The 72,089-nt window shown below is 48.0% G+C and overlaps 1 protein-coding gene across 1 annotated transcript; it reads right to left on the bottom strand.

The window, feature by feature from the left end:
- Positions 1–34,532: 34,532 nt before the first annotated feature.
- Positions 34,533–70,486, bottom strand: LOC141161006 (chemerin-like receptor 1). The gene is made up of 2 exons (XM_073645798.1): positions 70,366–70,486; positions 34,533–37,960 (listed from the first exon to the last, which is right to left on the bottom strand). Exon 2 carries the CDS (start codon positions 37,949–37,951, stop codon positions 36,878–36,880), a length of 1,074 nt encoding a protein of 357 aa, XP_073501899.1. The 5' UTR covers positions 37,952–37,960; positions 70,366–70,486; the 3' UTR covers positions 34,533–36,877.
- Positions 70,487–72,089: the final 1,603 nt, after the last annotated feature.

Raw genomic sequence — 72,089 nt, 5'->3', positions numbered from 1 at the left:
TACACGGTGAACTTCGCGGAGGCCAGGTAATGCTTGAAGCGTTCCGTCACGGCCCACACCACTGCCAAGAATTCTAGCTTGAAGGAGCTGTAATTCTCCGGGTTCCTCTCGGTGGGCCTCAGCTTCCGGCTGGCGTACGCGATCACCCTTTCTCTGCCCTGTTGATTTTGGGACAGTACGGCTCCCAGTCCCACATTACTGGCGTCCGTGTGGAGAATAAAAGGCTGACCATAATCAGGGTAGGCCAGGATCTCATCCCCCGTGAGGGCCATCTTCAACTGGCGGAAGGACTCCTCTTCCGGTTTATCCCACTTGAAGGGCGGCTTTTGGCTCCTGGACTTAGACTGCCCGATTAGGAGGTCCTGCATAGGAGCTGCCATCTTAGTGAACCCGGGGATGAACCTTCGGTAGTAGCCTACCAATCCGAGAAACTGTCTCACCTCTTTGATGTTCGAGGGGCTTGGCCAGCTCTTGATTGCCGTGACCTTGTCAGGGTCGGGGGACACTCCTTCCGCGCTTACCACGTGCCCTAGGTACTGGACCTTTGGTTTCAACAGGTGACCTTCGATGGTTTCACCTTCAGGCCGTAGCCTGCCAGGGCTTCGAACACCTTGGCCAGGTGCTTTAGATGGTCCTCGTAGGTCTTTGAATAGACGATCACGTCGTCCAGGTAAAGGAGGACCGTCTCGAAGTTTCGGTGCCCTAGACAGCATTCCATCAGCCGCTGGAAGGTCCCTGGTGCGTTGCAGAGCCCGTAGGGCATACAGTTGAACTCAGTCCCATCGGGGTGGTGAAGGCGGTCTTCTCCTTGTCAGCCTCTGCCACAGGAACCTGCCAGTACCCGCTAGTAAGGTCCAAAGTAGAAAAGAAGTTAGCTGATTTTAGTGCGGCTAAAGACTCCTCTATTCTAGGCAGTGGATATGCGTCTTTGTGGGTGATACGGTTGATTTGTCTATAGTCCACGCACATTCTCATTGTGCCGTCTTTCTTTTTGACCAGAACCAAGGGGGCTGCCCAGGGGCTACAGCTGTCTCTAATGACCCCAGCTTCTTTCATCTCTCTTAGCATGCCCTTTGCGTTCTGGTAGTGTGCAGGGGGTACAGGTCTGTGTCTTTCTTTTATCGGTGGGTGGCTCCATGTGGGAATGTGGTGTTCTATCCCCTTTACTCTGCCGAAGTCTAGTGGGTGCTTACTAAAGACTCTCTCGTACTCCTGTACCACCCGGTAGACTCCTTGCTTTTGGTGCAGGGGAGTAGAGTCAGCACCCACATGGAGTTTCTGGCACCAGTCCTCCTTTTGTTTCTGGGAGCCATTACCCTCCGCCTGTGGAGATGGAGGCAAGGGTTCCACGGCCCTGATAGCTTTGTGTTCGACAACAAACAGTTTGGCGAGTGTAGCGTACCTGGGTAAGTGTACTTCCCTCTCCCCAATGTTGAGGATGCGGACGGGCACCCTCCCATGACGGACATCAACCACCCCCCGGGCTGTCAAAATGGTGGGCCTGCTGTCTGAGAACACGGGTTCTACCATGCCTTGGTAGTCTCTACCTCTCAACCCGATTGCAGTCCGACACCAGATCATCATTTCACTTTTGGGAGGCATGGAAATGGGGAATGGGTCACTCATTCTTATGCTACCGATCTCACCACCAGACAGTTCTACCTGCTGCCGTCTCATCAGGGCTTTTATCTCCTTGTTGAGGACTCTCTGTTGGCTGGAACTAGCATTCACCGCCACCTGTTGTAGAATTATAATTACCTCTGAAAGACAATTTTCAATTACATTAGTACCCACAGTTATTTTAGGGTGACTTTCACGACGGTCAATGTCCACAATAATTACTCCCTGTGCCGGCAGTTCAACTTTACCAATTTTAATGGTCATCTCCTTGAACCCCATCTGCGGCACGGGTAAGCCATTACTGGCGATGATGCTCAAGTTACTGTCTGGATACCGTGTGATATCAGCATCAGTCCAATACTGCTTAAAAAGTAGATAAGGGATAGTGGTTACTTGTGACTAGAGATGAGCGTTGTTCTACTCGAACTGTTCGCCAATCTCAAATTCGAGCTGTTTTGGGCGGTGTTCGAGCCGGTCGGCGAACACGAACAATTTGAGAAAAATTCGGCTGTTCGAGGTTATGTTCGATAACTGTTCGTGCACCAAAATCATAACTGGATTTTTTCTCAGTAATGATGAAAATTAATGTTAATACGCAGTTTGAGTGTACAGCGGGGCGGGGGGAGGGACAGGGGATGGATCTCTGCAGGAACAATGAAGATCTCCATTTTTTTTTCTCTTTCCCGCATTTGCAGTGGGGAGGTGCAATCTGTCAGCCTATCAGCAGCGCACACACGGAGCGAAGTGCTTTTTTTCACACAAGCAAGGGCATGTGTGATTGGCAGTGTATGTCACATGTCCTTGCCCTATAAGACCAAGCCATTTTCCCCGTCGCCACCATTTTCTCACTGCTGCAGCTGCGTGTTAGACGGCACCGCTGTTGCTGTGTGCGCTATACCTTGTTAATTTCAAGCCAATTTTCGCACAAATATACAGATAGCTTGGGAGTAGGGAATAGTTGTGATTGCAGTCCTTTTAAGGACTAGGTTACAGCATTTCCTACGACTTTTATCAGGCAGGTCTGTGCTCTTAAATAGATAGATTGTGGGAGTAAAGACTAATTGTAATTGGAGTCCTTTTCAGGACTAGGTTACATCAGTTCCTATCAGTTTTTGCCAGGCAGGTCTGTGCCAGTGCTGTGCAAGTTTTTTTCACAGCATTTGGCTGAATCTAGCAAAGCTAATCCTTTTTGGCCTATTGCAGAGTGTGTTAGTCAGTGGAGTAGCCTATCTGTGTTGCAAGATATACCACCTGTGTATAGAATACCAATTTTTTTACTGCACCTAGTGAAGTAAAATCTTTTGGGCATAGCATCATTCTATTAGTCCATCTATACTGACCTCCATCAGGTTGCAAACTGAATATAATTTTTTTCTGCATCTAGCTCTGAAAAAATATTTGGGCTTCTAGCAGTGTGTGGGACTTGGTCTATTAGTCCATCTATACTGACCTCCATCAGGTTGCAAATTAAAAATAATTTTTTTCTTCATTTATCTCTGAAAAAATATTTGGGCTTCTAGCAGCGTGTGGGACTTGTTCTATTAGTCCATCTATACTGACCTCCATCAGGTTGCAAATTAAAAATAATTTTTTTCTGCATCTAGCTCTGAAAAAATATTTGGGCTTCTAGCAGTGTGTGGGACTTGGTCTATTAGTCCATCTATACTGACCTCCATCAGGTTGCAAATTAAAAATAATTTTTTTCTGCATCTAGCTCTGAAAAAATATTTGGGCTTCTAGCAGTGTGTGGGACTTGGTCTATTAGTCCATCTATACTGACCTCCATCAGGTTGCAAATTGAATAAAAAAAATTTCTGCATCTAGCTCTGAAAAAATATTTGGGCTTCTAGCGGTGTGTGGGACTTGGTCTATTAGTCCATCTATACTGACCTCCATCAGGTTGCAAATTAAAAATAATTTTTTTCTTCATTTAGCTCTGAAAAAATATTTGGGCTTCTAGCAGTGTGTGGGACTTGGTCTATTAGTCCATCTATACTGACCTCCATCAGGTTGCAAATTAAAAATAATTTTTTTCTGCATCTAGCTCTGAAAAAATATTTGGGCTTCTAGCAGTGTGTGGGACTTGGTCTATTAGTCCATCTATACTGACCTCCATCAGGTTGCAAATTAAAAATAATTTTTTTCTTCATTTAGCTCTGAAAAAATATTTGGCCTTCTAGCAGTGTGTGGGACTTGTTCTATTAGTCCTTCTATACTGACGTCCAGCAGGTTGCAAATTGAATATAATTTTTTTCTGCATCTAGCTCTGAAAAAATATTTGGGCTTCTAGCGGTGTGTGGGACTTGGTCTATTAGTCCATCTATACTGACCTCCATCAGGTTGCAAATTAAAAATAATTTTTTTCTGCATCTAGCTCTGAAAAAATATTTGGGCTTCTAGCGGTGTGTGGGACTTGGTCTATTAGTCCATCTATACTGACCTCCATCAGGTTGCAAATTAAAAATAATTTTTTTCTGCATCTAACCCAGCCAATAGTTTTGGCCTAATACCACAGTTTGGCTACTCAGCTCTGCTCGGTTACCATCCATTGTTTTTTTGTGCAAACAACTCCAGAGTTGTGAATTAGTTAACCACCAAAATGAGTGGAAAAAGGCCTGCTGCTGGTGGAAAGGGGAATAGGCGTGTTGGGAAGGGGAAAAAAGGTTGTGTCCGTGGGGTAGGTGCAGAAGAAAGACCATCTTCCAGCCAAACTAAAATGTCTACTTCTTTTAGCGGACAATGTGATAAGATCCCTTTCTTACGGCCACGCCAATCGCTACAAATTCCAGATGAGGCACAAAAACAGCAGGTGCTTCAACGGATATCAAGTGCTCCTTTAAGTGGGCTCTCCTCCACATCAACTTCAACATCACAAATACTCCAGTCCTCAAAGGTGTCACCCAAATCGCACTTGCTTCCTCACAGCTCCCAAATCTCCAGCTGCCCGTCTGAGTATGAGGTAGAACAGATGGTTGAGTCTGCAGAGCTGTTTACTCATACTATAGCCTGGGAATCAGAGGTCGACTCCAGCGCTTCTGTGAATCCAGACGAGGAAATGATCTGCACTGATGCCCAGAATCTTTATGAGTCGGATCCAGGACCAGACGCAGAAGGTTCTGACCATAATGTAGACCCTCATTCCCAAACTGTAACTCCTGTTGGTGGAGACAATGAGGAAGACGATGATAAGACTCAAATACCTGATTGGAGCGACAACTTTAGTTTTTTGTCAGGGCAGGAACAGGTTGGCTCTGAGGACGACGGGTGTGATAACGCACAGGGTGATGATGATGAGGTCGGAGATCCCACTTACTGTCAACCCACAGTCAGCCAAGAGATGAGGTCAGCAGAGGAGGTGGAGGAAGATGCTAGTGACGACGAGGTCAGGTTGCGCCTTCCTGGACAGAGACGTAGTACTGGAAGCACGTCAACAACTGCATCCTCAAACACAACTCTGCCTCTCACCACAAGTCGTGGTGGCTCTTCAGGTCGCATGGGTGCTAAGCCTTGCATAGCCTGGGCATTTTTTCAGATCGATAAAGATGACCCAACTCGTGTTATCTGTAACATTTGTCAGCAAAAGCTAAGTAGAGGCCAAAAAATACATAGTTTGAGTACTTCATGCATGAACCGGCACATGGACATGAAGCATAAGTTGCAGTGGGAAGCTCAGTGTGCTACAATGCGGTCTAGCCGGCCGGGCCAACCACCGTCTGCCATATCTTGTGCATCCGCGGCCTCTTCATCCTCTGTGACTGGGGGGACAGCAGTCACACCTGTTTTGGGGCGCAGACCTGCCACCTCTTTACCCGCAACAGCCAGCGTGATTGGCAGGTCATCATTTTCTTTGGAGGTGGTAACACCAGCTGGTCTTGAGCGCTGTCCGACATCGATAGCACCACCTTTGGATCAAGGCAACCTAACATGTCCGCCTGCATCTTCCTCACAGACCGGCAGTTTGCCAGGGACACCCTTATCAACCCCGTCTAAGCACAATAGCCAGCCCTCGGTCCCTCAGATGTGGACAAGTAAAAGACCATTTCCTCCTAGCCATGAGAAAGCTAAGAGGTTGAATTTCACCATCTGCAAGCTCTTGGCTACAGAAATGCTGCCTTTCCGCCTGGTGGACACAGAGGATTTTCGAGACCTTATGTCCGTCGCAGTGCCCCAGTACCAGATGCCCAGTCGGCACTACTTCTCAAAGAAAGGTGTGCCTGCGCTCCACCAGCATGTCGCACACAACATCACCGCTTCTTTGAGAAACTCTGTGTGTGACAGGGTGCATTTCACCACAGACACTTGGACGAGTAGGCATGGACAGGGGCGTTACATGTCGCTGACTGGGCACTGGGTAACTATGGTGACAGCAGGACAAGGGGCTGCTGTCCAAGTCTTGCCGTCCCCACGAGTTGTGCATCAATCCTCTTTATGTCATTTTTCCTCCACTGCTTCTGCCTCCTCAACCTCCTCTCGGTCTTCCACCTGCACCCAAAGCCTGTCTGGTCATGCCACAAGCTTTCTAACTGCGCAGAAGGGATCCTGCACACCTCCTTACTATGCTGGCAGTAGGGCTCAACGTCATCAGGCGGTTTTTACATTGAAATGTCTGGGAAATGTGAGTCACACAGCTGAGGAGTTGTGGTCAGCTCTGGAGAACCAATTTCATGAATGGTTGTCTCCACTGGACCTGAAACCAGGGAAGGCCGTGTGCGACAATGCTGCAAACCTGGGTGCGGCCCTTCGCCGGGGCAATGTCACACACGTGCCTTGTATGGCTCACGTGTTGAACCTGGTTGTCCAGCAATTTTTAGCCCACTATCCCAGACTAGATGGCCTTCTGCAGAGGGCACGGTCGCTGTGTGCTCACTTCCGCCGTTCGCATCCCGCAGCTCAGCGACTTACATCTCTACAGAAGTCGTTGGGCCTGCCACTTCACCGGCTAAAATGCGATGTGCCTACCCGGTGGAATTCAACTCTGCACATGTTGCAGCGACTGTGGCAGCACCGACAAGCCCTGGTGCAATACGTTCTGACGTATAGCCTGGGCCAACGAGATTCAGAGGTGGGGCAAATCACGCTGGAGGAGTGGTCTCAGATCAGGGACCTATGCACCCTTCTGCACAGTTTTGAAATGGCGACGAAGATGTTTAGTGCTGACGATGCCATTATCAGCATGACTATTCCGGTGATTTACATGCTGGAGCACATGTTAAACAGAATTCGGAGTCAGGTGGTGGCACAAGAGGAGGTGGAGGAAGTAGAGGAGGAGGAGTTGTATGCGGAAGGGCTAACATCTGCAAGGTCCAGACGGTCGGCAGCACCAGGGCGGCAGGCATGTGAGGGTGGGGGAGATGATTTTACCAGGGCGCATGGTAGCAGCCAAACTAGTGAGGAAGGTGCAGGAGCCCAGGAAGAAGTGGAGGACGAACTGATGGAAGACTCATCAGATGAGGGAGACCTTGATCACATTTCTGTTGTGCGAGGTTGGGGGGAGAGGACAGAGGAAGGAAGCATGATTGTTACCTCGCCACCAACACAACAGGGACTTGGTGCTCCTGGATGCGCAACACACATGAGTGCCTTCTTGCTGCACTACCTGCAACATGACCCTCGAATTGTGAGAATTAGAAATAATCCTGACTACTGGGTTGCCACACTGTTAGATCCCCGGTACAAAAGTAAATTTGCAGAAATTATTCCTGCCATAGAAAGGGATGCACGCATGCAGGAGTATCAGCAGAGACTGTTGCAGAATCTTACATGTGCTTTTCCACAAAATACCAGTGGTGCACGTAGTGAATCTCACAGTTCCAACTTGCCAACCGTGGTCTGTATGGAATTGTTCAATAAAGGGCCCAAAATTAAGATAACATAGATGGGAGAGGTCTCTATGAATAGGAATTCCTAAGTATTTGATACCCTGTGAGGGCCAGGCAAAGGGAAAGTTGGACTGGATGGAATCCTATATGGATTTAGGGAGGGAGACATCGAGGGCCTCAGACTTCGCTGCATTGATTTTAAAATTTTACCATGTAACAAAGTGATCTATTTCAGCCATAACAGCAGGGATGGATATATGTGATTGAGTGATATATACTAGGACATCATCAGCAAATAGAGAGCACTTGTACTCGGTGCCTCCCACCTCAATCCACCTAATATTGGGGTTATGGCGAATTGATGAGAGCAGGTGCTCCGTCACTAGGATGTATAAGAGAGGGGACAGAGGACATCCCTGCCTTGTCCCATTGGTGATTGTGAAAGGTGATGAAAATGTTCTGACGCACCCCCTGGGCCTTGGGACACCCGGAGCCGGACCCTTTTTGGTGGATGCTGGTGGTTGTAGTCTTCGTGGCGGCGATCCGGTTCCGTGGCTCAGGGCGGTCAAACCAGTGGCGGAACTATTTATGTGGTTTTGATGTTTAAATGTCCGACTACGCCACCCGTGGATTGCGGTCAGAGTGAACCGCCGCTACAGGGCAGACCGCTAAGGCTGGTGTTGTGGGTGCAGCAGAGCGTAGCATAACTCCCCACGGGAGGAGTATAGCCTCAGGGCAGTGTATACGGAGGATGGGGGTGATGGTGCAGGGCAGCAGCAGTAACGACACGGAGTCAGTGATGCAGTTCAGGGCCTTTACTCACAGTTCTTATTATCCAGACCACGTCTGCAGGTAACGGCTGCCCACGTCGTACTGTGCTCACCAGGTGAGGGGCTCAGACAACTCCCAGATAACTTTGGAGCGCTTCACAGGACCCCCTTTGTGTGTCCTTTGTCTGGCCTTTCTTACCAACACTTCTGTCCGGCTGCCTCGGGCCTCCTCTTGGTAAACTTGGCGCCAGTTTCCCTGACCCTATGTGGTGCCTTCCTAGCGGGTGGAGCAAGGGGCTGCGCCACATAAAATGTCAGAGCCTCCGGTTTCTAGCTGAGGGTCGTTTCCTGCCTCCACTAGTTCGGGGACCGGTCTCCCCCTTTGGCCTGACCCCTCCACGCAGGTGGATTCGGGCGTGCGGTGGCGACTCGCCCGTCCGCACCCCTGGGATCCCTTCATTCCTCGTTCCTGGAGCCTTCTCCGCTCCTCTTCCTTCCTTCTCCCTCTTGCAGGCCTGGGCCTCTGTTACTAGGCCCGCCTCCGGAGCAGAGCTCATGCAGAGCCCCTGCTCCCTGCCACTTCTGCTCAGACTTCTCTGCACTGAACTAAGATGGTGCCCACCTTTTATACTCCCTTCTCAATGCACCCAGGAACTGCTTCCTCCCTGCTCCTGCACTGCAGGGTTCCCCTTCCTCAGTGTTCCCTCCCCCCACTCCAGCCAGGGACAGGGACTGTCGTGCCCATCTCAGGGGCATATTGGTCGCCCTGCCCCACGGGAATGTGGTGTAATGCATGCAGGTGTCGGGTCCTGATCCACACTCCATCCTTATCTGAGAGTGAGATATCACACCTCTGGGTGAGGTGCAATACGTCTGTAGCAACCGAGCCCTCGGTGCTACAGTTCCATTTATCTTCAGCCTAGGTGACGTATTGTGATACAGGGCCGTGATTTTGGCTATAAAAGGGTCCCCTAGACCCCTACCCCAAGCTTTTTAAGAGAATCATATATGGCGTGCCAGGAGACTCTATGGAATGCTTTCTCAGCATCCAACGAGAGTATCTACTTACAAATTTTTAACTGCATCTAGCCCAGGAAATACTTTGTGCCTAGTAGCAGTGTCTGCTAGTCAGCGGATTATCCCGGCTGTTAAGCAAGCTAGACCACCTGTAGTTTGGACACTTAATTTTTTCAAAGGAAATGCTTCGGGACCACGGGATACTTAGTGAAGAGCATCAGGAGGCACCCCAAGGCATAGGGGCTGGGACTGGCAGTAGGATGCCTTGCGGTGGACAGCCGAGCTCGATCCTTATAAAAGCTTTTTAACTGCAGCAGCTTTAGTGGACGCTACTGGAGCTGGAATTACGCGGCTGCTGGCATGAGACTTGCCCTCCAATAGATCCTTGTAAATGGATTTAAAGTGTATTCATTCAAATTAGAGGGACAATTTAAATTAAAAAGCTTAGAGCTGCCTCCACCACAGGGGGGCTCTCTCGACCCACCAGCGGACAGGCACCAGTATTGGGAGAGGGGGGCTGGCCGTCAGGGTTCACCGCGGCTCTGGCACAAACCCGGCAACACGGAGGTGGCACGGGCAGGAGCGGACTGGCCGTCTCGGCTTCTCACTTTTTGGATTTTAGAAGGGCATGACATGCCTATATCTGTGTCTCCCCCTCCTTTTACTCCTCCACCTCTTTTCTTTTCGCATGACTATATGTACTTGTCACTTTTCCATGTGTTAGTTGTGTCTTCTGAGCAGTTTGTCAGCTTTTGGACACCTTTGAAGGTGTTTTCTATGTGTTTCTATGTGTTTTTGTTTGCCTGCCATTGGTTTTAACGGTGTTCGAAGGTGTTCGACGAACAGTTCGACGAACAGTTCGGCGAACACACGGGTGTTCGACGAACCGAACCGAACTCGAACACTACGGGGGTGGCTCAACACTACTTGTGACCCAGTATCCAGCAAGGCGCTCATGGGGATACCGTCCAGCACCACGGGTAAAACCGGGCGCCCCCCAACGTACTTATCACGCCAATTATAAGGGCCTGGTGATCTTATGCCTGGGGGTTGGCCCTCTGCCCCAGGTTGGACCCGTTTAAATTACAGTACCTGGAAATGTGTCCGGGCTGGTTGCATCGACGGCAAATGGGCTGTCCATCCTCTGCGTAGCGGTCTGTGGGCCTCCCTTGGAATGACGGGATCCTCCTCTGTCGACGCCACGGGACATCCTCCGGACTTGAAGCCAGCTCGATGGGTCTTGCCGGGTCCACTTGCAACGCCTGGACGGTCCTGGTCAACGCCGCGACGCTCCTGGTCAGCTCCTGGACTTGGTGGTGCAGGTCTTTCGACGGGGCTTGGTTCAGGGCCTGTGCATCAGCCCCCACGGGGTCCATAGAGGAGGGCGCCGCCTCCTGGTGGTAGGTGAGAGCAGGGCGCCGGGGGTTTATAGCGCCACTGGTTGCAGATTCACGGAGCACCCTTATGGCCCTGTCCTTAAATTGGGCAAAGGTCAGGTCGGGGTTCTGAAAATACATGAGGCGCAGTTGGGCCCTGTGGGCGCTAGACAGCAGACCTTCTATCAATTGTTCTGTTAGCAGCTTATCCGTTTCCTGCACACTGCCAGGGTCAGTTTGTTTAATAGCCCTCAAGGCTTCCTGCAAATTTAGGGCACAGTCTCTGATGCTGTTCTGTGCCCGCTGCTTACATCCATAGAACCTCATTTTAATCTCAGCGGAGGTACGTGTGTCAAAGGTACCCCGCAGCCGGGCCAGAATACCCTTCACAGTCCTTTTCTCCTCAGTGGGCCATGATTTTACCTCCCTTTGGGCTGCGCCAGTTAACTGCCCTGTTAGTATGCTGACCTTCTGTTCCTCTGTCAGGGGGTAGACTTGGAAAAAACTGTACAGCCTTTCCTTAAAGTCAGTTAGGGCATGGGGCTCCCCTGAGTACTTGGGCAGCCAGGCCGCTCCAGGGATGTAGGGCAGGGAAAAGGGCATCACCGCTGCTGCAGCTGCGTTGGTGGTAGTGGGCGCCTCTGTGTCCGACATCTTCCTCCCCCCTAGTTAAGCGTGGCCTACCTTCCGACGATCCTCTTCTGTAGGCCGCGGCTCCGCTGCTGCTGCTCTGGACGAGGACCTTGCGTCGCGTCCTGATGAAGTCAGCGTCGCTCTCTCTCCCTTCCAGGACCTTGTGCAGCGTCGGTCCGTGGGGCGGAGCTTCGGGTCTCGCACGCTTCCCGCGCGGCGTCCTGAAGATGGTGTCCGACGGTGGGAAAACGACTTCGGATGGCGGGAAAACAGCTGAAGATGGCGGGAACCGACTGAAGATGGCGGGAAATGGCTCCGGATGGCGGGAACCTTCACCACGGCAGGTATGACAGTCTTTTGAAGGCACGCAGTACCCGGTGGTTGCGGGCACGAAATCCTGCCGACTACGCCAAAGCTGACTCGCCCCCTGGGCCGTGGGGCACTCGGATCCGGGCAGTAGGGGATCGATGGGAGTTGTAGTGGCAACCCGGTTCCGTGGCTCAGGGTGGTCAGGCCAGTGGTAGTCCGTTATGTGCTGTTCATTATGTCCGACTACGCCACCCGTGGATTGCGGTTATTAGGAACCGCCGCTGCATGCAGACCGCTGGGGCTGATGAGGTGTGCAGCTAGGGTAGTGTGACTCCCCACGGGAAGAGTGCGGCCCCAGGGCAGTATAATGGATGTTGGGAGTGATGGTAGTGAGAGTCCCAGTGCTGATAGTGCTGGAGGAGCAAGGAGCACGCAGACAACAGGTTGCAGTCCAGGGTCTTTACTATAACAGGTAAATTGACGCACAAACAGTCCCGGCTAGGAGGGGACCTGGATGTCTGAGAGCAACGGGGAAATTGGCCCTGGTCAGGGTGAGGGTGTAGGCCTACCGTGCTTTCTGTGCTCCTTCTGGCTATCTCCTCATTATAGGGTAACAGCCCACCTTTCCGAGCTTTCTGTGTATTCTCGCCTGAATGGCCTGCGACGTGGGTTCCTTTCTGCTCCCAGCCTTGTACGGCTTTGCTGGTCCCTTCTGTTGTGGCAGGGCCTCCAGGCTTCTTAGGCCAAGGAATATACAGTCCCTTGCGAACTGGTTCTCTGCTGGGAGATGTAGAATCCTCCCAGCCTCAGACACCAAAGTCTGGTAAAGTAAGTCTTTTATCTGCCAAGACAGGCTCTTGTCGCCTCTTGTCTCTGGCTTGTGGCTCTCCTACTGCCACTCTTCCTCTTAGGTGCAGTGCAACTGTCTGTCCCTGCTCTGCTCTGGGACAAGTCTCAGTCCTGAGACAGGCCTTCAAGTTCTCCCTAACCCTGCCCCCAGCACCAGCTTTTATAGGGGCAGCCTGCTCCCCCTACTGGCCTGAGACAGGAGGCATTGCATGCTAATGTTCCCCTGACTAGAGAACCTCCCCCCTGCTCTCAGACACAGATTTAATTACACTTGTGGCATCCAGGCCAGGGTGACACACATGGCTCTTGTAAGGGGCATTAAAATCGTCTTGTTAAGCTACTGTGACCTCCACGTCTCTTCCAAGGGTCGTTAATATTGTCTTTTTATTCCACTGCGACCTCCACCACTCTTCCAAGGGGCATTAAAAGCATCTTGTTAAGCTACTGTGACCTCCACGTCTCTTCCACAGGGCGTTGATATTGTCTTTTTATTCCACTGTAACCTCCACCACTCTTCCAAGGGGCATTGATATTGTCTTTTTATTCCACTGCGACCTCCACCACTCTTCCAAGGGGCATTAAAACCGTCTTGTTAAGCTACTGTGACCTCCACGTCTCTTCCACGGGGCATTGATATTGTCTTTTTATTCCACTGTAACCTCCACCACTCTTCCAAGGGGCATTAAAACTGTCTTGTTAAACCACTCTGAACTCCACGTCTCTTCCAAGGGGCATTAAAACAATCTCGTTAAGCTACTGTGACCTCCACATCTCTTCCAAGGGGCATTAAAACTGTCTTGTTAAACCACTCTGAACTCCACGTCTCTTCTAAGGGGCATTAAAACCGTCTTGTTAAACCACTCTGAACTCCACAGCTCTTCCAAGGCGCATTGACATGTTGTTTTTAATTACCTCTAACCTCCACGACTCTTGCAACGGGCATTGCATTTCCTCCTAATTTGTGTCAGCTTTTGCTTTTCAATGCATAGGCGAACACTAAGGGAGACCCACTCCCCAATAATGGGTAGAAGGTTTTTAATACGCTGTAATCCACGTCTGTTTCAAGGGGCATTGCAGTGCCTAATAATTTTTGGAAAGACTTCCATTCCCTGCTTAGGCCAACAGTGTACAGGAGACCCAGTTGCTATAAATGGAAAAAACGGTTTAGTTAAGGCCCTCTGACCTCCATGTCACTTCCAAGGGGCATTGGAGTGGCTCGAAATTTTTGGTAGGCTTTGCATTCACTGTATGCCTTATAACTTTGTAGCTGAACCGCTCCTTTTGGTACAGAAACATATCCTACAAGACATGTGTGGTTGGCTGGCCTGATATTGATGTGAATGGTCCCTGTTCCTCCTGCTCTTTCTCCTTTGCCACCACCTCATCCATCATTCATCACCTGAAGCTTTGCTTTAACGGGAGTCATAGAACTGGGATAGTAGCAGGAAAACATCCAGCAATCCTCGAAGGAGGTAGAATATGCGCCAAAACGCTGACCACCTCAGGCCTAGCTGCTACTACATACATGCGCTTGCATTCCAAGGAACAGAAAGCTAAGGAGGTGGATGGCCTCATGATCATGAATAATTTACTCGTTGTGTAGGAGGCCGACCACTGCTGCTGTCTACCTTCTGAACTTTGTGTTGAAGCCTGATTGACCCAGGAACCGCAATCCTCTATGTCTGGAGGATGTGTTGCATCCCAGTGTCCAACTGTGTCCCGGCTTCCACAATATTAACCCAGTGTGAAGGCGTCATTGAGATGGACCATTCCTGGCCACATTCACTTGTCCACGTGTTTGTGGTTAGGCTGTCCTTCCCACTAAATGCACTGGGGAGGGCACAGGTAAACTATCGTACTCACTTCCGTCGGTGGTCTGCTCAGGTGGGGTGGAACGATTCAGTTCTGAAAAGTTTGTTTCTTGCGGGGCTAGGTGAAAGGGTTAAGGATCTGCTTATTGCTTATCCTACACCTGGAAACTTACAGGAGGCAATGCAATTAGCTATACGGGTGGACAGGAGACTGCGTGCAAGGGTTAATGAGAGTAAATCCTTTGCCATGTCAGCTCCTAGTCTTGAGAGGGTCTGTACAGACGTTGGAGAGCCGATGGAGATTGGGGCGATGTCACCCCGCTCTCAGGAAAAAGACCGCAGGTTTTCTGAAGGTTTGTGCTTTTATTGCAGAAAATCTGACCATTTCATTAAGAACTGTGTGCTTCGTATGAACAAAGAAAAAAAAAGGTCAGTTACGCCCGTATAGCCTGTTTAAATACTAAGGGGGTATTTCTTTCTGCTACTACTGCAGCTCAGGAAGAATTAATTGAATTTCTTGTATTTGTGGATTGTGGTTCTACTCTGAATGTGATTTATGGGGGATTCTTGGAAAAACTTAAATTAAAACCCAAACCTTTGTCATCCCCTATTGCCGTGGTTTCTGTCGATGGCTCTCCCTTGAAATGTGTTACTCACAAGGTTTATGAATTTCCCCTCCCTATTAATGGTATTCACCAAGAAAATTTGGATTTGGTAGTATTAAATAATTTGCCTTCTCCAGTAATATTGGGGTTACCCTGGTTAAAATTGCACAATCCTGTACTGGATTGGTCTACTAATGAAATTAAGTCCTGGAGCCCTAAGTGTTATGACAAGTGTGGTAACGGGCGCATTGCTGCTGTGGATAAAGGGGAATTACCTGTACCTATTCAGGATTTTTGGAAAGTTTTTTCTGAGGAGGAGTCGCAAATTTTCCCTCCCCATAGAGACTATGATTGTACCATTGAATTTGTCCCTGGAGCGATTCTTCCTAAAAGTCGTTTATTTAATCTTACTATTCCTGAGAGAAAGGCTTTGGAGGAATACATACAGACGAGCTTGGCCGCCGGTCATATCAGACCCTTTAAGTCACCTGTGGCTGTTGGATTTTTTTTTGTTAAAAAAAAGGACGGCGGTTTACGTCCTTGTCTGGACTTTCGTGAGATTAATTAAATTACTGTACGTAATCCCTACCCACTGCCATTGATTCCTGATTTGTTTAACCAGTTAGTGGGGGCCAAGTGGTTCTCTAAAATTGATCTCCGGGGGGCATGCAATTTGTTGCGCATGAAGGAGGGTGATGAATGGAAGACTGCTTTTAACACTCCTGTGGGACATTTTGAGAATCTGGTTATGCCTTTTGGTCTTACCAATGCACCAGCATTTTTTCAGAATCTTATTAATGACATCCTTAGACTTTGATCAGCAAAAATGTGGTTGTGTATTTGGATGACATTTTGATTTATTCGCCTGATCTGGAGTCTCATTGGCGGAGAGTACGTGAGGTATTACAGTTATTAATTGACAATTCGCTTTTTGCTAAGCTAGAGAAATGTGAGTTCGCTGTACAGAGAATTAGTTTTTTGGGCTACATTATCTCCAGCGAGGGCTTTGAAATGGACCCGGTGAAAGTTCAAGCTGTGCAGGAATGGCCTAGGCCTATTGGTTTGAAATCGATTCAGAGGTTTTTGGGTTTCGCCAATAATTACAGAAAATTCATTAAAAATTTTTCTATTATTGTTAAACCACTGACCGATCTCACCAGGAAAGGTGCTAATACGGTTCAGTGGACTACTGAGGCCATTGAAACGTTTGTGTTTCTAAAGGAGAGGTTCAGCTCTGCCCCCATCCTTATGCAGCCTGATGTGACTAAGCCGTTTTTGGTTGAGGTTGATGCTTCTTCGGTGGGGGTCGGTGCGGTGTTGTCTCAGGAAAACAAGGATGGAGTACATCCCTGTGCCTTTTTTTCAAAAAAATTTTCTGAGACTGAACTTAATTACGATATTGGTAATCGGGAATTGCTGGCTATTAAACTCGCATTTGAACACTGGCGTCATCTCTTGGAAGGTGCTGAATTTCCCATTCAGGTTTTCACTGATCATAAAAATCTGATCTATCTTGATGCTGCCAAGCGCTTGAATGCCCGTCAGGCTAGGTGGGCACTTTTTTTTCCGCGGTTTAATTTTTCCGTTACTTACATCCCGGGTACCAAGAATGTTAAAGCTGATGCGTTGTCTCGCAGCTTTTCTCCCATGGTCTGTGGTGAGGAGGAGGAGAGCATTTTACAAGAAGGTGTTGTGATTGCTGCATTGGACTCCGTTTTGGAAGATGAGATTCTTAAAGCACAGGAGAATGCCCCATCTAACACTCCCCATGGGAGGTTGTTTGTGCCTAGGACCTTTAGGAGAGATTTGTTTGTTGAGTGTCATGAGTCTCAGTTGGCAGGTCATCCAGGAATTTCTGAGACCAAGAGACTTGTGGGTCGCAGTATTTGGTGGCCTGGATGGCAGAAGGAAGTCATTAAGTGGGTGCGTCAATGTACTGTGTGTGCTAGATCTAAGTCTTCTCATACTCCTGCTGGGGGGTTGCTTTGCCCTCTTGAGGTTCCTAGTGCACCTTGGACATATCTGGCTATGGACTTTATTACTGACCTTCCCTCCTCTGAGGGTTTCACTGTCATCTGGGTGGTCGTGGACTGTTTTAGCAAGATGTGTCACTTGGTCCCCTTCATCAAACTGCCCTGCGCTAAGACACTCGCTAAGGCCTTTGTCAAGGAAATTGTCAGTCTCCATGGTGTTCCTACTGACATTGTTTCTGATAGGGGACCTCAGTTCGTGGCTCGTTTTTGGTGTGCCTTTTGTGACAGGTTGGGAGTTCATTTGTCGTTTTCATCTGGATATCATCCTGAGTCTAATGGCCAGACAGAAAGGAAGAATCAGGATGTTGAGCAGTTCTTGCGTTGTTTTGTGGCAGACAATCAAGAGGGGTGGTCTGAGTTTCTGCCGCTTGCTGAATTTGCTCTTAACAACCATACATGCTCTTCTGCTGGGTGTTCGCCTTTTTTTTGTTGTTCTGGGAGACATCCGTCTTTTGGGTCATTCTCCAAATTGGTATCGGCTGTGCCTGAGGAGGAGAGTTTTTCCGGCGATTTGGAGAGAGTTTGGACGGATGTGCGTGGTAATCTTCAGGAGGCTAACAAAAAATCTAAGAGGTACTTTGACAGGAAACGTCAAGAGGTTTTGTTTACGGTTGGTGGCATGGTTTGGTTGTCCTCTAAGAATCTGCGGTTGAGGATTCCTTCTAAAAAATTGTGTCCCAAGTTTGTAGGGCCCTTTAAGGTGCTTCAGGTAGTTAACCAATCTGCTGTTAGGTTGGAGGTTCCTACCTCCTGGAAGATTAATTCGGTGTTTCATGTTTCTCTATTGAAAAAAGCTGATGTATCAGATAGAGACGCCACTGCCACTGTTCCTCCGGTGGTGGAGGACGGAGAATATGAAATTTCCCGCATCCTTAATTCTAGATGGTATAGGGGGAGTTTGCAGTATCTCGTCGCTTGGAAGGGTTTCGGTCCCGAGGATAACTCATGGGTGAGGGCGGATGATGTTTCTGCTTCCAGACTTGTCAGAGCGTTTCACAAGAGGTTTCCTGATAAGCCTGGGCCTAGGGGATCCGGAAGATCCTCATAGAAGAGGGGGTACTGTTAGAACTCTCCTGTTAGGTTTTTTCTATCTTGCTGGTCACATGACCTTTTTGCCTATTTAATCCTGCTCCGGCCTTCTGGCCATGCTGGACTTCATTGTAATATCTACTCTTAAGCGAGCCAGGTGCTTTGTAACCTTTCTCAGTCAGTTTAGCTGGGTCTTTTGACATTTATGTTCTATGTTGTGTGTTTGTCTTTTTACTGCTACAATTTCTGCTAGGAGGTGTCCCAGTCCCTAGTTCTTGTAGGGATCCCTCCCTCACATCTATAGGTCTTCGTTCAGACTAGCTGAGGACTTTAGCGGGTCGGATCGCAGGATCAGGTTCCCCGTTACATCGTAGGGATCTAGCTTAGTTCTATTGTAGGGACAGCTCTCCTGTCTTTCCTTAGTGCTTGTAGCCAATCATAACAGTAGGCCTGCCGTCCTTACTATAGTCTTTTGGCTTCTCTGCTTATAGCTGTGTTGTAGCCCACGTCCCTGAGTGTAACGTGCTGTGCTCACCCGTATGGCTGGCAGCTCGGGCCTTGTGGATGCCTCGCTCCTCCTTAGCGTTACTGGTCCTTCGGTGCTACTGAGCCTCCGGGCGTCTGATGGGGGCCAGGAGACCTGCAATCTCCTGGCCTACGGTATCTGCTGCTGGGTCTGGAATTCCCCACAGCCTCGGACTCCGGTGTCCGGTTCTCTGTGTAGTCCAGCTAGGACGAGCTATCTCCAGCTCCAGTCCCTAGCTCCTCACTCCTTGATGTCCTAAACTCAACCCCTCACACTGAGACTAACTAACCCTGCCCCCCCAGATACCAGTTGCCAAGGGGAGGTGCCTCCCCTTGTTGGCCTGGAGACAGGAAGTGTTGCATGTATTGTGTTCCTGACCAGGAAACCCCTGCTTGCCTCCAGACATGGCATTACTTCTTTTAAGGGAAGCAATGCCACTGTGGCAACCAGACCCTCTGGGGTGCCACATTCCCCCCTAGTTAATCTCAGTACTCTGGGACTGAACATATTTTTGCAAAATAACAGGTAACAATAAGCAAGGTACATTAGAATATTACAAACATTACAGTCTTTAACAGGTTACAGTATGATCCACAACCAGGCATCCATTCCGCTGCGCAAGGTGCAATCTGGGGGACCCGTCCCAAACCCTCAACGTAGGCCCTGGGGTGGCTGCAGGGCATAGTTGATCCAGGTGTTGGACCACGTCTTCGGCCACCTCCAACGGGTTTTCGTTCAGTGGTCTGTCACGAAGGGGCACTTTTACAAGTGCAACTATTTACAGGACAGTTTTTGGGCTGCTCACGGTCCTCAGCCACCGAGTCTTTTATATATATACCCCTACGGTTAACTAAATGCAACAGGAAAAGTGTCCAAGTCACCTAAATTGTCCATTGTAAGGCAAAACACATCAATAATTAAATACATGAAAATCGCACAAGAATAATATACCCCAGGGGCAACTATTTATACTTTTGGTATTTCTACTTATTTACTGAACCTGACAGGGGCCTGGCCTTTGGTGCTACGTGTTGATCTGCGTAGTACGTGAGTGTGGATGGTATCTATTTCTGCACTATCTGCTACCCTGTCAGTCCTACGTGTGGGTAGATTGTAAAACTGCCTTAACCTCTCCATGGAACTGACAAGTGTACCAATGGCTGGGCCTTCTTGCTCCGCTCCAGCCGGGGATCCTTCTTCCGGGGATTCTTCTTGAGCAGGCTCATCTGGGGCACTTACAGGTTCTACTTGCTGTGGAGGGTCTACTGGCGTGGGTACAACAGGTTCACTGTTAGCAGAGGGTAGATTCTTCGGGTCTGCTGTTGATGAAACTTCTGCCTCCGGGGCCAACTGTTCTTCCAACTCTTCTGGGACTTCTGTAGCTTCCTGAGGGGCTGGTTGGAGAAAGGTAAGGACTGGCACAACAATTGCATTGTTCACTTGCGTCCACGACCGGGGAAATTCTCCGAGTACCGTTCTGACCATTTCTTCCACTTCCTCTGTGGATTGAGGGCTTTCTTGGTCTTCTTTAGGGTGTTGCAGTTGCTCGGGACATTTCTTCAAGTGGTCTCTTGAAACTGTTGTTGATGTTTCTCCTCCATCCTTACTAATGAGGCACACCTTGGTGTTATCATGACTCGAGTGTAGGATGGTGTACGGCTCTACCTCCCACTGGTCATCCAATTTGTGAAGTCGCCTCTTCCTCTTATGGACTTGCTCTCCAGGTGACAGGGGAACAGCAGGTGCATGTTGATAATAGTCTTCTCTTGTTTTTGTCTCGCTTGGGACAGACTCCTTTCAACACTCTCTTGCACTTTGCGGTATTGTTGCTGCCGCTCAGTGTCCCAATCTGCATCTGGTGAGGCGGTCTCTGGTGTTAGGACTCCCATGTCCAGGTCGATGGGCAGTTTATCAGGTCTTGCTCTCATCAGGTAAGCAGGTGTGCAGTTGGTAGAGTTCACTGGGATATGGTTGTATAGGTCCACCAGATCTGGCAACTTCTCTGGCCAGAGACTGCGTTCTTCCAGGGGCAACATCTTCAACAGGTCTATCACCACCTGGTTCATCTTCTCACACAACCCGTTGGTTTGGGGGTGGTACGGCGTTGTCCTGATTTTCTTGCAGCCATACAGGTTGCAGAACTCCTGGAACACCTCCGCTTCGAAGGCTGGACCTTGGTCAGTCTGCACACGGTCAGGGTAACCGTGCGGGCGACAGAAGTGCTGTTGGAAAGCTCTGGCGGCTGTCTGAGCCATCTGGTCCTTTACTGGCACTACTACCAGGAACCGGGAGTAGTGGTCTACGATGGTGAGAGCGTAGACATAGCCTGACCTGCTCGGGGCTAGCTTCACATGGTCCAAGGCTACCAGTTCGAGTGGCTGTTTGGTGATGATGGGCTTCAGGGGAGCCCTCTGGCTGTCGCTGTCTTTTCGTCTCAGGTTGCATGGTCCGCATTCTTGACACCATCTCTCAATTGCCTTCCTCATGCCAGCCCAGTAGAACCGTTCACTCAGCAGGACTTCCAACTTCTTCCAGCCAAAGTGTCCTGCTCCATCGTGGTACGCTTCTAAGACCATAGACGCATCTCGCCTCGGGACTACCACCTGCCAGACCAGCTCATGTGTCCGGGAGTTGATGGCTCTTCGACACAGCTTCCCTTCATAGATGAATAGCTTGCCCTTCTCCTTCCACAACTGTTTGGTCTCCTCTGGAGCATCTGGATCAGGGTGCGAGTCAGCTTGTGTCAGCAACTCCTTGACTAGGCGGACAGCCGGGTCACTGTCTTGCATTTCTGCCCATCCATGGTGGGGTAATGGATTGAGCGTGGCCTTTCTGTTGGCGGAGCACCTGTTCTTCATACAGTGGGAGCACTGGGTTACCCCATGATGGTGGAAAGCGGGGATCTCTATCTCCTCCAGTTCCTCCGGGTCTTCTCCCCCATCTGGCAAGTTAGGCATCCTGGACAGCGCATCAGCGTTTGCATTCTTGCGCCCAGCCCGGTACTTGATGGTGAACTCATAATTAGACAGTTGGGCCATCCATCTTTGTTCCAGGGCACCAAGTTTCGCAGTGTCTAGGTGCGTCAGCGGGTTGTTGTCTGAGAAGAAGGTGAATTTGGAGGAGGCGAGATAATGCTTGAAGCGCTCTGTCACGGCCCAGACTACGGCGAAGAACTCCAATTTGAAGGCGCTGTAGTTATAAGGGTTCCTTTCTGTGGGCCGGAGCTACCTGCTGGCATAGGCAATCACTCTTTCTCTGCCCTGCTGTATCTGGGACAGCACCGCTCCCAGCCCCACGTTGCTCGCGTCTGTATGGAGTATGAAGGGTTGGCCATAGTCAGGGTAGGCCAGGATCTCGTCTCCCGTGAGAGCCATCTTCAGCCTGTTGAAGGATTCGTCTTCCAGCTTACCCCATTTGAATGGAGGCTTCGGGTTTTTGGCCTTCCTGGACTGGCCTATTAGGAGGTCCTGCATGGGTGCCGCCATCTTGGTGAAGCCTTGGATAAATCTTCGGTAGTAGCCCACCAACCCGAGGAACTGCCGCACTTCCTTGATAGTGGAGGGTCTTGGCCAGTCCTTGATTACTGTGACCTTGTCAGGGTCTGGTGCTACACCTTCAGCGCTTACCACATGGCCTAGGTACTGTACCTTGGGCTTGAACAGGTGGCATTTTGACAGCTTCACCTTTAGGCCAAAACCAGCTAGGGCTTCAAACACCTCTGCCAGGTGCTTCAGGTGATCTTCATAGGACTTGGAGTATACTATGACGTCATCCAGGTACAGCAAGACTGTCTCGAAGTTGTTATGTCCTAAACAGCACTCCATCAACTTCTGGAAGGTTCCTGGGGTGTTGCAGAGCCCGAATGGCATGCAGTTAAACTCGATAACCAGGGGAGGAGTCCTGAGGAGATAATTTGCATATTTCCACTGCATTTTGGGGTAAGTGAAGAGTCTCCGCGAGCTCAAAGAACACTGGATTTTGGCTGTTGGAGCTGAAAAGAGGACATCGGTAAACCGCGCGCCGTTCAGCGCGCGCATTTTGAAGCATTTTTCACTGTTTTCAGAACATTAACAGTAAGAACATGGAAGAGTCCAGTAGCCATTTGGTGAGCTGCATATCCTGCTACATGTTCACAGACTTGCCAGTGGAAAAGCCAAACTTCACATGCCAGAAATGCAAGCTTGTGTCCCTGTTGGAGGAAAAGTTGCGAAATCTAGAAGAGAGGTTAACTACCTTGAAAATCATTAAGGAAGGTGAAGAGTTCTTAGACAGAGCAGAATTATCTCTTCATGATTCAGAAAGAGAAGAAATTCGAACTGCACCTGACGAAACAGAGGAATGGAAGCATGTGACCCACAGAAGCAGGAGGATCGAGAGGCAGTCAGCACCCATACTGCTCAGGAACCAGTACCAGGCTCTCACGCAGGAGAACCATGAAGAAATACAGCAAAATAAGACTTTGCCAGCAATGAATAACCTTGTAAGCCCTCAGAATCCTCCTGGATGGAGAAAGAAGAATGTTGTGAAGAAAAAACGGAGAGTGGTGGTCATGGGGGATTCCCTGTTAAGAGGAACAGAGGCCGCTATCTGCAGACCAGACATAACCTCAAGAGAAATGTGCTGTCTTCCAGGAGCAAAAATTAAAGATGTGTCTGACAGGATATCAAGACTCTTCAGACATACAGATCACTACCCATTCCTGCTAATACATGTGGGGACAAATGACACCGCAAGAAAGGACCTGGAAACCATCTGCAGTGACTTTGAAGACTTAGGCAAGAAAGTGAAAGAATTGGGAGCGCAGGTGGTCTTCTCATCCATCCTCCCAGTGGATCACCATGGAACAATGAGGTGGAATAAGATTCTACAGGTGAACAACTGGCTACGTCGATGGTGCCGTCAACAAGGATTTGGATTTCTGGATCACGGGATGAATTACCTATACGATGGACTACTTGCTAGAGATGGGGTGCACCTTACGAAGACTGGAAAACATGTATTTGGAAGTCGCCTTGCTACACTCATCAGGAGAGCTTTAAACTAGAACAATGTGGGAAGGGAAGCAAAAGGCCAGAAAAAGCCATACAGCTGACAAATACTATTGAGATCTCTGCTACTGGAAGTGGAAAGAAAGAACAAAGACAAAAAAATCGAAATAAAAATATGGGAGGAAGAGAAACCAATCACAAACTAAAATGTTTTTATACAAATGCACAAAGCATGGGCAACAAACAAGGAGAATTGGAACTACTAATGCAGGAAAAGGAATATGATGTCATTGGAATCACTGAAACTTGGTGGGACGATACACATGATTGGAATAAAAGGCTAAAAGGATACAACTTATTTGCAAGAAACAGAATTGATAAACGAGGAGGAGGTGTCGCATTGTATGTTAGAAAAGCGTATATCTGCACAGAGATTGATGCTTCAGAGACTGGGAGTTCTGTGGAAACTGTTTGGGTAAGAATACAAGGAGAGAACAATGGAAAGGACACCATTGTAGGCATTTACTACAGGCCACCTGGGCAAGCTGAAGATATGGATGAGCTCTTTATGTATCAAATGACCAAGTTCTCCAAAAAATATGACGTAGTGGTCATGGGAGATTTCAACTATCCAGACATTTGTTGGGAATCTCTCTCAAGTAAAACTAACAGGTCAAGCAAATTCTTATCCTCTCTTGCTGACAACTTTATCTTCCAAAAGGTAGGGGAGAAAACAAGGGGATCTGCTACTTTGGATCTAATCCTTATAAACAGGGAGGAAATGGTTGAGGAGGTAAAGGTGGCTGGGACCCTAGGAGGCAGCGATCATGCTATTATAGAATTTTGGATAACTAGAGGAGGAAGACATGTGAAGACTCAAACTTCAAGGTTAGATTTTAGAAAGGCAGATTTTAAGAGACTCAGAAAGAGAATAGGAGGGATCCAATGGCTGGATGTCCTTAAGGACAAAAATGTCCAGGAAGGATGGGAAATTTTTAAAAATGAGATTCTCAAAGCACAATCGTTAACAATCCCGAAAAGTAGGAAGAATGGGAAGCATTTAAGGAAACCAGGATGGATGAACACAGAACTTAAACACATGCTAAAAAGAAAGAAAGAAATGTTTATTAAATGGAAAGAGGGAGGCATATCTAAAGAAGATTATAATGCAGTCTGCAGATCCTGCAGGGCACGTATCAGGTTAGCTAAAGCTGACAATGAATTAAGGCTTGCAAGAGATGTCAAAAGCAATAAAAAAGGATTTTGGGGGTATGTCAAAAGTAAAAGAAAAGTCAAAGATGCTATAGGATTTTTACAGGATGAAAATGGAGAAATGGTAAGAGAGGATGTTGAGAAGGCCGAACTTTTTAATTCCTATTTTGCATCTGTTTTCTCTCAGAAAGAAAATGTAACATCAACTGATTTTCACTGTCCTTTTAAAGGAATAGAAGAATCCAAGTTATCTGTAAACAGAAAGATTGTGAGGGAATATTTAGCTAACCTAAATGAGTTCAAGTCTCCAGGTCCAGATGAATTACACCCCAGAGTACTGAAGGAGATCGTAGAAGAAATTTTAGAACCACTCTCCATAATCTTTGAAAATTCTTGGAGAACAGGAGAAGTCCCAGAAGACTGGAGAAGAGCAAATGTTGTTCCTATCTTCAAAAAGGGGAAGAAGGTGGACCCAGGGAACTATAGGCCGGTGAGTCTGACTTCTATACCAGGAAAGATCTTTGAACAAATTATTAAACATCATGTATGTAAGTACCTGGATAAGAATGAAGTGATTAACCAGAGTCAGCATGGGTTTGTAACTAACAAGTCATGTCAGACTAACTTAATTTCCTTCTATGACAGAATCACTGACTGGGTGGATCAGGGAAATGCTGTAGATATAGTATATCTTGACTTCAGCAAAGCATTTGACAAAGTATCTCACACCATCCTTATTGAAAAAATGACCAAGTATGCAATGGACCAGGCAACTGTTAGGTGGATTCATAACTGGCTTAGTGATCGGACTCAAAGGGTGGTTGTAAATGGCTTCACATCCAGCTGGATGAATGTCTCAAGTGGGATACCACAGGGCTCTGTCCTGGGACCTGTATTGTTCAACATCTTCATCAATGATTTAGATGAAGGAATTGAGGGTAAACTGATTAAATTTGCTGATGACACAAAGCTAGGAGGGATAGCTAATACTAGAGAAGAGAGAGAGAGGATTCAAAAAGACCTAAATAAACTGGAGCAGTGGGCAGCAACCAACAGAATGGTTTTTAACAGGGAAAAATGCAAAGTACTACATCTGGGCAATAAAAATGAAAAAAGCATATACGGAATGGGAGGAATAGAGCTAAGCAACAGTACATGTGAAAAAGACTTAGGTATACTAATAGATCATAGACTGAACATGAGTCAACAGTGTGATGCAGCAGCAAAAAAGGCAAATACAATTCTGGGATGTATTAACAGAAGCATACAGTCTAGATCACGTGAAGTCATTATCGGTCTTTACTCCTCTTTGGTCAGACCTCATCTGGAATACTGTGTACAGTTTTGGGCACCACATTTTAAAAAAGACATAGACAAACTGGAACAAGTTCAGAGAAGAGCGACCAGAATGGTGACTGGTCTGCAAACCATGTCCTATGAGGAACGGTTGCAGGATTTGGGAATGTTTAGCTTGCAAAAAAGAAGACTGAGAGGAGACTTAATAGCTGTCTACAAATATGTCAAGGGCTGTCACATTGTAGAAGGATCATCTTTATTCTCATTTGCACAGGGAAAGACTAGAAGCAATGGGATGAAACTAAATGGGAGGAGACACAGATTAGATATTAGAAAAAACTTTTTGACAGTTAGGGTGATTAATGAGTGGAACAGGCTGCCACGAGACGTGGTGAGTTCCCCTTCAATGGACGTCTTCAAACAGAGGCTGGACAGACATCTGTCTGAGATGATTTAGTGAATCCTGCTTTGAGCAGGGGGTTGGACCAGATGACCCAGGAGGTCCCTTCCAACTCTTCCATTCTATGATTCTATGATTCTATGATTCTATGATGAGGCCCATCGGGGTTGTGAACGCAGTCTTTTCTTTATCCGCCTCTGCCACAGGAACCTGCCAATACCCACTAGTGAGATCCAAAGTAGAGAAATAATTAGCAGATCTTAATGCAGCTAGTGACTCCTCAATCCTGGGTAATGGGAATGCATCTTTATGTGTAATGCGGTTAATTTGCCTGTAGTCTACACACATTCTCATTGTGCCCCAGCCTCCTTCATCTCTCGTAACATCCCTTTGGCATTTTGGTAGTGTGCTGGTGGTACAGGACGGTACCTTTCTTTAATGAGTGGATGGTCTCCCGTGGGGATATGGTGTTGTACCCCTTTCACCTGCCCGAAATCGAGTGGGTGTTTGCTGAAGACCCTTTCATACTCCTGGACCACCCAGTATACTCCATGTTTTTGGTGTTGAGGGGTGGAGTCAGTGTCCACATGTAGCTTCTGACACCAGTCCTCCATCTGTCCCTTGGAGCCATTATCCTCCGCCGGTTTGGATGGAGGTAAGGGTTCCACTGTCTTTATGGAATTGTTACTGACGGTGAATAGTTTGGCAAGGGTAGCATACCGGGGCAAATAGACCTCTTTTTCCCCAATATTCAGGATGCGGACTGGCACTCTCCCATGGCGGACATCAACTACCCCCCTGGCTGTCAAGATGGTGGGCCTACTGTCGGAGTATACGGGCTCTACCTGGCCCTGGTAATCTCTACCCCTGAGACCGATTGCTGCCCGACACCATACCAACATTTCACTACTTGGGGACATGGCAATGGGGAATGTGTCACTCATCCTGACGCTGCCAATTTCACCACCAGACAGTTCTACCTGTTGTCTTCTCATCAGGGCTCTGATTTCTCTCTGCAGAACCCGCTGTTGGCTGGAACTGGCAGTCTCCGCAACCTGCTGTAACAAGACAATAATCTCTGAAAGACAATTTTCAATGACATTAGTGCCTAAGGTTATCATGGGATGACTTTCTCGGCGATCAATGTCAACAATTATCAGTCCTTGGGATGGCAACTCTACTTTGCCAACCTTTATGGTCACTTCTTTAAACCCCACCTGAGGTACGGGCTGACCATTGCTGGCATAGATGCTTAAATGTTCATCCGGACGGCGGGTTATGTCCGAATCAGTCCAGTACCATTTATAAAGAATGTAGGGGATGGTGGTCACCTGGGATCCAGTGTCCAGCAACGCGCTCATTGGGATGCCATCAAGCACGACAGGTAGGACCGGCTGTCCTCCCACGTATTTATCCCGCCAGCTGTGTGAGCCTGGTGGTCTTATGCCTGGGGGTTGGCCCTCTGCCCCAGGTTTTGCTCGTTTAAATTACAGTACCTTGCATAATGTTCTGGCTTCTGACAGTGGCGGCAGATGGGTTGTCCGTCCTGGTCGTAGCGGTCGCTGTTCCTCCCTCTGGTTGGTGGAATCCTCCTCTGTCATCGCCACGGGACGTCCTCCGGACTGGAAGCCAGCTGGATCTTTTCCTTGGGGGACACTTGCATGGACTGCACAGTTTTGGTTAGAGCAGCCACACTTTTAGTCAGCTCTTGGGCCTGAAGGTGCAGATCTGTAGACGGAGCATTGTCCAGAGTCTGTGCATCATCTCCTACAGGCTCTGGGGAAAAGGGGGCCACCTCCTGGTGGTAGGTGATAGCTGGGCGCCGGTGGGATGTGGCTCCACCTGGTGCTGGTTCTCGCAGCACCCAGATGGCTCTGTCTTTGAATTGTGCAAAGTCCAGATCAGGGTTTGCAGAGCCATTATGCGCAGCTGTGTCCGGTGAGCGCTGGACAGGAGCCCCTCAATAAACTGCTCAGTTAACAGTCTGTTCTCGTCTCGCACACTGTCGGGGTCTACTTGCTTGATGGCCCTCAGCGCCTCCTGCAGGTTTAAAGCATAGTCCCGCACACTGTCCTGCGCCCGTTGTTTGCACCCACAAAACTTCATTTTTATCTCAGCTGTAGTACGGGTGTCAAAGGTGTCCTTTAGGCGGGCCAGTATCTCTTTCACAGTCCCTTTGTCTCTGGCTGACCAGGACTTCACTTCTCTCTGGGCTGCTCCAATTAACTGGCCGATGAGGATGCTCACTTTCTGCTCCTCGGACAGGGGGTACACTTTAAACAAGCTGCTCAATCTTTCTTTAAAGTCACTCAGGGTGTGTGACTCTCCTGAGTACTGGGGCAACCACGCCGCCCCCGGTATATATGGCATGGAGAATGGCATTACCGCGGCAGCGGCCGTGCCTGCGGCTGAAATTCCCTCCATATCGGGCGTCTTCCTCCCCCCTAGTGAACCATGGCCTACCTTTCTTTCACTTTTCTTCCGTAGGCCACAGTTCCGCAGGTGATGGTCTCCTGGTAGGACCTGGCGTCGCACGCGTCTGACGTTAGCGCTCGCTGGGGCTCCTTCCAGGACCTGGCGCTGCATCAGTGCGAGAGGCGGGACTTGGGCTTTGCGCGCTTCCAGCGGTCACGCCCCCCTTCTTCCCGCGCGGCGACCCGAAAATGGCGGCCAATGGGCGGGAAAACAGCGGCAATGGCGGGAAAATTTCACCACGGTATGCGACACAGTTTATGAAGGCGCATAGTACCCGGTGGTAACGGGCACGTAATCCTGCCGACTACGCCAAAGTTGACGCGCCCCCTGGGCCGCGGGGTACACGGAACCGGACCTGTAGATGCTTGGGGTTGTAGTCACCGTGGCGGTGACCCGGTCCGTGACCCAGGTGGTCAATCCAAGGGTAGTAGATGCATATAGGTTATATAATGTCCGACTACGCCACCTGTGGAGTGCGGTTAATAGAGACCGCCGCTGCGGAACAGTCCTCTGAAGCCGGTGGTATAGCAGCATAGGTGGAATAACTCCCCACACTAAGAGTTAGTTTCAGGGCAGTGTGTGTGGATGATGGTGGTTGTGCAGGGTATCGTGGTGCAGAAATAACCACAGAGTCCGTATAGTGCAGTCCCAGGGTCTTTACTGGTATCAATTGGACAAGCCTGGACTGGAGTACTGGCTAGTGATAAGAGCCTGGTCAGTCTGGGAGTAAGCATAGAGTCTTCCTGGCCAGGTGGAGTTGTAGGCCTGCCGTCCTTACTATACTCTTTTGGCTTCTCTGCTTATAGCTGTGTTGTAGCCCACGTCCCTGAGTGTAACGTGCTGTGCTCACCTGTATGGCTGGCAGCTCGGGCCTTGTGGATGCCTCGCTCCTCCTTAGCGTTACTGGTCCTTCGGTGCTGCTGAGCCTCCGGGCGTCTGATGGGGGCCAGGAGACCTGCAATCTCCTGGCCTACGGTATCTGCTGCTGGGTCTGGAATTCCCCACAGCCTCGGACTCCGGTGTCCGGTTCTCTGTGTAGTCCAGCTAGGACGAGCTATCTCCAGCTCCAGTCCCTAGCTCCTCACTCCTTGATGTCCTAAACTCAACTCCTCACACTGAGACTAACTAACCCTGCCCCCCCAGATACCAGTTGCCAAGGGGAGGTGCCTCCCCTTGTTGGCCTGGAGACAGGAAGTGTTGCATGTATTGTGTTCCTGACCAGGAAACCCCTGCTTGCCTCCAGACATGGCATTACTTCTTTTAAGGGAAGCAATGCCACTGTGGCAATCAGACCCTCTGGGGTGCCACACAAGCACCGAGCATTAGCGAGCATGCTCGCTCACCACTAGTAGTCACATCACACACCAGTCGGTGAGCTGGAGGCTACAAACGCTGCTGAAGCCCTGCCAGGGCTGCGGAAGCTGTAGTTGACTTTCTGAAATGGGATCACTTGCGGTGTACTTTCACAAGCAGCTCTGGCAGATTTGTGTAGATTTTGAGAAACTGCAGAACCACTAAGCTGAGCCCATGAACCAGACATGGTACATGTGCGAGCTTGCCTAGCTTCAGAGCCACCACCATGTTCTCTGATACAGCTTTCAACAACTCTGCAACGGTGTGCGGTTTGTCACCTAAGCATACAATCCTGCTTATTGTTATTGCCACACACAAAGTTTAAGTAAGTAATCTGGAATATGTCCTGAAAAAATTAATCAAGTGATGGAGGCTGAAGAGAAGGAGGTGATGCAGAAGCTGTAGAATGTAGGGATAAACCGCAATCCTTTGCGTCGGGAGGGCATGTTCCATCCCAGGGTCCCACTGGGTCCCGGCTTCCACAATTTTAACCCAGTGGAATGCGTCAGTAAAATGAACAAATCCTTGGCCACATTCACTTGTCCACGTGCTTGTGGTTAGGCTGTTCTTCCCACTTAAGTGCACTGGGGAGGGCACGGGTAATGTTCTGGGACCCGCACTTGTGGAAGGCAGAGACGATAGCAGGAGAAATAGTGAAGGCTGGGGACTGAGTATGGACACCCAGCTGCCGCCGGCATGAGGTTGTGAAAAGCTTCCGCCTCCACGAGCCTTAAAGGCAACATTTCAAGTGCAAGCAAGCAGTCCAGAAACGTTTCAGTTTAGTATTGCGGCCTGTGGGTGGGTGGTTGGCTTCATACTTGCGCTTGCATTCCAAGTAACACAAAGCTAAGAAGATGGATGATCCAACCATCATGAATAATTTGGTCGTTGTTTATGTCTACGCCCCTCTGGTTCCTCCTTGTATCACGGCACAGTGGTTCCACCATCCAGACCTGTAACATATATCTATCTACACTGCTCAAAAAAATATAGGGAACACTCAAATAACACATCCTAGATCTGAATAAATGAAATATTCTCATTGAATACTTTGTTCTGTACAAAGTTGAAAGTGCTGACAACAAAATCACACAAAAATCATCAATGGAAATCAAATTTATTAACCAATGGAGGCCTGGATTTGGAGCCACCCCCAAAATTAAAGTGGAGATCCAACTTTAATGTAATGTCCTTAAAACAAGTCAAAATGAGGCTCAGTATTGTGTGTGGCCTCCACATGCCTATATGACCTCCCTACAATGCTTGGGCATGCTCCTGATGAGGTTGCGGATGGTCTCCTATGGGATCTCCTCCCAGACCTGGACTAAAGCATCCGCCAACTCTTGGACAGTCTGTGTTGCAACGTGACGTTGGTGGATGGAGCGAGACATGATGTTCCAGATGTGCTCAATCAGATTCAGGTCTGGGGAACGGGTGGGCCAGTCCATAGCTTCATGCTTTCATCTTGCAGGAACTGCTGACACACTCCAGCCACATGAGGTCTGGCATTGTCCTGCATTAGGAGGAACCCAGGGCCAACCGCACCAGCATATGGTCTCACAAGGGGTCTGAGGATCTCATCTCGGTACCTAATGGCAGTCAGGCTACCTCTGGCGAGCACATGGAGGGCTGTGCGGCCCTCCAAAGAAATGCCACCCCACACCATTACTGACCCACTGTCAAACCAGTCATGCTGAAGGATGTTGCAGGCAGCAGATCGCTCTCCACGGCGTCTCCAGACCCTGTCACGTCTGTCACATGTGCTCAGTGTGAACCTGCTTTCATCTGTGGCGACTTTGCCAATCCTGGTGTTCTGTGGCAAATGCCAAGCGTCCTGCACGGTGTTGGGCTGTGAGCACAACCCCCATCTGTGGACGTCGGGCCCTCATACCACCCTCATGGAGTCAGTTTCTAACCTTTTGTGCAGACACATGCACATTTGTGGCCTGCTGGAGGTCATTTTGCAGGGTTCTGGCAGTGCTCCTCCTGTTCCTCCTTGCACAAAGGCGGAGGTAGCAGGTTGTAGAGTCCGTCTCATGCTACTACGAGTGTGAAAGCACAACCAACATTCAAAAATAACCAAAACATCAGCCAGAAAGCATTGGTACTGAGATGAGGCCTGTGGTCCCCACCTGCAGAACCACTCCTTTATTGAGTGTGTCTTGATAATTGCCAATAATTTCCATCTATTATCTATTCCATTTGCACAACAGCATGTGAAATTGATTGTCAATCAGTGTTGCTTTCTAAGTGGACAGTTTGATTTCACAGAAGTTTGATTTACTTGGAGTTATATTCTGTTGTTTAAGTGTTCCCTTTATTTTTTTGAGCCGTGTATGTAATCTATATACATATATAGATTTGTATTGAAGAATATTTTCTTGGAAAACTATGTGTAAATTACAAAGAGAATTCCTCTCACATGTCAATGGGATGTCATTCCGATGCTATGTAAGAAAAATTGCATTGTACTCTCATGACACTCGTCCCACTTTTCAGGAACGATATCGGATAGGTTTTTTTAACGGTAATGGGTATGAGCCCTAGAAAGTTTATTATTGGACTCTGGTCTTCCTGATTCACATCTACCTCATCTGGTCCTGGCCTTCCATGTCAAGCGGCATTATGCGGTCTGCAGAGGCATATCGCCAAAGTAACAGTAGCACATATGTAAGGGATCAAGGGTGGCTGTGATGGCGAGGGAATGTTGTACTCTTTCACCCCGGCTCCCAAACAAAGACAAGAGTCCCAATCTTCCCATGTAGTGATTGTGATGCATGTCACTTACGCTCTGCTTGTAGTTCTGCTTCACCTGCGATCCATTTACTTCAGGGACCGCCACTTGCACACTAAAGGACTTCCACTCCTTTTTATAAAAAACAACTTTACTTTCATATTTAACGTAGCAGAACATACAGGGAATAATAGTTGCATTGTCAGGGTTATAGTTCTTTAGCCAGCACATTTTCTTAGTTTACCGTCTGTTTGTCCATCCATCTCAAGCTATCCCTTTTCTTAGTTGGCCGCTTTGACCCTTGAGGTAGTTGAGTCACTGCAGTCTTGTGAGTCCCGCACAGCTCTCTCGGGGCTAATCCCCATCCGTCTAGTCCTCCACTTCTTGGAGGTCTTGGAGGAAGCCTCACTGCCACCTTTTCTGGACCGCAGTATATGGAGCTGGTTCACGTCAACATCCTGAGAGAGGCTTAAATGGACTCTGTCAGCTCAGAATGACTGGTCAAACCAAAAACAAGTACAGTACATGCGCTTGGTGCTTCATGACGCGGCCAATCATTTAAATACAACTTTCCACCTGCTTGTTTTCCATCTATTTCCACCCCTCTTCTTCTTTTATTATTGATGGCTCTGGCTTCATAGAGCCAGAGAAGGGCAAAGATAAATGGGAAACAAGCAGGTGGGACAGTGTAGTTAAATGTTTTGCCATGTCATGATGCACCAAGCGCCTGTACTTGGTTTGAACAGTCATTCTGTGCTGACCGAGTCCCTTTAAGTAGTCACTGGACTTTTAGACAACTTGATCCAATTTGATAAAATGATAATTAGTCCATCTGCAAATCACTTAATTAAAAAATGAGATTGTCTTACCCCAAAAAAATCAATGCAAACCACGGCGTGCCTCCTTTCTTTCTTACTTGCTGTCCACTGCCTGTTGTTTAAGGGGTTGTCCCACAAAGTACATTTTAATTAATAGATCTTAGAATAATGATAAGTTCCACAATTGAATGTGCTAAAAAAAGTGTTTTTGTGCAGAGCTAATCTTTTAAATGTGCCCTTGCTATGTACTGTGTAATTGCTGTGTCCGGCCATGCAGAGCTGCTCTAGTTCATGGTCTGCACATACCACAGCTCCTGGCCAGTGGAGGAAACATAAGTCATTTATGATCATTGAGTATACAGAAAAGACAGCAGGGCTCGCAGCTGCTGCTTTTGAGGTAACACATTTCCCTGCCTGTTTTATCACAGGAGCAAGTGTTTCTTCCACATCACTAGACTTGGAGCTCATCATAAATAAAATTAGTGAGGTAGGAGCTCAGAGTCCTCCAGCAGCTGCAATCCATCTTCCATCTCTCTGCTTCATAGAGTTCGGTAAGCTTCTGCATGTTATGTGATCTCCCTGTGTACAGATTTCTGTTTACAGATTTCATCCCTTAAACATACAAAAAAAGTAAAAAGAGATCTACTCATCTTGATGTCCAAAAATTGCATATATATGTTGTATAAGGTGAAATGTGCCTGCCGACAAAAATCCTGCTTCCAAAACAGTGTAATCAAGCACTTTGTTTCTTAAAAGCTAAGTTTTATTTTAATGTAATCCATTTAAAAGCAAGATAAAGGCACAAACAGGTCAATGGTGACATTGCATGGACCTATGTATTTCAAACAGATTGTTTTTAATCATGGAATGATTGAATTTGCTTTGAATTTTATAAAAAAAAATGTTGATTCACTATGGGGAAATCCAGCAAAATTGGCTTGTAGATGGCTGTAAGGAAGTTTAAAAAAATGCCTGTCTTGTTGCCACCGGTCCTCTGATCAGCTCTTCTTATCGTTTCTTCTATATTTATTTATTTTATTTTATTTTTTTTGTTTCACTTATATAGCGCCACTAATTCCACAGCACTTTACAGACATTATCATCACTGTCCCCATTGGGGTTCACAATCTAAATTCCCTATTAATATGTCTTTGGAGAGTGGGAGGAAACCAGAGAACCCGGAGGAAACCAACGCAAACACGGGGAGAACATACAAACTCCTTGCAGATGTTGTCCTTGGTGGGATTTAAACCCAAGACCCCAGCGCTGCAAAGCAACAGTGCTAACTACTGAGCTACCAGGCTGCCCTTCTGTCTTTGTTAGGCCTCTGAACACTTCTGGCTGGGTCTTTCATTCACTTATCCCTTCGCCGTCATGTGGGATACAACGAAAATCAGTGACACACATCTTATTTTGTGTGACGTCATGGAGCCTAGTGAATGGAAGAACCAGCCGGATGACAGAAAGTAGAAGAGCTAATTGGAGGAGACTGATAGCTGTGGGACAGGTACAGGTAGGGCTGAGAGGTGAGATAAGTTTTATTTTATTTTATAACCTGTTCTCAGCAGATTCAATTAAAATCAAATGTATGGGATGTCAATCAAATTCCCTCTTCCCCCATGAAATGTGTGAATTTGCTTGAAACAAATTTTGGGAGATTTGCTAAACTGTAATTACAATGTTTAGTTTATTTTCTTATACTATAGATAGAGACTGACATGATAGTTCCTTTTCAGAACTCAAAAATAAAACTTCTTCCCCAGATGAAACAGACCACCTTCAACATCATCACATGTTTTGTTCTAGCACATTTTCACACATTTCACCCTTTTTTTAATTTTTATAAAGGCTCTGTCATTTGCACATTGAGTAATATACCGTGACAAAATCCCTGAGTTTGCCTGATTCTGACGCTATTTTCCGTTTTGCACTGCGTATCTTCTTTGCCGAGATATTCACACTAATTAAATTTGGAGCGCAGTATGTGAAATCTCTTATTGCAACCCAACTGGGCATTTCTTCTTAGTCTTCTCTGGGGGCGTGGGCTTTGACCCATCCCTCCCAGATGCTGCGAAATACAGCTCGGCAGCTGACCTAGCTGTCTAAGATGCTGCCCATCTGTCATGGGCAGCATCTAGGAAAGAGGAATGAAAATACATACCGCCAGAGAAGCCTCTGAAGAAGCAACCTGTTGGTCTGCAAGCAGAGATTTCTCATACTGCGCACCAAAAGCAACAAATATCTCTTCAATGGAGCAATGCAGCGCAAAATGGAAAAGAGCAGCAGAATCAAGTTTACTCAGTGATTTTGCAAGGTATTTAACTCATTGTTTTTGAGCAAGTGACAGGTCCTCTTCAAGTGCATAACTTTCTTTCGGTATCTATTTATCTACATATTTATGCAAACAATGTTATAGAAGACAGACCTTCCTGTAAGAACATCTGTATGCATTGCCTCATGCACTAAAATGATGACAAAGGAGGCGAGAAATTGAGTAGATACTTGGAAACCTGAAGTACCATAGTCTTCAGAATGTACCTATAGGAAGAATAAAAATCATTCATTCTATAAAGAAATATTATACTTATTATATAAAACCAAAATAGATGGGACATAAACACTTCTATTTCCCGAGGGGACCACCAGAGGGACTAAAGTCTCAAGTAGAAGAATGCAACCCCCTAGTTTCCTAAGTGAGCTGCATACAGCATTCTCTTACTGTGGAACAAGTGTTCATGCATCACCACCTTTTTTACTATTTAAGGCATAATTCTGCCTAGCTAATATTCACCAGAATTAAGTCAATCACTATAACCTGCCCTAAGTGATATTTTTAGAACAACGAGAGTGGTGGAGAAGTGAGTGGATTAGAGAGGGAAGTAGCACTTTGGCCTTGGTTCAAGATTCTGAAATCAGAATACTGGCATGAAATTGTTTGAAATATTACACAGTTTTTGTGACTTTTGGCTATTTAGACCAGTCCTATATAGGCCAGACTTTGGGGGGCATGGTAGATGCCATAAAAGTAGCATAAGTTACGACAAGTCCCAAACTGGAGAACATTTCTTGCGATGGAGCGAAGCAGCTGAAAGATACAACAAATTCAATAAGAGGTGCACACTTCTTATTCAAGTTGGAGCAACTTCATCAAGACTGGCACAAAAAAAATATTAAAAAGTTATAGTTAGTCTCTCATTGAGATATCTACTTCTTCCAAAAAATATTAATAAGGTCACTCCTTATTTTCTTTACCACCAGAACATACACCACTGGATTTAGGAAACTGTTAGTAGCCGCTATGGTGAATAACAGTGGCAAAATCAATGAAAGTTTATACATCAACGTCATGTTAATAGTGGAGACAGACACCAAGAAAGTGATATAGGTTACAACGTATGGAGTTCTGGTACAGAAATAACTCATGATGCCAATTATCACCAATCTGTACAGACTGGACGATGCCAACATCCTGGAATTCTTCACGTGGAAAATGATGATGATATTGGAGGATACGATAACACACAACGGGATGACATAACCAACCGCTACAAGTGGAAGTACAACACGCTCTGTTGTAATAGTCGCTTCTTTCCAATCTGCAAGCAGTTTCCTAAGTTCAGGAATTTTATGGCCTGAGATATTTGAGCATATTTCCCGGGGCACATTGAGAGGCTCATCTTCTTCAGAATTGTCCCTTAATTCATATGCAACAAGAGAAGTGTCATAGTAAGACAGGGTGCAATGGTCTTCATATACATCACTATAGATAATGGCTGGAATGCTACATAGGGCCGATGATAACCAGATGAGTGCACACACAAAGCAGCAAAATTTGTGAGAATGAAAGTTTCGGTGCCATATTGGTTTAGCCACAGACAAGGCGCGATCAATATTCAGCACTGTGAGGATGTAGATACTGGCGTACATATTAACCAAGGTAAGAAAGTTGTAGAATTTGCACACACTGGACCCATACGGCCATCTTCCTCTTATTATAGACACAGCCTTGAGTGGTAGAAACAGAAGAAAGGCGAAATCTGCAACAGCCAAGTTCAGAAACCAGATTTTATATTTGTTCTTCTTCATTAAGAATCCAGTGACGAAGATGACAAGAAGGTTGGCTGCAAATCCGATGATACAAGTAATTATGGAGAGAACAAAGCAGAAGTACTGGATAGCGGTTGGGTGGGTTGTGCTAGGAGATAAGGCTCTCAGTTCACGAGAAAATAATAAATCCCATAGCTCATAACAGAAGTTTTCAAGTATTTTTCGGTCCATGGTTAGAAACTGTAGAAATGAAAAAAAAAATGAAAAATGTAACCTGAATATGTATTCTCATATAGAAGCAGCTTGAACAAAATGTAGGGGGTTGGTGGGTGAAGAAGACGCCGAGGCAAGAAGGGGTTGTTTAGTTATCTGGTAATTGTTATGTATTTATATAATGTTATTTATTTTGATAAAAGTGTTTGCTGTGTGAAATCCCTTTGGCCGATTATTGTATGCCGGTTTTCCTATAGGCTCTGCCTAAGGCCGTCCCTGGGATGCGGGAGTTCTGCCCAGAGGGGGAACCATACAATAGATAGGGATTCAGTTACACTGCACTGCTTAGACACTAGATAGTTAAGTCAGGGGTTACATCATCAACTGGGAGGGGTTTAGAACTGTTTTATAGAAAATCAATTCCGGGTTGCAGACAGTGAGTAGTTAGGAGCTGTAGTCAGAGAGTGACTTAGGCAGTGAGGTTGCTGTTAGGAGAGGCCTGTGTCAGGCCACCTCAGTCCTGGGTTCAAGACCCGAATGCACAGGTCGGGTGTAGGACCTGTTCCATAACCAGAGAGAGACAGATGGAGTGTGGAGGAAGACTGAGCAGACAGGAAAGCAGACTCCATTAGCAGTTACCGCAGTGAAGAAGTGTTTTAATAGTGCAAGTGGTCAGAGCAATAGTAGGACACATTTGAAACTGAATCTGGAAGCCAGCACAGTCCTAGGCTCACAGCCTTTCAGAGGTGCTCAAGGCGATGCCTCCATATTCTTAGAGGGGAGATTCTCAGCTGGGTCGCAGAAGAAGTGGATGATGTTGTGTCTCAGGACAGGAAGAGAACACTGGAAAGGCACATAACCAAGGGTACTTCACTAAAGAACTTGTCTTGATCTGTATACCGCAGTCATGTATGGAAGAATTGCACAGTAAAAGTGAGTCTGTTAACCAGGATCTATGAAGTCGGTTCTTGTCCCATGGATGATGTAACAGTGAGTACAGAAAATTCTTCAGTGAAGCACACACTTCTGTCTTAGTCCTTAATAGTAGAGGGGACATTGGGCGAAGAGTATAGAGTTTTAGCACACAGTGTAATGGTAACGGCCCTGGGTGCTCCCTTCTAAAAGTGGAGCTGCGGTCAGGGTATGAGGCCCTGGAAAGTAAAGAAATTAAGGAAAATTAAGAAAACAAAGAAAGCGGGGAAACCAAGAAAAAGGGAAGAACCAATTACTGTGCAGGTGAAGCAAAAGATGAAAGATGCCAGAATGGTGGATGGCGATGCCAGAATGGTGGATGGCGAGATGTTAAGAGACAGACAGTGTGGCAGCTAGCTGGGTGACAGTTAGAAGGGGGGGTAGAGGGAAGAGTGCCAGGGAGGCTAGTCCTGATCTGGCACACCCCAATAAGTTTGCAAAGTTGGCAGATGAGGGGGGTGTCAGTACAGGGGTAGCACTCCTGCAGCAAGGCATGTCCTCTGAAAGCCGGAGGAGTGTCAGCTCCAGTAAGGGGGGAAATAGGAGAGCAGGGCAGGGCAGGCCAGGCAGGTGCTGGTAGTGGGGGACTCAATTATTAGGGGAACAGATAGGGCAATCTGTCACAAAGACATGGATCGTCGAACAGTGTGCTGCCTACCTGGCGCTCGAGTCCGGCACATCGCTGATCGGGTTGACAGATTACTGGGAGGGGCTGGTGAGGACCCTGCGGTCATGGTGCACATTGGCACACATGACAAAGTTAGAGGTAGGTGGAAGGTCCTTAAAGATGATTTCAGGAAATTAGGATGCAAGCTTAAAGCAAGGACCTCCAAGGTAGTATTCTCTGAAATACTGCCTGTACCACGTGCCACGCCAGAGATGCAATGGTAGATTAGAGAGATAAATAAGTGGCTCAGGAATTGGTGTAGGAAGGAGGGGTTTGGGTTCATGGAGAACTGGGCCGACTTCTCAGTTGGCTACAGGTTCTACGCTAGGGAAGGGCTGCACCTCAATGGGGAGGGTGCTGCTGTGCTGGGGGAGAAAATGGCTAGATGGTTGGAGGAGTGTTTAAACTAGAGATTGGGGGGGAGGGTATTCATTTTATAGGTGGGGAAGATAGTGCAGATAGTGACCTGGGCACAAATAAATAAATTGTGGGTGGGGTTAGAACAGTCAATATAGTAAGGAGGAATAGAGGCACAGAGAGATACATAAAATGCATGTACACTAATGCCAGAAGCCTCACCAACAAAATCGAGGAATTAGAATTAATTTTGTTGGAAAATAATTATGACATGGTGGGTGTAACATACTTGGCGGCGTACTTGCATAGTGCACCATCTCCCACTATGCAAGATCGCAAACTTAATCTTCAGTCCAGTTTGCCAGCCTGGCTTCTGTTCATGCTGCCTGCTTGTCCCTGTCCTGACTGCTTAGGGCGGCAGCCCGGTTACTTCCTGTTTTTTGTAGCTGCTGTGGGCACACCCCTAATGCGTCCTCAGCCTATTGCTGTCTGTCACTGGATATTTAAACCAGCTCCACCTTGAAGTTGGTGCCTGAGCAACTCTTACCCTCAGAGAGCTCCTAGCCTCTGATGTGCCAGGTCCTGTTCTGTTTTTCCTGCCTGTCCGCCTTCCTGGAAGCTGTATTCCCAGGCCTGTCTGAACACGCTCCTAGCCTGTTCGCCCCGCCTTCTGGGGGCCACATACCCACACCTGTTATCTGTGTCTTCTAGCCTGTTTGTCCGCTATTCTGGAGGCCGCATACCCAGACTCGCTCCTGTATTTCGCTGCAGTGTCAGTTCCTGTCTGAACACTCAGTTCCTGTCTGAACACTCTCCTAGCCTGTTACCTGTTTTTCTCTATGTCCGTACCTTCCCTTTTTCTGCAGAGTCTGAACCTGCACCTAACTCCTACTCGTTGTCGCTGTACTTCCGTTTGTGAGTTTAGAGTCCACTCGCTACTTCATCGCAAGTATCTTGTGTGTATCTGGTTCTGCCTTTCCCTTCCAGTCTGTTCTGTGTGAACAGAGCCCTGTCTCCTCTGCTCTGCCTTACTCACCGCTCCAGCGGTTCCTGCCCGCTCTGCCTTGTTCACCGCTCCGGCGGTTTCTGCTCGCTCTGCCTTGCTCACCGCTCCGGCGGTTTCTCTCTGCTCTGCCTTGCTCACCGCTCCGGCGGCTCCTGCCTGCTCTGCCTTGCTCACCGCTCCGGAGGTTCCTCTCTGCTCTGCTTGCTCACCACTCCGGCGGTATCTCTCTGCTCTGCCTTGCTCACCGCTCCGGCGGCTCCTCTCTGCTCTGCCTTGCTCACCGCTCTGGCGGTCTCGCCCTGCTCTGCTTGCTCACCACTCCGGCAGTATCTCTCTGCTCTGCCTTGCTCAACGCTCCGGCGGCTCCTGCCTGGTCTGCCTTGCTCACCGCTCCGGCGGCTCCTGCCTGCTCTGCCTTGCTCACCGCTCCGGCGGCTCCTGCCTGCTCTGCCTTGCTCACCGCTCCGGCGGCTCCTGCCTGCTCCGCCTTGCTCACCGCTCCGGCGGCTCCTGCCTGCTCTGCCTTGCTCACCGCTCCGGTGGTTCCTCTCTGCTCTGCCTTGCTCACCGCTCCGGCGGTCTCGCCCTGCTCTTCTGGGGGCCACATACCAAGACCTGTTATCTGTGTCTTCTAACCTGTTTGTCCGCCATTCTGGGGGCCGCATACCCAGACTCGCTCCAGTATCTCGCTGCAGTGTCAGTTCCTGTCTGAACACTCAGTTCCTGCTGAACACTCTCCTAGCCTGTTACCTGTTTTTCTCTATGTTCGTACCTTCCCTTTTTCTGCAGAGTCTGAACCTGCACCTAACTCCTACTCTTTGTCACTGTACTTCCGTTTGTGAGTTTAGAGTCCACTCGCTACTTCATTGCAAGTATCTTGTGTGTATCTGGTTCTGCCTTTCCCTTCCAGTCTGTTCCGTGTGAACAGAGCCCTGTCCCCTCTGCTCTGCCTTACTCACCGCTCCGGCGGTTACTGCCCGCTCTGCCTTGTTCACCGCTCCAGCGGTTTCTGCCCGCTCTGCCTTGCTCACCGCTCTGGCGGTTTCTCTCTGCTCTGCCTTGCTCACCGCTCCGGCGGCTCCTGCCTGCTCTGCCTTGCTCACCGCTCCGGTGGCTCCTGCCTGCTCTGCCTTGCTCACCGCTCCGGCGGCTCCTGCCTGCTCTGCCTTGCTCACCGCTCCGGCGGCTCCTGCCTGCTCTGCCTTGCTCACCACTCCGGTGGTTCCTCTCTGCTCTGCCTTGCTCACCGCTCCGGCGGTCTCGCCCTGTTCTGCTTGCTCACCGCTCCGGCGGTATCGCTCTGCCTTGCTCACCACTCCGGCGGTATCTCTCTGCTCTGTCTTGCCCACCGCTCCAGCGGTTCCTCTCTGCTCTGCTTGTCTACCGCATCTGCGGTTCTGTTCCTGAGTCCCAGTCTGTACTGGACCCTATCCATCCTGCACTCCAGCCGAGCTTGCCAGTACCTCCCCGTCTGCACTCCAGCCGTGCTTGCCAGTACCTCCCCGTCGGTACGCCAGCCGTGCCTACCTATACCCACCAGTCTGTGTGCCAGCTTAACCTGCCTGTTCCTGTATTCCCCGGTGTGGGTCAACAGCCGTGTCCGGGGTCTGACCTGGAGTAGCACCTGGTCCCTCTGCTCGGTTCCTCCCTGGTGCATGGCGTCGTTAGCCGGCGTGCGACCTTGGTCGGATCGGGTGGATACTTAATTACGCCCCTCCAGGCACTCTCCGGTTCATGGCACAGTGGAATCACTAAATCACGCACACGCCAGTCCGTCCGGGCGTGTGCATAACAGTGGGGATATCTGAGACATGGCTGGACGAGAGCCATGACTGGGCAGTTAATTTACAGGGCTATAGTCTGTTCAGAAATGACTGTACAAACAAGCGAGGGGGTGTGTTTATATGTAAAATCATCCTTAAAACCCATCTTGCCTGAGAATATATGTGAATCTAATGAAAATGTAGAGTCCCTGTGGGTGGAGATAAGGGGAGGTAGAAAAAATAATAAATTACTGCTAGGGGTTTGTTATAAGTCTCCAAAAATAATGGCAGCAGAGGAGAATATTCTCATAAAGCAAATAGATGAAGCAGCGACTCAAAGGGAAGTCATTATTATGGGGGACTTCAACTACCCTGAAATACATTGGGGAACAGAAACCTGTAGTTCCAGCAAAGGTAATAGGTTTTTGACAGCTATGAGAGACAATTACCTTTCATAACTGGTTCAGGACCCAACAAGAAGGGGGGCACTGCTAGACCTAATATTAACCAACAGGCCAGACCGCATATCAAATATACGAGTTGGGGGTCACTTGGGTAATAGTGATCACAAAATAATAAGCTTTCATGTATCCTTTAATAAGATGTTTAGTAAAGGGGTTACAAGGACACTAAACTTCAGGAAGGCAAATTTCCAACGGTTGAGAGATGATCTTAGTGCAATAAACTGGGACAATATCCTGAGACATAAGACTACACAAAGCAAATGGGAGACATTTATTAGCATCCTGAATAGGACCTGTGCACAATATATACCCTATGGGAATAAACATGCTAGAAATAGGAAGAAACCACTATGGCTAAATAGAGCTGTAAGGGGCGCAATAAGTGACAAAAAGAAAGCATTTAGAGAACTAAACCAAGTAGGTAGTGATGAGGCATTAAATAAAATCAGAAAATTAAATAAATTCTGTAAAAACCAAATCACGGTAGCAAAGATTGAGACAGAGAGACTCATTGCCATAAAAAGTAAAAATAATCCCAAAATATTCTTTAACTACATAAATAGTAAGAAACTAAAAAATTATAGTGTTGGCCCCCTTAAAAATAGTCTGGGTGAAATGGTGGATGAGGATGAAGAAAAAGCCAATATGCTAAATTATTTTTTTTCAACAGTATTTACACAAGAAAATCACATGACAGAAAACATGATCAGTGATGACAATAATGCAGGAAGTACGGCGGCGTCTAAAAATCACTAAAGTTGACAAATCCCCGGGCCCGGATGGGATACACCTGCAAGTACTGCAGGAATTAAGTAACGTCATAGATAGACCATTATTTTTAATCTTTAAAGATTCCATAATAACAGGGTCTGTACAACAGGACTGGCGTATAGCAAATGTGGTGCCAATATTCAAAAAGGGGACAAAAACAACTTGGAAATTATAAGCCAGTAAGCTTAACCTCTACTGTGGGTAAAATCCTGGAGGGTTTTCTAAGAGATGCTATACTAGAGTATCTGAAGAAGAATAACCTCATGACCCAATATCAACATGGGTTTACGAGCTTTTATGTAGAGGCAAGTTCCGGACTGGACCAAGGAAATGCAGTGGATGTTGTGTATATGGACTTTTCAAAAGCTTTTGATACGATTCCACACAAAAGGTTGATACATAAAATGAGAACAATGTGGATAGGGGAAAATATATGTAAGTGGGTTAAGAACTGGCTCAGTGATAGAAAACAAAGGGTGGTTATATTAATGGAACACACTCAGACTGGGTCACAGTTAACAGTGGGGTACCACAGGGGTCAGTATTGGGCCCGCTTCTTTTTAACATATTTATTAATGACCTTGTAGGGGGCATACAGAGTAGTATTGCAATATTTGCAGATGACACTAAACTTTGCAAGGTAATCAATACAGAGGAGGACAATTTTATATTACAGGAGGATCTATGTAAACTAGAAGCTTGGGCTGATAAATGGTAAATGAGCTTTAATGGGGATAAATGTAAGGTAATGCACTTGGGCAGAGGAAATAAAATGTATAATTATATGCTTAATTGTAAAACACTGGGCAAAACTGTCACTGAAAAAGATCTGGGTGTATTGGTGGACTACAAGCTCACGTTTGGTGGCCAGTGTCAGGCAGCTGCTGCAAAGGCAAATAAAATAATGGGATGCATTAAAAGAGGCATAGATGCTCATGAGGAGAACATAATTTTACCTCTATACAAGTCACTAGTGCGACCACACTTAGAATACTGTGTACAGTTCTGGTCTCCGGTGTATAAGAAAGACATAGTTGAACTAGAGCGGGTGCAGAGAAGAGCAACCAAGGTTATTAGAGGACTAGGGGGGTCTGCAATACCAAGACAGGTTATTACACTTGGGGTTATTTACTGTGGAAAAACGAAGGCTTAGGGGTGATCTTATTACCATGTACAAATATGTGAGGGGACAGTACAAAGACCTTTCTACTGATCTTTTTACTCTGAGGCCTGAGACGGGGACAAGGGGGCATCTTCTATGTCTGGAGGAAAGAAGGTTTAATCATAATCACAGACGCGGATTCTTTACTGTAAGAGCAGTGAGACTGTGGAACTCTCTGCCGCATGATGTTGTAATGAGTGATTCACTACTAAAATTTAAGAAGGGCCTGGATGCCTTTCTTGAAATGTATAATATAACAGGTTATATATACTAGATTCCTTGATAGGGCGTTGATCCAGGGAACTAGTCTGATTGCCGTATGTGGAGTCAGGAAGAATTTTTTTTCCTCAATGTGGAGCTTAGTGTTTGCCACATGGGTTTTTTTTTGTCTTCCTCTGGATCAACATGTTAGGCTATGGGTTGAACTAGATGGACTTAGTCTTCCTTCAACCTTAAAAACTATGTTACTATGTAACTATGTTAGAAAAGAAGACTTCAATACCTTAAAAGTGAACAGTGACGTAAGTGCCAGAAAGGTGGGTGGCGACATGTTTCCCAAGATGGCGGCAGCAACGTGGGTCCCAAGATGGTGATTCCCTCGGATCTGAGGAGAGATTCGGCCCATTGTGGGTTTGGTAAGGGACCAAAGGTGCGAAGGTGGCGTGCACAGCCCACCATACGATCATCCTTCACAGGGTGTTCCAGAATCCTGATCCAGCCCAGAAGAAGTGGGGCCGTACAGAAGAAGACGCTTACCAGGAGGAGAAGAAATGATGAGATCAGTGGGCGCGGCAAGAGGAGGAGTCGAGAGGAGTGACTGCGGAGACATCGTCCGCTTCACTGGTGCGACCACTGGAAAGGCGGAGCTTATCAAGCAGGAGACGCACCGGAAATGACTTGCTGGCACCATTCTGCTTCCAACACAGCACGCGAGGAGACGTGGATCCAGAGCTGCTACTGCAAAAGATGAGCCGCACCACGTGTTTCACCAGGGAGTCCAAAAATATGGACTGCACCTTGGATGAGGAGTTCATTTACCTAACTACCCCGGGGGCCGCAGCCGGGAAAGTTCTACCTGAGGAGGAGGAAGAGGTCCCCAGGCTGGCTGCCGCGTGCTGGGAGGCCATACCACGTCCGGAGCTGGGCCTGGTACAGCACAATAGTTGCGTGACTTACTGGACCAAAATGGACAGGGAAAGCAGGATGCCTCCGTTGGAGTGGATCAGCGAGACAGGTCGTGCACTCCCCCTGGACCGTCTGAATCCCCCCTCAGATGGCCGAAGAGGAAGAAGAGCTTCCCTTTCTCACCTTGCTTCCCCTAAGAGCTCCGATCATGCGGCCGGTTCCCGCTCCACGGCCTGCCCGTACCCCTCAGCCTGCTACTATTCCCCTGCCGGCACCCGAGTCTCCACCACCGTCTGCGCTCACTGAATTCAATTGGGTCGATGGGAGCTGGGACCACCTAACTGCCAGGCGTCTTCCTCCCTTGGCCGTCACTGGCCACGGAAACTGCCGGACGTGGTGGAGGAGCACATGCAGGCTGATGCGCTCGCTCGGGAATGGCTATTGGGCCCGAAGTGCGTGCAGTTTGAGGAGCAGTGCACTGAGGGGAGGGTTTTGGACTTTAACATAGTGAGGGGTTTCGGCTTTGTCAAGGAGCAAGGAACAGGAGGTGACGTGTATGTACACCGAGCGATGGTAAAGAGGGACACTCTGCCATACAGATTGCATTGGCTGTACATCAGCGAGAAGGTGACTTAAATGAAGGTCTGGTGTCGGAATGGCTGGTACGCGGTGGGTGTAACACGACCCTCCTCGGCTGAGGAGACCACACGCTGGGAAGGGGAGGCAGCGTTTCAGCGGGCACAACGGCAACAACGGCGACACCCACCCACTCAGCCCAGAGGCCAGCCTTCTGATACCTAGAAACCATCCAGGACCGCGGAGGTGGGAACACAGACTCCAAGTCATGATTGCTACACTCCGGCTTTTACCCAACCTCGTGAGGTCAGAGCCTCGGCACCTGCAGCACCCCCAGTGGCCGCCCCCAGTGTGTATATAAATAACGCCACCAATGTGGTAATTGCCGGGACTGAATTTCAGGAAGTGGACAAGGGGAGACAAAAATACCCCAATGCCCCGTGGAGGTGGGATCGTCCTCCCTCTCCAAACACCTGTGTTTGAATGATCCAGGAGGACTACTTTAGGAAACTGAAAAAGTGAATCTTGTTGTTTTTTTTGTTCTCCTGAAGCCGTCCCATGTGACCAAGGATGAGGTCAGCCTGAGCTATAAGAGCTCTACTTCTACTGTCCAAGACTGTGTTCCGTTTCCCGAGTGGCCGTTGCCACTTGCAGCCTTCTACCATCTGAGGACCCGTTGCCCTGCTGTCAAGGACACTGTTCAATGGACACTCTGGTCTGGCTATTCTGCAATGGCCGATCATGTTTTAAGAGACCGGAACGTTGTTCACAGGAGAAGAAAAGTTGGGTTTGAATAAGTTGAGAAATATGTGTCTGTAGAATGGTCAAGGACAACCAAGTTCTGAAATGGGGGCATGTAAAACTGTAGAAATGAAAAAAAAATGAAAAATGTAATCTGATGGGAGTAGTCATCAGACGGTGCCTGTGCTCAACGTAAAGAAAAAAAAAGTTAAAATTAACAAATAAACAGTGAAATAAAAAAAACACAGTTATATTCACCTTAATGCCTAATCCCTGAAGCCCTTGTCCCTTTAAAAATAAAAAATAAAAAAAAACACCATAATACTCACCTTAACGCCTAATCCCCGATTCTCATGTCGCCTGTAAAAGAGAAAAAATAATAAACCATCAAAATACTCACCTATCCGCCGTAATCAATACTGTCCCACGACAATCTGGATCACTTCTACAGCAGTCACATCAGCAGATGTGACTGCTCTACCCGCAGCCGGCTACACACTGACAGTCGCGTAATCGCTCCTGCAGTGTATAGCGCTGAGCTGTCGTGAAAGAAAGTTCACAAGAGTTCATCAGCTGATGAGCTCCGGTGATCTCACTTACGGCACTGCCGCTGCGTGAGAAAGTTCTCACACAGTGGCGGTGCTGTAAGTGAGGTCACCGGGGTTTATCAGTTGATGAACTCCTGTGAACTCTCTTTCACGACAGCTCAGCGCTATACACTGCAGGAGCGATTACGCGACTGTCAGTGTGTAGCCGGCTACTGGGTAGAGCAGTCACATTAGTGACTGCTGATGCGACTGCTGTACTAGTGATCCAGATCATCGTGGAACAGTATGGATTATTTCATCACATCGGACAGGTGAGAGATATGGTTGTTTTTTATTTATTTTTTTACAGGGGACAGTGGCTTCTGGGATTAGGTGTTAGGTTAATATAAATTAGCTCTTTTATTTTTAAATAAATGTGTAAAACCGTGTAGACTTTTATTTCAAATAAAGGATTTTTTTGCATGCTTAGACTTTTTTTACAAACTTTTACTATGGGGTTAATAATGGGGGTGTCTTATAGACGCCTCTCCATTACTAACCCCTGGGCTTCATTTCAGATGCCAATGCAAGGCTAACATGAATCTCATCCCTATTACCCCACTTGCCACCGCACCAGGCAAGTGGAAAGAGCAGAGGCCAAGAGCCAGATTTGGCGCATCTTATTGATGCGCCATTTCTGGGGCCGCTGAGGGCTGATGTTATTAGCCTCAGAGGGGGCTAGTATCCAAGGCCTACTTCCAGGCTATTAATATCAGCCCACAGCTGTCTGTTTAGCCTTTGCTGATTAGATTTTATAGAGGGACCCTATGTAAATTTTTTCTGAGGTCCCCCTGTAAATTAGCTACTAAATGCTAAATAAACAGCTGCAAGCTGTTATTAATAGCCAGAGAACATTTGGGCTTAATGGCCCATTCCAAGGCTATTAATATCAGCCCGCATCTGTCTGTTTGTCTGTTTAGCCTTTGTGGGTTAGAATTTATGGGGGGACCCTACCTCAATTTTTTTCTAGGGTCCCCCTGTAAACTAGCCAGTAAATGCTAATCAAACAGCTGTGAGCTGTTATTAATAGTTGTTACGCTCGAGCCTGGAATGACTGGCGTGAGAGTGATTAGTGATCCCACTGTACCATGAACCGAGGAGTGCCTGGAGGGGCGTAACTAAGTATCAACCCGATCCGACCAAGGTCACACGGCGGCTTAGTCGACTCCGTGAACCAAGGAGGAACCGAGCATAGGGACCAGGTGCTACTCCAGGTCAGACCCCGGTCACAGCTGTTGACCCACACCGGGGAATGCAGGAACAGGCAGATTAGGCTAGCATACAGACAGGTGGGTATTGGCAGGCACGGCTGGTATGCAGACAGGTGGGTACTGGTAAGCACGGCTGGTATGCAGACAGGTGGGTACTGGCAAGCACGGCTGGTATGCAGACGGGTAGGTACTGGCAAGCACGGCTGGTATGCAGACAGGTGGGTACTGGCAAGCACAGCTGGACTGCAGACAGGGAGATACTGGCAAGCACGGCTGGAGTGCAGACAGGGAGGTACTAGTAGGTTGGAGCGCAGGCTGGATAGGGTCCGGTACAGACTGGGAGACAGGAACAGAGCCACAGATGCGGTAGACTAGCAGAGTAAAGCGAAACCGCCAGAGTGGAGGACAAGGCAGAGCAGAGCGGAACGGCCGGAGCGGTGGACAAGGCAGAGCAGAGCGAAACCGCTGGTGCGGCGAGCAAGCAGAGCGGAGCGAAACCGCAGGTGCGGTGGACAAGGCAGAGCAGAGCGAAACCACCAGAGCGGTGGACAAGGCAGAGCAGAGAGGAACCGCCGGAGCGGTGGACAAGGCAGAGCAGAGCGAAACCGCAGGTGCGGTGAGCAAGCAGAGCAGAGCGAAACCGCCGGAGCATTGGACAAGGCAGAGCAGAGAGGAACCACCGGAGCAGTGGACAAGGCAGAGCAGAGCGAAACCGCAAGTGCGGTGAGCAAGCAGAGCAGAGCGAAACCGCAGGTGCGGTGGACAAGGCTGAGCAGAGCAGAACAGGGCTGCAGGTGCAGGCAGAGAGGACAGGGCTCTGTTCACATGGAACAGACTGGAAAATACAGGAAGATGGCTAGAACACAGGAGGTAGATACGGAGGAAGGGAAAAGGGACAAGCAGAACCAGATACACACAAGGTACTTACAATGAAGTAGTGAGTGGACACAAAACTCACAAACAGAAGTACAGAGACAACGAGTTAGAGTTAGGTGCAGGTTCAGACACTGCAGGAAAAGGGAAGGTACGGACATAGAGACAAATAGGTAACAGGCTAGGAGACAGTTCAGACAGGAACTGATACTGCAACGAGATACAGGAACGAGCCTGGGTATACAGCCCCCAGAGGCGGAAACAGACTAGAAGTCAGAGATAGCAGGCCTGGGTATACAGCCCCCAGGGTGGCAGAAACAGACAAGATACAGGACGAGACCTGGCAACTCAGAGGCAAGGGGCACACTGATAGATAGTGTTGCTCAGGCACCTCCTTCTGGGTGGAGGGGGTTTAAATATCCAGTGACTCACAGCAATAGGCTGGAGACGCATTAGGAATGCACCCACAGCAGCTATAAGAAGCAGGAAGTAACCGGGCCGCCGCCCTAAGCAGTCAGACAAGAGACATGCACACAGCATGAACTAGAGCAAGGTTTGCAGGCTGGACTGATGGGTAAGATTGTGGTCTTGCATAGTGGGAGGTGGTGCACTATGCAAGCACGCCGCCAGGGATCTTACAATAATCAAGGAATATTTTGGGCTAATGGCCCCTATCCTAGGCTATTAATATCAGCCTGCAGCTGTCTGTTTAGCCTTTGCTGGTTAGTAAATATAGGGGGTACTCGACATAAATTTTTTGGGGGTCTCCCCTATGATAATCAGTAAAGGCTAAGCGAACAGCTGTCAGCTGATATTAATATCCTGGAAACCTTTAGGGCTATTTATAGCACTCCTTGAGAAAGCCAAGAGCGAAACGTGCATAGGAGTCTTTGGGTCTTGCATCATATGCTATTTTTCTCTCTTATGGTATGTTATTGAAATCTTGAAAAATTTTATGGTATTACATCTCTGCTTACTGTATCATCTATGTCATCTGCTGAATTTTCCTTCCTATAAATCTAGATGCATCATAAGGGGTGCACGTGGTGTGGGGTGCCTGCCCGTGTCCTCTTCAGCAAAGTGTCCTATTTGACAAGTGTCTCTGACAGTCATTTCAATGGCAGTCATTCAGGGCAGGAGTCAGGTAACCCACACTTTGTACTCTCTTCTAACTATGTACTTTATTCCTGCGTCCATATTCCTGTGTGCTTTTTTCATCCACATTCACCTCCCCCTCCTCCCTCCATCACCACTCATCCACATCTGCCTTTCCCTCCTTCCCTCTCCCATGTACAGCTCCCATGTGTAGCGCCGGCGTCCCTGCCCTCTGCTAGGCAGGGACGCTGTTCCCCTCACCCCTCTGCTCCGAGCCCGGCGTCCTCCTCCCGCTCTGCTGGCAGCGCGCGTTCCTTCCCAGCCACTGTGCTTAGGGCGCGCGCGCGCGCGCTCCCTCCCTCTTAAAGGGGCTGCGCGCGCCGTCCTAAGGAGTCCCCGGCCAATGGCCGGAGGACTTCACCATATATAAGGCACCTCCTCCAAAATGGAGGTGCCCGAGCAATGTTGTTGCACTGTTCACTACTTTGCTTCAGCCCTCAGGTCCTGTTGCCAGTTACCTGCCAGATTCCTGCCAGTTTGCTGTCTGATTCCTGCCTGATATTCCGCTTACCTGCCTGCTAGCCTGAGGTCCGACGGTCTGCCTACCGACTCCTGTCAGTCTGTCTAAGGACCAGCTTGCCTGCTCACCTGGGAGCGCTCTTCTGCTACCTGCCTGCTAGCCTGAGGTCCGACGGTCTGCCCTCCAACTCCTGTCAGTCTGTCTATGGACCAGCTTGCCTGCTCACCTGGGAGCGCACATCTGCTACCTGCCTGCTAGCCTACCTGGAGGCTCCGCCGTCACGTGCTGTGACCACCTGCCATTCCAGAGACTCCTGCCCGCTCACCTGGGAGCGCACACCTGTTACCTGCCTGCTAGCCTACCTGGAGGCTCCGCCGTCACGTGCTGTGACCACCTGCCATTCCAGAGACTCTCGCTTGCTCACCTGGGAGCACACATCTACCATCTGCCTGCTAGCCTACCTGGAGGCTCTGCCATCACAGGTCGTACCTACCCTTTACCCAGAGACTGCCCCGGTCACTTGCCGTGACCTCCTGCCCGTTCATCCAGAGACTGCCCCGGTCACTTGCCGTGACCTCCTGCCCGTTCATCCAGAGACTGCCCCGGTCACTTGCCGTGACCTCCTGCCTGTTCATCCAGAGACTGCACCGGTCACTTGCCGTGACCTCCAGCCCGTTCACTCAAAGACTGTCCCGGTCACCTGCTGTGACTGCCTGCCCGTCTTCCCTGGTCGCCACCCGCTCCCTTACAAGGACCGCCCCCTTGTATAGTAGCTCAGAGGTTCCGCCTCCCAGACCCGTTACAGTTTGCTCGGGCCATGGAACCCGGTGGCACCCAAGCTCCCTCACTCTCGGACCTGTGTCATGAACTGTCCCGTCAGAGGTCCCAACAGGAGTCCATCCTGGGTCACCTGCGGAATGTCAATTCTCGCCTGGACACTCTGACTGCTCCACCAGCAACCACCGCCAGTGCCATGACTCGTAATCCAGCAGCTCCGCTGCCCACCAATACTATGGTATCCTACCCCGGACCCCGGCTTTCTGCACCTCCTCGCTTCGGAGGCGACTCCGCTCAGGCTCGGGGCTTTATAAATCAGTGCACCCTGCACTTTGAACTCCTGTCCCACCAGTTTAACTTAGACCAGGCCAAAATTGCCTTCATCATGTCCCATCTCACCGGGGAGGCCCTGGCCTGGCTAAATCCTCTATGGGAGAGAGGAGACCCCCTGGTGTCCGACTTGCCTGCCTTTCTCACGGCTTTCCGGAAAGTCTTCGACGAACCTGGACGGAAGACCTCATCCGCATCATCTCTGCTACGCCTCCGTCAGGGAAGTCTCACCGTGGGCCAATATGCCATACGGTTCCGTACCCTTGCCTCGGAGCTGGCCTGGGATAACGACGCTCTGGTATCTGTCTTCTGGGAGGGTCTATCCGGCCGTATTAAAGATGAACTTGCCGGTCGAGACATTCCTACCACTCTCGATGACCTAACAACTCTTGCCACCCGGATTGACCTACGGTTCCAGGAGCGTGCCAAAGAAGTCACCCGTGAGAGGAGGTTCCCACGTCTAGCTCCTACTTTTCAGAAATCCGTCACTCCCTCCGTTTCTCCCCAGGTACACTCTCCTGAGCCTATGCAGGTCGACCAGACCAAGATGGTCAAAACCCGTCAGGACTTACGCCGTGCCGAGGGGAGCTGCTTCTACTGTGGCAGTAAGGAGCACCGGATCCGTACCTGCCCGGAGAGGTCGGGAAACGCCTGTGTCTAGGTTCGCTCAGAGAGGTCGACCTAGACAAGAATAAATCCTCTCCATCTCTGCTGCTGTCAGTCTCAATTATCTGCGGGGAGAATCGTTTTTTCGAACTAGCCCAACTTGACTCTGGAGCGGCCGGGAATCTTATTTCACAGGCCCTGGTAGAAAAATACCGCATTCCCACCAAACCTCTGGCTATACCATTATCTGTCGCTGCTGTGGATGGGGGCCTCTTACCACGTCCCATCCAACTCATCACCGAATCCGTAACTCTGCAGGTGGGAATGCTGCATTCTGAGAGCATCTCTTTTCATGTTCTGCATGGACTCTCTCACGCCCTCTTACTAGGTCTACCTTGGCTCCAGAGACATGCACCCGTGCTTGACTGGCAGACCGGAGAAGTCCTTCGCTGGGGACAGGACTGTCATAAGACTTGTTTGGTTCCTGTTCATCCCACCCGTCCTTCTCCTACCCCAACTAATCTACCTGGACTTCCGATTCCCTATTGGTCATTTGCTGATGTCTTTAATAAAAAGGAGGCAGAGACATTACCCCCTCATAGACCATACGACTGTCCTATCGACCTGTTACCCGGTACTACGCCTCCCCGTGGGTGTATTTACCCATTGTCCGCTGCTGAGACCCGGTCGATGTCCGAATATATTGAGGAGAATTTGGCCAGGGGATTCATCCGGAAATCTACCTCCCCGGCGGGAGCAGGCTTCTTTTTCGTAAAAAAGAAGGACGGCTCTCTCCGTCCCTGTATAGACTATAGAGGCCTTAGCCAGATCACGGTGAAGAATAAGTACCCCCTTCCGCTCATTCCAGAATTATTTGATCGTCTGAGGGGGGCTAGAATCTTCACCAAACTGGACCTCCTTGGGGCGTACAACCTGGTCCGTATCCGTCAAGGGGATGAATGGAAGACTGCATTCAACACCCGGGACGGCCACTATGAATATCTGGTAATGCCCTTTGGTCTCTGTAACGCTCCTGCCATCTTTCAAGAGTTGGTCAATGACATCTTCCGGGACCTTCTCTACTCCTGCGTAGTGGTGTACCTGGACGACATCTTGGTCTTCTCTCCGGATCTCCAGACTCACCGGAGAGACCTTCGTCAGGTCCTGCTCAGGCTCAGGCAGAATCACCTCTTCGCTAAATATGAAAAGTGCCTCTTTGAGCAGACCTCGCTTCCGTTTTTGGGCTACATTATTTCTCAGACCGGCCTACGAATGGATCCAGAGAAACTGTCTGCCATCGAGAAATGGCCCCGACCGGAGGGATTGAAGGCCATTCAGCGGTTCCTGGGCTTCGCCAACTACTACCGCCTCTTCATACCGCACTTCTCTTCCCGGACTGCCCCAATTTCCGCGCTCACCCGTAAGGGCACTAATCCCAGAGAGTGGCCGCCTGAAGCAGAGGAGGCCTTTCTTTCCTTAAAACAGGCCTTCTCTTCCGCCCCGGTGCTGCATCGCCCAGATGGCAACAAGCAGTTCTTCCTGGAGGTTGACGCCTCCTCCTCTGGAGCCGGAGCGGTACTTACCCAAAAATCATCTTCCGGGAGAATGGTAACTTGTGGCTTCTTCTCCAAACTCTTCTCCTCTTCTGAGCGCAACTATTCCATTGGAGATCGAGAGTTATTGGCCATCAAGCTGGCATTGGAGGAGTGGCGTTACCTGCTCGAAGGGGCTCTTCACCCGGTAATAATTTACACTGACCACAAGAACTTGGCTTACCTCCAGCATGCCCAGAGACTTAACCCGCGCCAAGCTCGGTGGTCCTTGTTTTTTGCTCGCTTTGATTTTATTCTTCATTATCGCCCGGCTGACAAAAACATCAAGGCGGACGCCTTATCCCGATCCTTTCTGGTGTCTGATCTCGAGGAAGAACCGAAACACATCATCGATCCCGCCAGAGTAATGCAGGTGGCTCCCGTGAGTCTAAATCGTCTCCCTCCCGGTAAGACGTTCGTATCAGTACCTGATCGGGAGAAGATCCTACACTGGGGTCACTCGTCTAAACTAGCTGGCCACGCCGGTCAGAAAAAGACCCTCCAGCTTATTACCCGGCACTACTGGTGGCCTACCCTGCACAAGGACGTAATAGACTTTGTTTCTGCCTGTGTGTCCTGCGCCCGCAACAAGGTTCCGAGACATCTGCCAGCCGGTCGCCTCCTTCCGCTCCCAGTACCTGCTGCCCCCTGGCAGCATATAGCAATGGACTTTATAACTGATCTCCCCGTCTCTGCCGGTTGTATGGTCATTTGGGTGGTCGCTGACCGCTTTTCCAAGATGGCTCATTTCGTTCCCCTGCCAGGCCTCCCGTCTGCACCCGAGCTGACTAAAGACTTTATCCGCCACATCTTCCGTCTTCATGGCCTGCCCCTCCACATCGTGTCGGATCGTGGGGTACAGTTCACCTCACGCTTCTGGAGAGCCACTTGTAAACTGCTAGACGTCACCCTGGACTTCTCCTCCGCTTACCACCCACAGTCTAATGGTCAAGTGGAGCGGATCAATCAGAACCTGACCAGTTACCTCCGGCACTTTGTTAATGCCCACCATTCAGACTGGGTGGATCTCCTGCCATGGGCCGAATTTTCTTACAACAATCACGAGAGCGAATCTTCCTCCAAATCCCCGTTTTTTGTAGTCTTCGGTCAGCATCCTCGGATCCCATTTCCCATCTCCACCTCGGTGGACAATCCGGCTGCGGAATCTCTTGTTAACAAATTTTCCTCCATATGGGAGAGTACCCGATCCGCACTCCTTCTGTCATCCGAGCGTATGAAAAGACATGCTGACAAAAAACGTCTGGATCCTCCTCAATTCCGTCCAGGGGATAAGGTCTGGCTCTCGTCCAAGTATGTCCGGCTCAAGATTCCTTCCTATAAGTTAGGGCCTCGGTTCATCGGTCCTCTGGAGGTCATCAGTCAGATCAACCCGGTGGCCTATAAATTGAAACTCCCGGCCAACTTGCGGATCCCTAACTCCTTCCATGTATCTCTCCTCAAACCTGCGGTACTTAACTCTTTTTCCAAGTCTACAGGTACGCCTCCTGCTCCGGTTTCCGCTGAAAACGAATTTGAGGTAGAGAACATTCTGGCCACCAAAAGGGTAAGAGGGAAGACCTTTTTTCTAGTAGATTGGAAGGGGTTTGGTCCTGAAGAGAGAACGTGGGAGCCCCGGGAGAACATCCATGCCCCTCTCATCCTAGCTAAATTTCTCTCTGGCCTAAAAAAGGGGGGGCCTAAAGGGGGGGGTACTGTAGCACCGGCGTCCCTGCCCTCTGCTAGGCAGGGACGCTGTTCCCCTCACCCCTCTGCTCCGAGCCCGGCGTCCTCCTCCCGCTCTGCTGGCAGCGCGCGCTCCTTCCCGGCCACTGTGCTTAGGGCGCGCGCGCTCCCTCCCTCTTAAAGGGGCCGCGCGCGCCGTCCTAAGGAGTCCCCGGCCAATGGCCGGAGGACTTCACCATATATAAGGCACCTCCTCCAAAATGGAGGTGCCCGAGCAATGTTGTTGCACTGTTCACTACTCTGCTTCAGCCCTCAGGTCCTGTTGCCAGTTACCTGCCAGATTCCTGCCAGTTTGCTGTCTGATTCCTGCCTGATATTCCGCTTACCTGCCTGCTAGCCTGAGGTCCGACAGTCTGCCTACCGACTCCTGTCAGTCTGTCTAAGGACCAGCTTGCCCGCTCACCTGGGAGCGCTCTTCTGCTACCTGCCTGCTAGCCTGAGGTCCGACGGTCTGCCCTCCAACTCCTGTCAGTCTGTCTATGGACCAGCTTGCCCGCTCACCTGGGAGCGCACATCTGCTACCTGCCTGCTAGCCTACCTGGAGGCTCCGCCGTCACGTGCTGTGACCACCTGCCATTCCAGAGACTCCTGCCCGCTCACCTGGGAGCGCACACCTGTTACCTGCCTGCTAGCCTACCTGGAGGCTCCGCCGTCACGTGCTGTGACCACCTGCCATTCCAGAGACTCTCGCTTGCTCACCTGGGAGCACACATCTACCATCTGCCTGCTAGCCTACCTGGAGGCTCTGCCATCACAGGTCGTACCTACCCTTTACCCAGAGACTGCCCCGGTCACTTGCCGTGACCTCCTGCCCATTCATCCAGAGACTGCCCCGGTCACTTGCCGTGACCTCCTGCCCGTTCATCCAGAGACTGTCCCGGTCACTTGCCGTGACCTCCTGCCCGTTCATCCAGAGACTGCACCGGTCACTTGCCGTGACCTCCAGCCCGTTCACTCAGAGACTGTCCCGGTCACCTGCTGTGACTGCCTGCCCGTCTTCCCTGGTCGCCACCCGCTCCCTTACAAGGACCGCCCCCTTGTATAGTAGCTCAGAGGTTCCGCCTCCCAGACCCGTTACACCATGCTCTTTTTAATTTCCTATAAAATCTCACTCTATCTTATCCAAAGATATTGCACAATAAACCATGTCACAAATCCAAAAACTATTTGCTCTTTCTCTTTTTACTGCTACTACTCATTTCAGGGGATATCTCTCCTAACACCGGTTCACCCTCCGCCAACCTCAAGACCTCCCCCACCTCACATCGAAACCCTGCTAACTTTATTAACATCAGATGTACTCCTTCATCTCCCTCCTTCAATTGTGCACTGTGGAATCCACGGTCTATATGCAACAAGCTTTCTTTCCTGCAAAACTACTTTCTGACCAACTCTCTCAATCTGCTGGCCCTCACTGAAACCTGGATCCAGGATTCTGACACTGTCTCCCCTGTCACTATTTCTCTATTTCACTATTTCTCATGGCGACTTGCATTTTTCCCATTCCCCGAGACCTGCGAATAAACTGGGTGGTGGAGTCGGCTTACTCCTGTCCCCACAATGCACCTTCCAGGTCATCCCCCTAGTTCCATCACTCTCATTCCCTTCTTTTGAGGTCCACACCATCAGGCTCTTCCATCCTCTCACCCTCAGAGTAGTGGTCATATAGAGGTGCATCTCACTAAATTAGAATATCATCAAAAAGTTAATTTATTTCAGTTCTTCAATACAAAATGTGAAACTCATATATTATATAGAGTCATTACAAACAGAGTGATCTATTTCAAGTGTTTATTTCTATTAATGTTGATGATTATGACTTACAGCCAATGAAAACACAAAAGTCGTTATCTCAGTAAATTAGAATACTTTATAACAACAGCTTGAAAAATGTTTTTAAAATCTGAAATGTTGGCCTTCTGAAATGTATGTTCAGTAAATGCCCTCAATACTTGGTCGGGGCTCCTTTTGCATCAATTACTGCATCAATGCGGCGTGGCATGGAGGCGTGGGACACTGATGAGCTGTTACGGAAGCCCAGGTTGCTTTTATAGCAGCCTTCAGCTCGTCTGCATTGTTGGATCTGGTGTCTCTCATCTTCCTGTTGGTCAGGCGAGTTTGCTGGTCAATCAAGCACAGTGATACTGTGTTTAAGCCAGGTATTGGTACTTTTGACAGTGTGGGTAGTTGCCAAGTCCTGCTGGAGAATGAAATTCCTATCTCCAAAAAACTTGTCGGCAGAGGGAAGCGTGAAGTGCTCTAAAATTTCCTGGTAGATGGCTGCGCTGACTTTGGTCTTGATAAAACACAGTGGACCTACACCAGCAGATGACATGGCTCCCCAAACCATCACTGATTGTGGAAACTTCACACTAGACCTCAAGCAGCTTGGATTGTGTGCCTCCCCACTCTTCCTCCAGACGCTGGGACCTTGATTTCCAAATGAAAATTGGTACTCTGGGACCTTGTGGAGTGTGTCAATGACTGCCTTCTGGACAATTGTCAAGTCAGCAGTCTTCTCCGTGATTGTGGCACCTACTGAAACAGACTAAGGGACCTTTTTAAACGCTTAGGAAGCCTTTGCAGGTGTTTTTTGTTAATTATTGTAATTTGAAATAGATCCCTCTGTTTGTAATGACTCTATATAATATATGAGTTTCACTTTTTGTATTGAAGAACTGAAATAAATTAACTTTTTGATGACATTCTAATTTAGTGAGATGCACCTGTACTGTCTCCCAGGCTCACCCACCCAGTTCCTTGACCATTTTTCTGCCTGGCTGCAGCACTTCATGTCCTCAGATTTACCAACCCTTATCCTAGGAGACTTCAACATCCCCATAAACAGCCCCACCTCCCCATCCGCATCCCAGCTTCTATCTTTAATCACTTCTCTTGGCCTCTCACAGCTTTCAACCTCTGAGACGCACAAAGATGGAAACACCCTTGATCTGGTCTTTGTCCGGCTTTGTTCAATCCACTACCTAGATAACTCCCCTCTTCCCCTCTCTGATCATAACACTCTCTCCTTCACGCTCACAAATCCTCGCCCACTCCAGCACACTCCTACCTATCACACATTCAGAAATCTACAAGCCATTAACCCTCATACACTTACAGACTCCCTACATTCGTCACTGTCCCCAATCTCCTCTTTTTCCTGCCCTGATCTGGCTGTAAATCACTACAATGACACTCTCAGAAGCACCATGGACCAAGTAGTGCCCCTCACCCTCAGAACCTCTAAGCACAGAGTAAAACAGCCCTGGCTCACACTGCAAACCTGACTTCTCCAATGATGCTCTAGAAGTGCGTTCGGCCTATGGAGGAAAACTCGCACACTAGAAAACTTTATCCACTATAGATTTATGTTAAAAACCTATAACTCTGCCCTTCACCTTGCCAAACAGTCCTACTTCACCACCCTGATCTCCTCACTATCCAACAACCCAAAAAAGCTCTTTGATACCTTTAACTCCCTCCTCAGTCCTAAAGCGCAGGCCCCCATCACGGACATTTGTGCTGAGGACTTGGCCTCCTACTTCACAGAGAAAATAGACACCATCTGTCAGGAAATCAGCTCCCAACCACCAAGTACCGTGACTCCCATCCCTCCCCACATCTCCTCTGGATCACTCTCCACATTTGACCCAGTCACAGAAGAAGAAGTCTCCAGGCTCCTCTCTTCTTCTCATCCCACTACATGCACCACTGATCCCATTCCCTCACATCTACCCCAGTCTCTCTTTTCAGTCGTCACTACTTACCTAGCTAAAATCTCTAACCTCTCCCTCTCTTCTGGTATCTTCCCCTCCTCCTTCAAACACTCCATCATTACTCCATTATATTATTAAAAAAGCCCTCTCTTGACCCTTCCTGCACAAACAACTACAGACCAGTCTTTAATCTCCCTTTCATCTCTAAGCTCTTGGAGTGCCTGGACTACTCCCGCCTTACCCGTTACCTCTCCATTCACTCTCTTCTAGACCCATCACAGTCAGGCTTCCGCCCCCTACATTCTACAGAAACTGCACTCATCAAAGTAACCAATCACCTTCTGACAGCAAATGTAATGTGGACTACTCTCTGCTCATTCTTCTTGACCTCTCTGCAGCTTTCGACACCATTGACCACCACCTCCTACTCTCTATGCTCCTCTCAATCGGCAAAAAAGACACTGCTCTGTCCTGGCTCTCTTCCTACCTATCTGACTGCTCTTTCAGTGTATCATGCGCTGGCTCCACTTCTTCCCCCCTTCCTCTCACTATTGGGGTTCCTCAGGGTTCAGTCCTTGGCTCTCTTCTCTCTCTACATGGCCCCAATTGGACAGACTATCAGCAAATTTGGCTTTTAGTACCATCTTTATGCTGATGATACACAACTATACACCTCATTCCCTGACCTTACCCCCACTGTACTGCAGAACACCAGTGACTGTCTGGCCGCAGTTTCCAACATCATGACCGCTCTCTATCTGAAACTCAACCTTTCAAAAACGGAACTTCTTCTGCTCCCGCCGTCTACTCACCTCCCTAAATCTGACATCTCCCTCTCTGTGTGTGGCACCACAAAAAACGCATTGTCTGGGCATTGTGTTTGACACCAATCTTTCCTTCACCTTCCATATACAATCTCTTGCCTGCTCTTGTCACTTGCACCTGAAGAACATCTCTAGAATCTGCCTCTTTCTCACCTAGGAAACAACAAAAACCCTGTTAGGCGTCGGTCTGGTGCTGGATTTGAAATGGGTCCAGGACCTTTTGTGGTCTCTCTTTTCTGTCCAGGCAGGGCTGATGCTGCTCAGCATCATCATCAGCCCCAACGCCTAGCTGCTCCACGAGCCGTACAGATTGTCTCCTGGGTATTTGTGCCTAGCAGTGTTAAGCATAGGTTGCAGAGGGAGACAGGGCTCGTGGAGTCTAAGTCCAGGATTTGCCACACTGAGCATGTCCGTGACCTGGCGGATCATGATTGGTGGTTCGGTACCCACCTGACCCGGTGATCTGGCACCGCCTGATTGGTCCACGGGTAACGTCACCAATGGCATGTCGGTGGGCAGGGCTTAGTCTTTAAAAGGCCCGCCCAAAAACATGGCGACGCGCTCAGATCATTTGAGCTTGTGATGCGGTTGTGTGGACGTCTGTACTCCATGTGTAGTTTCCGCTAGGCAGGTTAGCTCCATAGAGGCAGGCTAGTGAAAGTAGGCAGGTAGCTTCGCCTTGCAGTCTGGCTCTGTCATAGGGGGTCCCCTTACACCCCGAGCAGCCTGTGATCTCCTATGGACCACGTGGAGAAACACTCCTTCTGTTCGGTAGCACGCCGGCAGAGGGCAAGTACCCGTCTGCGTGAGTCACCCGCACACTAGCGCCTACTCCTATAGCGTAGCGCCTGTATCGAAGACAGGGCTATTGCTTCTTCTCCGGTCACACGTCTCCCTGCGGTTCTTGGAGATTGTGTGAAACGCTATAGCGCCATCTCCCATAGCGTAGCGCCTGTATCGCAGACAGGGCTACTGATGCTCCCCCGGTCACACATCTCCCTGCGGTTCTTGGAGATTGTGTGAACCGTTATACCCGCTCCGTGTGCACTAACACGAAGTGGTTAATCTGTTAGGTGCATCTCCGGACGCTCATCTCCCGTGCTGTTAACGGAGATAGAGCGTACCGCTATACCCATTCCTGTGTGGAGAAACACGGAAGGGTTTAATATTTAAGTTGTGCTTTCCTTTCCACCCGGAAAGTGTTCGGCAGCAGTCCTCCAGGCTGCATTGCGGACCCCGGGGTCAGTTGCGTTTCATTTTAATAAAGTTGTCTGCAACCGCCCTCCTAACAAACCCTCACTGTTGCCCTGATCCACTCCCGCCTTGACTACTGTAGCTCTCTATTAATTGGCCTCCCCATCACTAGACTTTCCCCCCTCCAGTCCATCCTTAATGCTGCAGCCAGGGTCATCTATCTGGCTAATCGTTACTTAGATGCTTCCGCTCTATGCCAGTCATTGCACTGGCTGCCCATACATTACAGGATCCAATTTAAATTGCTTGTTCTCACCTACAATGCTGTCCACAGTGCGGCACCCTCCTACATCTCTTCCCTCATTTCTGTTCATCGGCCTACCCATTCTCTATGCTCCGCAAGCAACTTTCGATTAACATCTGCACTAATCCATACCTCCCACTCCCGGCTCCAAGACTTCTCCCGAGCTGCACCTATTCTTTGGAATGATCTACCCCAAGAAATTAATAAGAACTACAACTTACACAGTTTTAGGCGCTCCCTAAAAACACACCTGTTTCTGGCAGCCTATCACGTTCCCTAATCAAAGTCCTTTTATATTTTTATTGCCCATACCTTATTTCTCCAAACATAAATCTAGAAGAGAGGTTAACTACCTTGAAAATCATTAAGGAAGGTGAAGAGTTCTTAGACAGAGCAGAATTATCTCTTCATGATGCAGAAAGAGATGAAATTCGAACTGCACCTGAAGAAACAGAGGAATAGAAGCATGTGACCCAGAGAAGCAGGAGGATCGAGAGGCAGTCAGCACCCATACTGCTCAGGAACCAGTACCAGGCTCTCACGCAGGAGAACCATGAAGAAATACAGCAAGATAAGACTTTGCCCACAATGAATAACCTTGTAAGCCCTCAGAATCCTCCTGGATGGAGAAAGAAAAATGTTGTTAAGAAAAAACGGAGAGTGGTGGTCATGGGGGATTCCCTGTTGAAAGGAACAGAGGCCGCTATCTGCAGACCAGACATAACCTCAAGAGAAATGTGCTGTCTTCCAGGAGCAAAAATTAAAGATGTGTCTGACAGGATATCAAGACTCTTCAGACCTACAGATCACTACCCATTCCTGCTAATACATGTGGGGACAAATGACATCGCAAGAAAGGACCTGGAAATCATCTGCAGTGACTTTGAAAACTTAGGCAAGAAAGTGAAAGAATTGGGAGCGCAGGTGGTCTTCTCATCCATCCTCCAAGTGGATGGCCATGGAACAATGAGGTGGAATAAGATTCTACAGGTAAACAACTGGCTACGTCGATGGTGCCGTCAACAAGGATTTGGATTTCTGGATCAGGGAATGAATTACCTATATGATGGACTACTTGCTAGAGATGAGGTGCACCTTACGAAGACTGGAAAACATGTATTTGGAAGTCGCCTTGCTACACTCATCAGGAGAGCTTTAAACTAGAACAATGTGGGAAGGGAAGCAAAAGGCCAGAAAAAGCCATACAGCTGACAAATACTATTGAGATCTCTGCTACTGGAAGTGGAAAGGAAGAACAAAGACAAAAAAATCTAAATAATAAAAATATTGGAGGAAGAGAAACCAATCACAAACTAAAATGTTTTTATACAAATGCACAAAGCATGGGCAACAAACAAGGAGAACTGGAACTACTAACTCAGGAAAAGAAATATGATGTCATTGGAATCACTGAAACTTGGTGGGACGATACACATGATTGGAATACAAGGCTAAAAGGATACAACTTATTTGCAAGAAACAGACTTGATAAACGAGGAGGTGTCGCATTGTATGTTAGAAAAGCGTATATCTGCACAGAGATTTAAGCTTCAGAGACTGGGAGTTCTGTGGAAACTGTTTGGGTAAAAATACAAGGAGAAAACAACGGAAAGGACACCATTGTAGGCATTTACTACAGGCCACCTGGGCAAGCTGAAGATATGAATGAACTCTTTATCTATCAAATGACCAAGTTCTCAAAAAAATATGATGTAGTGGCCATGGGAGATTTCAACTATCCAGATATTTGTTGGGAATCTCTCTCAAGTAAAACTAACAGGTCAAGTAAATTCTTATCCTCTCTTGCTGACAGCTTTATCTTCCAAAACGTAGAGGAGAAAACAAGGGGATCTGCTACTTTGGATCTAATCCTTATAAACAGGGAGGAAATGTTTGAGGAGTTAAAAGTGGCTGGGACCCTAGGAGGCAGCGATCATGCTATTATAGAATTTTGGATAACTAGAGGAGGAAGCCATGTGGGGGCTCAAACTTCAAGGTTAGATTTCAGAAAGGCAGATTTTAAGCGACTCAGAAACAGAATAGGAGGGATCCAATGGCTGGAAGTCCTTAAGGACAAAAATGTCCAGGAAGGATGGGAAGTTTTTAAAAATGAGATTCTCAAAGCACAATCATTAACAATCCCGAAAAGTAGGAAGAATGGGAAGCATTTAAGGAAACCAGGATGGATGAACACAGAACTTATACACATGCTAAAAAGAAAGAAAGAAATGTTTATCAAATGGAAAGAGGGAGGCATATCTAAAGAAGATTATAATGCAGTCTGCAGAACCTGTAGGGCACGTATCAGGTTAGCTAAAGCTGACAATGAATTAAGGTTTGCAAGAGATGTCAAAAGCAATAAAAGAGGATTTTGGGGGTATGTCAAAAGTAAAAGAAAAGTCAAAGATGCTATAGAATTTTTACAGGATGAAAATAGTGAAATGGTAAGAAAGTATGTTGAGAAGGCCGAACTTTTTAATTCCTATTTTGCATCTGTTTTCTCTCAGAAAGAAAATGTAACATCAACTGATCTTCACTGTCCTATTAAAGGAATAGAAGAATCCAGGTTATCTGGAAACAGAAAGATTGTGAGGGAATATTTAGCTAACATAAATGAGTTCAAGTCTCCAGGTCAAGATGAATTACACCCCAGAGTACTGAAGGAGATCGTAGAAGAAATTTTAGAACCACTCTCCATAATCTTTGAAAATTCTTGGAGAACAGGAGAAGTCCCAGAAGACTGGAGAAGAGCAAATGTTGTTTCTATCTTCAAGAAGAAGGTGGACCCAGGGAATTATAGGCCGGTGAGTCTGACTTCTATACCAGGAAAGATCTTTGAACAAATTATTAAACAACATGTATGTAAGTACCTGGATAAGAATGAAGTGATTAACCAGAGTCAGCATGGGTTCGTAACTAACAAGTCATGTCAGACTAACTTAATTTCCTTCTATGACAGAATCATTGACTGGGTGGTTCAGGGAAATGCTGTAGATATAGTATATCTTGACTTCAGCAAAGCATTTGACAAAGTATCTCACACCATCCTTATTGATTAAATGACCAAGTATGGAATGGACAAGGCAACTGTTAGGTGGATTCATAACTGGCTTAGTGATCGGACTCAAAGAATGGTCGTAAATGGCTTCACATCCAGTTGGATGAATGTCTCAAGTGGGGTACAACAGGGCTCTGTCCTGGGTCCTGTATTGTTCAACATCTTTATCAATGATTTAGATGAAGGAATTGAGGGTAAACTGATTAAATTTGCTGATGACACAAAACTAGGAGGGATAGCTAACACTAGAGAAGAGAGAGAGAGGATTCAAAAAGACCTAAATAAACTGGAGCAGTGGGCAGCAACTAACAGAATGGTTTTTAACAGGGAAAAATGCAAAGTACTAAATCTGGGCAATAAAAATGAAAAAAGCATATACAGAATGGGAGGAATAGAGCTAAGCAACAGTACATGTGAAAAAGACTTAGGCTATGTGCCTACGATGCAGAAATGAAGCAGAAAATTTCTGCAGCATTTCTGCATCTCCCTGGCAAAAAAAACGCATGCAGATTGTGCATGCGTTTTTCCTGCAGAATACATGCGGAAGTGATACATGCTGAGTGATAAAGTAAACATGCAGAGTGATAAAGTAAACCCTCCGCTAAATATCACCCACCTAACCCAGGAGGAAGTTCAGAAACGCCTAAATAATATCAAAATAGACAAGTCACCAGGCCCAGATGGCATACACCCCCGGGTACTAAAAGAATTAAGTAATATGATAGACAGACCGCTGTATCTTATATTCAAGCACTCTTTATGGACAGGGACTGTCCCACTAGACTGGCGCCAAGCAAATGTGGTACCAATATTCAAAAAGGGGTCTAAAAGTGACCCTGGGAACTATAGACCAGTGAGCTTAACGTCTGTTGTGGGTAAATTGTTTGAAGGATTTCTTAGAGATGATATTGTAGAATATCTTAATGATAATAACTGTCTAACTCCATATCAACATGGATTCATGAGGGATCGCTCCTGCCAAACAAACCTGATCACCTTCTATGAGGAGGTGAGCTCACAGCTGGACCGGGGAGAGTCAGTGGATGTTGTAGGCCTTGACTTCTCCAAAGCGTTTGATACCGTGCCACACAAAAGGTTGGTCTATAAAATGAGAATGCTTGGTCGGGGGCATAATGTGTGCAAGTGGGTAAATAGCTGGATGAGTGATAGAAAGCAGAGGGTGGTTATCAATGGAGAAAGCTCAGGGGGTGTCAGGGTTACTAGCGGGGTGCCTCAAGGGTCTGTCTTGGGCCCTATATTATTTAATATATTTATTAATGATCTAGTGGAAGGGTTGCATAGTAAAATAGCAATATTTGCATATGATACTAAACTTTGTAAAGTAGTTAATACAGATGAGGATAGGGCACAGCTACAGGAGGATTTAGATAAATTGGGGAGTTGGCCCAAAAAATGGCAAATGGGGTTCAATGCCGATAAATGTAAGGTCATGCACATGGGAAAGAAAAACAGCAGTCACCCATACATATTAAATGGGAAACCGTTGGGGAAATCTGACATGGAGAAGGACCTGGGCGTCTTGGTTAATAGCAAATTAAATTGGAGTGCCCAGTGTCAGGCAGCAGCTGCGAAGGCAAATAGAGTCATGACATGCATCAGAAGAGGAATAGGGGCATATGATGAGAACATTGTTCTTCCTCTGTATAAAGCGCTGGTAAGGCCGCACTTAGAATATTGTGCACAGTTCTGGGCTACGGTGCTCAGGAAAGACATATTGGAGCTAGAGAGGGTACAAAGGAGGGCGACTAAGGTAATAAAGGGAATGGAGGGACTAGAATACCCAGAGAGGTTGTCAAAATTAGGCCTATTTACGTTGGAAAAGAGAATGCTTAGGGGGGACCTCATAAACATGTATAAATACATCAGGGGGCAGTACAGAGATCTTTCCCATGACCTGTTTATACCAAGGATGGTGACAAAGATGAGGGGGCACACTATGCGTCTGGAGGAAAGGAGGTTCCTGCACCAGCATAGAAGGGGATTCTTTACGGTCAGAGCCGTGAGACTCTGGAACTCTCTGGGAGAGGAAGTGGTGATGTCCAACTCACTTAATGAGTTCAAGAGAGGCCTGGACGCCTTTCTTGAGAACAATAAAATTACATCTTATGCTTAGTGATAGTTAATTAATCCAGGGATTTAATCTGACTGCCAGATTGGTGTCGGGAAGTGAATTTTTCCTCAATGATGTAAATTGGCCTATACCGCATGGTTTTTTTTTTGCCTTCCCCTGGATCAACGCTGCGGAATAGCTGCAGTGCACAAGAAATAGGCTGAACTGGATGGACGCTTGTCTTTTTTCGGCCTTATAAACTATGTAACTATGTAACATGCGGATTCACATGCGTATCCACATGCGTTAACGCATGTGTTTCCGCATGCGGACTGACAAGCACTTTCCAGGCGATAGCATCACTTGGAAAGTGCTTGACAACTAGGTCACACTGTATAAATCCATGCAACCAGCGTGGATTTATATAGTGTGACCGTGAAAATAAAAAAATAAAACTATACTTTGCCGCCGATGCCGCCGCGTGTGCTGTCGCGCTCCTTCCTGGCTTGCCGGCATCTCGCGAGACAGCCTGCGGTCACATGACCGCGACGTCATCTCAGGTCCTGGAAGGAGAAGCGCTGCCGGCCCGCGAGAAGGTGAATATAAACTTTATTTATTATTTTATTCTTTTTTTCACAGGTACAATGGTACCCAGGTCTGGATGAGAGTCTTCTCTCCTCCAGAACTGGGTACCATACGCACATTGAAACGCATATAATCCGCGTGTACAAATGTACAGACACGGATTATATGTGTCTCAATGCAAGTCAATGGCGGCAATTCCGCTGCGCTTCCGCAAAATTAATGAACATGCTGCGGATTTATGAGCGCTGCAGAAACGCTGCGGAAAAATCAGCAGCATGTGCATTGACATCGCGGAATGCCATTGGGGACCATGGGGTGCGGATTACCAAGCGTTTTTGATGCGTTTCCGCAGCGGAAATGCATGAAAAACGCATCGTGGGCACGCAGCCTTAGGTATACTAATAGATCATAGACTGAACATGAGTCAACAGTGTGATGCAGCAGTAAAAAAGGCAAATACAATTCTGGGATGTATTAACAGAAGCATACAGTCTACATCACGTGAAGTCATTATCGCACTTTACTCCTCTTTGGTCAGACCTCATCTGGAATACTGTGTCCAGTTTTGGGCACCACATTTTAAAAAAGACATCGACAAACTGGAGCAAGTTCAGAGAAGAGCGACGAGAATGGTGACCAGTCTGCAAACCATGTCCTATGAGGAGCGGTTACAGGATTTGGGAATGTTTAGCTTGCAAAAAAGAAGACTGAGAGGAGACTTAATAGCTGTCTACAAATATCTCAAGGGCTGTCACATTGTAGAATGATCATCTTTATTCTCATTTGCACAAGGAAAGACTAGAAGCAATGGGATGAAACTGAATGGGAGGAGACACAGATTAGATATTAGAAAAAACTTTTTGACAGTTAGGGTGATCAATGAGTGGAAAAGGCGGCCACGAGAGGTGGTGAGTTCCCCTTCAATGGACGTCTTCAAACAGAGGCTGGACAGACATCTGTCTGAGATGATCTAGTGAATCCTGCTTTGAGCAGGGGGTTGGACCAGATGACCCAGGAGGTCCCTTCCAACTCTAACATTCTATGATTCTATGATTCTATGATAAGTCTCCACCAAACTCCACCGCACCCAAAAGCACTACAAATACTGGCCGGTGATGAGCTCGTGCAGCCTTTATTTATTCCTTATCCCCTCAAGATGGCTGGACCATCACTGTAAATAAGCCCCTGTACTTTGTGTCATCCCCGCCTCATTGTAGATTGTAAGCTCTTACGAGCAGGGTCTTGATTATTTTTGCTTTAATTATTGTATTATCTTTGGCTATGTTACTTATGAATGTTGTATATGAACCTCTGAATTGTAAAGCGCTGCGGAATAGGTTGGCGCTATATAAATAAAGATTATTATTATTATTTATTATTATATGTATAATATGTATATGCAGTGTATCTATTTATCCACTTAAGTATTTATATAATTATTGGTTTATTTGATAGTTATATGCTGCATTTCAATTTGTATGTCAAATAATGTAAAGAGAACATAGCTACTATCCCCTCTCACACGTCTTAGTTATACGTTTGTCGTGAACTTTCTTTTTTTTCTATGTTGCTCCCCACTATTTTAATATATTTTTTAATGTATTAATAAAATCTATACCTTTTAATCTATATTTCTTGTCTATCGCCATTCACACTTTTGTGCAGTCATATTTTACAATATATGTAAGGAAAATTTAAGGAAAGTGCAAACCCAACATTAGAGATATGCTGTCTTTCCATACCTTAGTTTCCTGGCTTGTCAGATGAGATCCGAATATATTTGTATTCAAAAGCGAAAGCTTTTATAATGTTCTAGAATTTATAGGAAGTTACTTGCTTCAATTGTACTGGTTCCTTCATTATAATAACTGTCACACTATGGTCATACATTTGACATTTCTTATCTGCGGGTTTATAAAAGTATCTCTACTTCCACAAGTAGCTTCACAGCACAAATATGAGCTTAAATCTCAACCAGAGTGTTCATGTGATTAGGGTCAATTGCAGAATATGGCATTTGCCAATTTAAAGAGGTTGTCCACTACTATACAGAATGACAATATCGATTCAAACAATGGAAATAATTTTTTTTGTAATTACCATCTGTTGTAATTGTTGCCTGTGAGTGGCGCTATTGCTTACCGCTCAGCAGTCATCACGTGACCCTGGCAGCAGCCGGCTCAGATATCCACTGATATCATATCAAGTTCTGGCTGTAGTCAGGCGTGACCCAGTGACGCGCGCGCCCCCCTGATTGACGGGCTGTGAGCAGGGTTTCACCGCACGTCACAGCCCAGCATCCACAGCGCAGTTTCCCTCTCTCCTCTGCATTCACTGGGAAAGCGCACGCTGGATGCTGGGCTGTGACGTGCAGTGAAACCCTGTCATAGCCCATCAATCAGGGGGGCGCGCGTCACCGGGTCACGTGAAGCCTGCTGAGTGGTCAGCAATAACGCCGCTCACAGACAACAATCACAACAGATGGTAATTACAAAAAAACTTATTTCCACCATTTGAATCGATATAGGCATTCTGTATAGTAGTGGACAACCTCTTTAACATATGATCTTTGTGACGTGAATGTTTATAACTAAAAACAGCCCAAAAAACATTATAGCATGGAGGAGGCAGTTCATGGTGCTGGTTCATGTCACCATCCAGAGAAAGGCTTCAAGTGAACCTGACAACTGATTCATGCTGTTTGATCCACGGGCAGCATGTATCAGGCACTGGCTGTACGAGTTTAGCCAGGTATGCTTGACTCTGAAACGCTGTGGCATTTAAAAGAAAAACATACTTTAAAAGCCTCCAGGGACCGAATCCGTGTTGTAGTGAGACAGGTGGGGCCCAGAGACAGCTACTGACAGATCTCTCCCTGCCTGTGTGTATTTACAGCTCAGGGGATCGGAAGGGGAGAAGCCACCAAGGACCCGCCTGTCTGACTAGTCTCCAGTGCGGTCTCAGTCTCCAGCGGCTAGTAAAGTATCTTTTTCTCTGAAATAACGCAGCGTTTCAGAGTCTTCTTAAGCATGGAATGATTAAATTTGCCTTCAATTTTGAAACAACAAAAAAATAGTGTTTTACTATGAGGAAATCAAGCAAAATTGGCTTCAACATGGCCGGAAAGAAGTTGTTTTTTTTAAAAAAAGATAAACCTATTACGTTCACATATCCTTGGTCTTCCCCATACCTGTCATACCATACGATCAGCTCTTCTTATCCTTTCTTCAGTATTCTGTCTTTGTTACAGGCCTCTGGACACTTCTGCCAGGTCTTTCTTTTATTAGGCCCTTCGCCGTCATGTGGGGCACGATGAGCATCAGTGACATACATTTTACCTCTTGTGATGTCATGGACAGGGGTCTGACGATCGTGGTCACAGAGGAAGCGACCGCGACAGGGCCAGTGCGTGAGGGGGGCCTGCCCGATGCCAATTTTACTTGGATGTGCATCCTCCAAAACACAT

Source organism: Phyllobates terribilis, unplaced genomic scaffold (genome assembly GCF_046119375.1).
Source record: "Phyllobates terribilis strain yellow unplaced genomic scaffold, ASM4611937v1 Scaffold_9__5_contigs__length_417890890, whole genome shotgun sequence".
In the NCBI taxonomy this organism is placed as follows: Eukaryota; Metazoa; Chordata; class Amphibia; order Anura; family Dendrobatidae; genus Phyllobates; species Phyllobates terribilis.
This window is presented reverse-complemented; position numbering and strand designations above follow the sequence as displayed.

Coding starts and splice junctions, on each gene's coding strand:
- LOC141161006 (XM_073645798.1), bottom strand. CDS start 37,951: ATGGACCGAAAAATACTTGAAAACTTCTGTTATGAGCTATGGGATTTA.